At 40.1% G+C, this 60,948-nt stretch overlaps 2 protein-coding genes, 1 long non-coding RNA gene and 2 pseudogenes across 4 annotated transcripts; 4 read left to right on the plus strand and 1 right to left on the minus strand.

Moving 5' to 3' along the window:
- Positions 1-27,009: 27,009 nt before the first annotated feature.
- Positions 27,010-30,950, plus strand: LOC146474333 (uncharacterized; annotated as a pseudogene).
- A 225-nt stretch (positions 30,951-31,175) lies between these two features.
- On the minus strand, positions 31,176-32,706 carry LOC146474334 (uncharacterized). The gene has a single exon (XM_085117229.1). The coding sequence runs from the start codon at positions 32,278-32,280 to the stop codon at positions 31,879-31,881; it is 402 nt and encodes a 133-aa protein (XP_084973355.1). The 5' UTR covers positions 32,281-32,706; the 3' UTR covers positions 31,176-31,878.
- A 2,410-nt stretch (positions 32,707-35,116) lies between these two features.
- LOC146474335 (uncharacterized) lies at positions 35,117-53,452 on the plus strand. Its single transcript, XM_085117203.1, has 2 exons — positions 35,117-36,421; positions 52,404-53,452. The coding sequence occupies exons 1-2, from the start codon at positions 35,780-35,782 to the stop codon at positions 52,671-52,673; spliced, it is 912 nt and encodes a 303-aa protein (XP_084973329.1). The 5' UTR covers positions 35,117-35,779; the 3' UTR covers positions 52,674-53,452.
- Positions 41,902-43,150, plus strand: LOC146474336 (uncharacterized). The gene is made up of 3 exons (XR_014866183.1): positions 41,902-42,017; positions 42,506-42,589; positions 42,781-43,150. It is a non-coding gene; the product is annotated as an uncharacterized LOC146474336 (long non-coding RNA).
- LOC146474337 (uncharacterized) lies at positions 43,336-47,817 on the plus strand (annotated as a pseudogene). The gene is made up of 4 exons (XR_014866204.1): positions 43,336-43,671; positions 44,164-44,275; positions 45,584-45,621; positions 46,300-47,817. The product of XR_014866204.1 is annotated as an uncharacterized LOC146474337 (transcript).
- Positions 53,453-60,948: the final 7,496 nt, after the last annotated feature.

Genomic DNA, 60,948 nt, shown 5'->3' on the forward strand with positions numbered 1-60,948 from the left:
CTCAACAGCCATAGGTACTTTACCATTGGGTTGTACATAAAATTTTTCACTGCTGAAAACCACCACACCACCAAGAAGTCTTTTTTAACTATAGTTTTACCAAACCTTGTATTTAAAATTTCAAATGGTCTGGATAATAGCAGGCAAGTAAATATTTTTAAGAAATGGACAACAACTTTAAGTTTAAAACAAGACATGTTTCGATCGTTCAACGATCATCTTCAGTTGTGAATTCGTTTGCAGGTTCAGTTGAATTAATACAAGCAATGACATCTAAGTTAAAACGTGATACAATTCAAAATTTCGGAAAAAGTAACGTACAAATTTAAGATGTGCGAGACATGGAATAACACTTGCACGAGCTATACACTAGAAACAAGGAATAAAACTGTAAAAATTGAAATAATTACAATGGTTATAAAAAAATAAATATATATATATAGATAGATTAAACTTAAAGATTAATATCAGAATGAGAGAGTTATAACGTGTATTTAAATTTGTATTTAATTTTTCAAGGAGAAGAGTTTAATACAATTTTCAATATTTTTTTTTTTTGGATGTTTTTTGAATGTACTGAGGAGACAGCTTCAGGGCAAAAGAAGAAGAAAGCAAGACGTAGTGGGTCAGGCACCCTTAACTTTATAGGAGAGAAATTGGAAACAGACACGAAGATGAAGCAAAAAAAGTTGACACAAAGGAGATCTGAGAAGCAGAAAATCGCAGATCAACAAAACAATATTTTGCAAAAGATGCAACTGGAACAGGTCAATCAACGACTGCAGATGCAAGATGTTAGTAGCTTTTGTGTAAAGTTGGCAGCAAAAGCAATCTATGAGGGCAATTGTGGAAAATTTGCTAACAATTCCACAGGTTGAGATTTGTTCAGTTAGTTTTTATTGAAAGTTATGAGTTATATGGTTTTTGCACTCGTTCGTTTTCTTATAAAGCAAAAATCAAACATTCTTTAAAATCAAAAAAGATTTTAAAAAACGTTTTTTCGTAAACAAGATATTCAGTTATATGATAGATGGAGGAGAAGATGTATGACAAGGGACTGGATGTTTTTCATCTGTTTACTAACTCAATAATATTCATATAATCCTCTGGTAAAGAAGAATTTTAAAAGTAATGTATACACTCTCTTTTAAGCCCATTTATACTACAGAAAATTTTTGGCAAGGCTCAGATAAAAATGTCACGCGTTCCCAAAAAAAAAAGGTTCGGCTTGGGTAAATTTTGTAGTGTAAATGATTTTGCCATACCAAATTTTATCTCTGCCAAACCAAAAATTCACCTGTGTTTGGCTCTTCTGAAAAGGTAGTTTGAGTCCAGGTGAAATTGGTATGGGTGCTACGAATATTAGACTGGCTAGGATGAAACGTGTAGTGTAAATGTTTAACCAAGCTGAACCAGCCTTTATGGGAATAGTCTTCATCTCTTTGGTCAGCATGAATCTTTATGTGCATGTATAGACTCTTTATTGAAGATGGCCACCACAAAGTCAAAAAGGTGCCTCAGAAATCTCATGGTATATCATGGAAGAATGAGGACGTCCAGCTTCTTCTTGAAGTAAAGAAAGAGGAGGCGATACTTTTTAGTTTAGATAATGCAAGAATGCCGAAAGAAAAGATGCACCATTAAAACATGCACACTGATGTGTTGTTATTTTCCTTCATAGGACTACAAGTTAATGCATATTCCGTCATTAACAAGAGGAAGAAACTAAGACAGAAATAGATCAAACTCATCTTGACAATTGGGAACAAAGCAGCACTGAACATGGTAAGAAGTAGAAATTCTTTGACGAAATGGATAAAATCTGTGGCCACAGGGCCACATGAACACCCATGACTGCATAACAACTTCATGTTGACTTAAGTGTGTACCCAGGTTTCATGGGTTGTTAGGTTTTCATATATTCATGCTATCGTTTACACTCATAGGGGATTCATCGGTGTTCCTGTTGGATGTCACTCGGGAATGTAAGGCCACTATAGAGATGGAAAGGCCCTTTGAGGAAATGTGTGACAATTTCCTTGTTTTATCATCCGAGAACGAACAAAAGCTTTAATTTGGAAAGCATATCAAATACAAAGTTGGTTGGCGTTCGCTGTTCTCAGCTTGCTTGTTGCATAATCTCACTCTAGCTTTAACAGTGCATCTTGGTTTCCTGTATTTATACCCTAAAATGCGAGTGTAATATTACAGCGGTTGCCAATAACACGCGACCTATCGCCTTCAAAAGACTCCGATAAGGTTGTGTTTTGGTTGACGTCAGTCAAAGAAAAGCCGTTGAAATTAATTTGAATTCTGAGAACATTTCAAGGCAACAGAACGAAGAAATTGACAGTTTTATCCGCTGACGGATGGTAAACTTTATGAAAACTGATTTCCAAGACAGACTATCTAAAAAATGCGCATTGTTTAGACAAAGCCGTATTTTTTTTATGAAAGATTTGGAATTACCACACCTGACAATTAAATTAGCGCTGCGTGCTAGTGAGCAAATTATCACCTGCAGTGAAAAACGAAATTTTTAAAACCTTTTATTTGCGCTTGATCTGGATGGAGAATCGATTTAAATAAAGTTTACCTTCTCTTAGCGAGGTAAAATTCTTAGTTTCTTCCAGGGTTACCTTGGAATCTTGTCAGAATTCAAAATAATTTCAATGGCTTTTCTTTGATTGACGTCCACCAAAACGCAACTTTATCCAACAGCTCTTTTGAATGCTGCAGGTCGCGTGTTAATTGGTAACCGCTGTAAAGGTCATTATCTTTAATCTACTAGTATGCTAAACAATAATTTTATTGTAACCGGAAAAAAAAAAAAAGCTCTAAGATCCTAGTCAACCTAACTCGCCAAACCTGCAGCCCCTTAAGTCCTCCCCAAGTTTCTAGTGTGTTCAAAACTTCATCGCCATGGAGAAAAATTCCAATATCACTTTCCAAGATTCGTTTCAGTATATTGGAGGTGAAAAACAACAACAAGGAGGACTGCCGATGTAAATCAGCATACACGTGTTCTTGTGCTGGAATAGGTTTCTGTGACTGTCTAAATCGTAGCTGTTTGCCAAGACCTGAATATGCCATGATGCCCTTTTCTCCAACCCAACTAAGTGTACTATGAGGTTATGATTCCAGTTCACTACTTAATGCATTACCAAGAGAGTTGGAAGTAGTATGAGAAACCCCTACTCCTCCAAGCATGATTCAATCGTATACAATATCTATGCCATCTAAAGCTGCCAAAAATTGATAAGACTGGTACAGAATCATGTTACAGCCAAGGGAGAATGTAACGGGAAAGAGGAAGAGTGCAGGCAGCAGGCTAGATTCTGGGAATAAATGTACCGCTGGACAAGTCTTTCAAAAGGCTTTAACAAAAAGAGCTGTTTTGGCAAGAAGTGCAGCAAAGTGTATAACAAAGACTACAACTATTCTAAGTTTTTATACTCCAAAAGAAAGCAATGCGCATTATTACTTTCTCTTAATATGACAGTCATTCCAGCCCTTTGGTTCGATCTCTTCAGGTAATTAAGTTCTATGATCTTGTCACATTTCATATTGCTACTGTTATGCGCAAAATTAAAATCAGCTCCTATCTACTACCTTTCATTCCTTTTTTTACTAGAGACCCAATGTTTATAATTACAATACTAGATTTGCACAAACACAGTCTTACTATCTTTCTCATGCGAGACATATGGTAAATTTAATATCTGGTTTCTAGGCCCCTTAATCTATATGGAATTCCATCGATAACGATATAAAGTTATCATCCATATCTATGTTCAAGAAAAGATAAAAGATCGATATTTTCAAAGACAGGAAGCACCTGCAATAGTAGATTGGTTAAACTGTTTTGCACGATCTATTTATTTCTATTAGTTTAACTATCAATTCATAAATTAATATTTTTGCTATACTTTCGGTTACTAACATTTCTAGCTCTATGTTTCTCCTATTTATTTTCATAGTATTATTTCAACAGTGCAGTATTTGTTTAGTGCTCACTGTGTGTTTTGTGTTATATGTGTTTATTTGTATGTGTACCGACTTAAACTGCCAGCACTTTTGTAAAGCTGCCTACCTGCCTCCTTTCAACTCTATAGTTATTCCAGGTAGCCAGCCGCCCAGCTCTCTTTTCAAATAATTTATAAAGTGTAATAACTGTAATGTGACCCAATGGAGGAAATAAAGCTTATTACGATTCTACATGGATAGAATGACTATTGCAGTCATTGGTTTCGTGTACAATGTACGGATCTACCAATCCTTGGTGAGTTGGATAGCTCCATGGACTACACATGCAAACAATGCGAGCCTGAAGGCCTCCTGAGCCATAATTGCTTCTAAAGGAATGGAACATTAACAGTTAGCTTCATTTTCCGAGATTTCATATAGTTAAGAGACGTTTGGAATTCGTTGTTGAAACTTAGGCAAAAAGGATGTAATGGGGCTTTTCCTTGGTAAATAATATTGCTCTGTTCTGTTGTAAGAGATTTGTCAAGAGACGTTGGGAGCCAGATTTAAAACGATTGCCTCTTGGAGAAAGACCATGTAAGGAAGCACTGCCTTTATATAAAAGATTGCTTCATTCTGCAATGTGACAAGTGATTGCAGATTCTGTCATCAGAGACCCCTCCATCTGGTTCCAAAAACATTAGCTAGTGCCTCAACATTTAAAAAAGCCATGTTAATAGAAACTCCCACAGCTTGAGGGGGCTGCCAAACAACAGTTTCATTGAGAATGATGTATTTAATCAGTATATGACACAGGCATACTCGGAGGAAAATCCGAGTGCTCCTATCAGGATTCGAACCTAAGACCTTCCGATTACTAGTTTGGATGCTCTACCACTGAGCTACAGGAGACTCGTGGGAGCCTAGGCCATTAAACAACAGTTACATTGTATGTCTGATAATAGATTTATACGTCCAATAATCAATGGAAGCATGGAGCATTTTGGATTCAGTTTTGTTAGAAATATGTTGGTCTCTCTGTTGGACTTTCATGAAATGAATATGTGGAGACTACTCTGTAAACGTTTTGGAGGAAGAAGACTTTGGCTGGCCATCTATCGAGAATTTTGATAGAAATGATGAGATTTTGATAGAAGTGTCCGATAATACATGTAAATGGAGCATGCAGCGATTTTTCTATTAATTCTGTTGGCATAATTTTGCCCTTGATCACTACGTCTTCTCTTAAGCGATTCAAGGGATGCAAAGGAAGTTTGTGCAAAATCAACCTTACTGTCAATTCCTTTATCAGAGATTGCACTTGACTTACAAAATGTCATGACTCATTGCGTTGTTTTCTCACCTCTGTAGTACCTAGATATTAGGGAGCTTAAGCATGAGAGACTTTGAGGACGATGCCGTGGTCAGATCCACGAAGGTCTGGGTCTGATCACTCTCCCGCCAAATTTTAATTTGTTAAGCATGGATGCTGTTTTCACAGGACGTGTCCATTCTCAGTTCCTGATACACTTTTGAATCTGTTCTGTTATGGCCAGTTTTAAAGAGTTTCATCAGATCCTTCTTCTCTACTACGATGCTGATCTTATTACTGATGAGGATTTTATAATCTTGTATGAGTTGTTTTCCTCACAAAACCCGGATTTTGCTTATGATTTGTACGATCCCTTTCACTTGGATAACATGAACGACAATGAATGCAAAGTTGAATTCGGAGTAACACTGGCTCAAGCTCTTAGGATTCCACGCTCATTTCAACTTTCCCTGTAGATATGGAGACCTCATTTACCGTTTTGGACATCCAGTTCCCGTTTTTGGTATGGCTACAAATCATGTCCTCGATTACATTAACAACACTCACAATCATTTCATACCACAATGGAATCACACACTGCTGAGCCCTTGTGCTTTAGAAGTATATGCAGAAACTATTCATGGAAAGGGGGCTGCATTGGAGAACTGTTTTGGATTTGTGGACGAACTGTCCGACCTATAGCTCGACCAGATGAACACCAGCGTATCATGTGTAATGGGCATAGGCAAGTACGCTCTTTAAAATCCTAGTCCCTCACCCTACCGAATGGACTGATTGGTAACCTATATGGACCATTAGGTAAGTGAAAGTTATGTGTTTCTTTTGTTGGAATCCAGCCTGCAGGCTTACCTTCCTCTCTCTATAAATTTTAATTATAATTGAACATTCACCTCATTGACTTCCCTCCAGTTCTTAAGAAGCCAGCCTACAGTGCAATCTTGTAGACAGGTCCTGCCCTATTTTACTCTAAAATAGACTCTTAAGACCAGCTTCTCATTTTCTAGATTGGATAAAAACAAGCAGATCTAAATAATTTCGATGCAACAAAAAGTGTGAATATTAGTTAAAAAAAAACATAATAATAATAATAATAATAATAATAAATCATGCAAGGGAAATGAAATGTTCTCTCATCTACCTGTACCCTATATCAGTGTTATAAAAGTCATGCTTTCACATGGTATATTGACCCCTTATAATACCAAAACCAAAAACATTATTCATAACCAAAGCCTGTATATTATTAGAAAATAGGTCACTTGAAATAGATTGACTTAAACTCCATCTAAACAACAAATATCTTTCTGGAGGTTTGTAAGAAGATATTCCCTTTTTATTCTAGAGGGAAAGAGGCATGACGCCAGTACGCTCAAAGATTCTAGACTACTACAAGATCTTGAACAATATGCATTTTCAACATCAAGGCAGCCAATGTGCAAATATGGACACCCTGCCTACCCCCTAAGGGTTCATCTGCAGGGCCCCTTTAGAGATGCTAACCTCACCACTCAGAAGCAGCTTTACAACCAGACAATGAGCTCTGTGCGAACATCTGTTGAATGGCTATTTCCAGATGTCCAAAACTACTTCAAATTTATAGACTTCAAGGAAAATCTGAAAGTGGGGTTCAGTAGCGTTGGTAAAATGTATGTGTATCTGCCTTAGTACGAAATGCCCTTACATGTTTATATGGAAATGAAACCTCACAGTATTTTGAGCTAGATCCTCCAAGCCTGCAAGATTATTTTGTTTGACTCTAGGAATTTTTTGATAAGAGAGTACTTGTATGAACCTTAGAAAAACGAAAGATCTTTCATTCCAAACATGAGTCTGTAAAACCTATGACCATGCACAACAAAAACAGCTCTAAATACCGTGTTAGTCTCCAGCCATGGGTGTCTACATGTACCCACAGTACTCCCCACTCGACGGGTGTGGAGTACTGCAGGCACATCGAGACACCCATGGCTGGAGAGTAACACTGTATGTATTACTTTCCATACATATGTCACCTTGGCGTGACATTAATGAAAACGATTTATTAATATCATCATGTTTTGAAAATTTCAAAGCTGTACAGGGAAGTCAACTCTAACAGCGATTATGAAACTTCAAAGTCAAACATTGTTTCCTTGTAATACAACGGAGAAAAAACATCTCACTGTGTATATCAATTAAAAAAACATGTTGATGTAAGTGAAATAACAATAATGTTTAGCACTATAAAGATCATAGATAAATAGATGCCTAAAAGTCAGGCAGACAAAACAACACCCTGATTTAATTTTTAATAACATCAACTTCTAAACATACACAACATTGCAGCCATACAGCATTTATTGAAGTATTTTCAAAAGGTGGACCATGTACAGCAGAATACTTTCTTACAATCCAATATCCTGTTTGTTCTAAGTATCTTTCTTGGCAGCAACTTTTTCAAACATAGCAAGCATTGCTTGTGACTGTTGTTGCTGTTGGATTACAATCGACTGCATGGTTTGAAGTTGTTGCTGCTGAAACCTCTCCTGATGTCTCTGCTGTTCTTGCCGTTGTCTTTGCTGATCCTGGTATTGCTGATGGATCATCTGCAGAATATGTTCCTGTATTTTAAGTTGCTGTTCAGACAAATGCGTAATTCTTCCCTCCTCTTCCTTTTTCAGTTGTATTTCCTCTTTCCTTAAAGCAATTTCTTGCTCTGACTTCTCTTGTTGGTAGCTCACAGCATCACCAACACTCTTTCTGCTCTTTTCGAGCCGAGCTTCCTCATTGCAATCTTTTCTTTTCTGGCTTTCTCTCAATTTCTCCATGGCTTTTAACCTCATTTTCTCTACACTCTCTTTTTCTGCCTTGGCTTTTTTCTTTTTGGTCTCATCTTTCTCTTCTGCCACTTCTTCTTTCTCACAAATGTCCTCAAGCATTATATCTATTTCAGTCATTTCTGGATCGATTCCACTAGCTCTCTCCTCTGACCTCATTTTTTGCTTGTGCTTCTGCATCAAAAGCTTTAAAAGATATCTTAGGGATTTTGGTGTAGCAATAAATTTACAGCTGGATACTTCATTCAACTTTTCAGAAAGCTGTGACCAAATTTTTCCCCTTTCAGAACTACCTTTGCGAGTGGAATAGAGATCTGAGCAAAGGACCTTTCTAAAAAATATGGCATCATGCTCCGGTTTCCACTATATTACTCTAAAAACAAATCATCAGAAAACTGTCAACTCCCATATCTATTTGATTGTTAATGTTTGCTTGCCCTATGAATGAACCAAAAAATTATACTTTCTAAAATTTATTTAAAAACGGCTTTCATGGAGGTTAAATAAGGATAAGCAAACTTAACCATGTTGACTGCACCAGAAAACTTTTCCCATACGCTGACATAAACACTAGATTGCAAAATAAAATAACCTTTAAAAACAGTTATTTCGTATAGACAGGCAAATAATAAAATAGTGACATTGTCAGAAACATTGAAGCCAAAAAAGCATACAAGATGCCTTAACAAAATGGAAAAATAAGTCTAGCGCGCAAGAAAGCCAAGGGAATCCCGGCCAAGGTTTACCTGACGTGGCTCCAACAGAAATGAATGTGCCTGCACTTCAGGCCAAAGCAAAGTTAACTAAGTTGATATTACCTAGATTTAGAGGAGATCTAACTAATCGATCAATCCAAGGTTTATCTTTGACCGAAGCAAATTACAAATCTGCAATCGAAATTTTATATGAGAAATTCGGAAGAATGGAACAAACAATGCCCGCACACATGGAGGAACTGTCGAAATTGCCAAGCTGCTCGACATCTGAACGTTCCAATTCTTTGAGATTTGTGTACAACAAAATCAGCGCCCACTTCCGCTGCCTGTCTTCACTGGGCGTTGCCTCTGATCAATACAGCGGATTGTTAATTTAAATAGTGGTTACGTCTAAGCTTCGCAATGACCTTCGTATTAGAATTGCTAGAGAAACAGCGAGTGCTGTTTGGAAAATTGAAGAACTGATAGATGTAATCAAACGAGAAGTTGAAGCAATAGAAGTTAGCGAGAATGTCAAAATCACCGAAGATCGAAATCAGAAACCTCCACTGACCAAAACAAGAATGTCAAGTATCCAACCGCAAATTCCTTAGTAGCCAAAGACGACCAAACAGCAAAGAAAACGCCGGAAATACGATGTGTGTACTGTGATGATTTGCACTACTCAGTGTCTTGTTGGAGGGTGACGGATCAGAACCACAGAAGAAGCATACTAATCGAGTTGAAACGATGTTTTAAATGTTTATTTCCTGGGCACCAACTCGAGGACTGGAGGGGCTCAAGGAACTGTTGAAACTGCGGCAGCCGTCATCATCGGTCAATTTGTTTAGGAGGATATCCGCAAGAAATGGGACCAGCCGACAGTAACACTGTTAAGGATATCGAACAAAGGAACAGTGTTTTGATTAGATCAATTATCAATTACTTTGTGTGCCTAGTTACGATCGTAGTTACAATGTTTATCTGTTTTCCTATTGGTTTGTAATCGAATCTTTTAGCGTCACCACGCGCATATAAAAGCTAAGTTAGCGTCCCTTTAGGCCAGAGTTTCGCAAGATTTCGCCTTGAATAGCAGCACCTTCGTTCTTTCGTACTAAACCTTTGGCTCAAGCGGGACCGATATGTAAGTGATTTTGTTAGTTTTATTTCAATGTGTTTAAGTTTACTTTTCACCTTGGGCGTTAGCGCACATATGCACTGTGTTGTACAATAGTACAACTAATTATCTTGAAATTAAAGAGTAATTTGAAAGAATAAGACGCTTAGACAGCTACGCCCACAATTTTAGTCTTTGGGCTGTTAATCAGCCGCAAATGTTCATTGCGTAGCCGACCTTTAAATCTCGAGTAGTTTTAATTTAGCCTTTTATGTTTTGTTTATGTTAATTTACGTGTAATTGTTGTTATTTTAATCGCGTTATCGACATAGGCACGTAAAGCGTTTCTTTTATGCCTTACGCACGAATTCAAGTTGATTCATACTTTCATTATTGCATTATTGTAATTTCAGTTTACGATCGTGATCGTGATTGTCTTCGTCTCTCAATAAACACCGTTAACCGTCATCTTGGTTTTCGTGGTTTTGCGTCAACGACCTATAAAATAGTCCCAACACCAGCGACACTTTGCAAACACGCCTTAGCGACACCCCTCGAAGTCTCGTCTTTCGTCGCAATCGTTACAGTAAAATATCGTCGCTTCATTCCGCCAAATGGTTTTGTATTCTAGTTAAACTTCGTCTCGATCCTTTGCTACTTTGTTTCTTGGCAAACGAACGATGAGTGTTTTTAGCGAACCGGTCCTTGGACGTATTAGGACGCCATCAGAGATAGACTTCGAGGCGACGCCTCAAATACCAAAGCCACCCAGGAGTGTGGCGGGCGTAGAACTTTCATGATTCGAATTCTCCAAAACAACTGGACGAAGACGGGTAATGACCGAAAAGGGTTTGGCTTACCAGCTGGAGCGAAAATTTCTAATCGGAACTCTCCCTTCAAAAAATTAAAACAACAAATGGATAAGATTAACGTGCTGCGTGATTTACCCGAGAAAACAATAGAACAATTAGAAGAAGAGAGATTTAAATTGGATAACTTGAAAGACAAATTCAATACCGCATTCACAGAGCACAACGATCTAATTCAGTCAGAAAAAGAAAAGGAAGATTCATATCGACGGTTCGATATTCGCGATCGGGAATTTATTGAGTGCAGAGTTAGACTTTGTGAACGTACATGTATGCAATCACTTGAAAGAAACCTCAGTCGGGCACAGTCAGTGAGATCTGTCAAGTCTGGTCACAGCGTGAAATCAAAGGCGTCTGGAAAGTCTAAATTTAGTACGTCCTCTACAAAACATCTTTCCTTTGCGCTACTCGACGCCGCATCCAAGGCTGCCAAGTTACAGGCCGAAATGGAATTTCTCGACAAAGAAAGAGAATTGAGGCGGCTGCAACTTGAGAAAGTGATAGCTATCGCAAGCGCCGAAAAAGTAGCGATAAAGCGAATCCTAGATGAAGAAAGACTAGCGGGCGATAAAGAGGAGTCAAGTGTCAAAGACTTTAATCCCGCGGTTAAACAGGAATTAAAACCAGACGTAAGTAACGAGAACATTAAACAAGAAAGAAGCTTTAAGGCTAACCCGTACGCTCCTCCGTTCGTTCCTGGAAGTTCTCTAACGCCAACCTTTGAGCCTCGGAAAGGAGATCCTGTGTTCACGCCCCAATTTCAAGAGAATGGCGTTAATACCACTCTTCAAGAAATGGTGAGCCTACAAGCGAAGCAGGCCGAATTGAGCTCATTAATTATCAATCAGCAGAAGATTAGCAGCCTCCCGGTTAAAGAGCCGCCGGTTTTCTCCGGAGATTACTTTGAATATCCAGCCTTCGTGACCGCCTTCGATTCCATCATTTGCAGTAATGTACCATCGAACAAGGACAGGCTGTATTTCCTTGACAAGTACACCAGAGGCAAGGCTAACAATGTAGTGAAAGGTTTCTTGGCTATGAGCTCTGACAGTGCCTACGATAAAGCTCGCAAGATGTTAGACCAGCGTTTCGGGAATCCCATCCACGTAGCGGAGGCGTACAAGTCTAGTCTAAGAAACTGGCCAAAGATAAATGATGGTGATAGCAGTGGCCTCCAGGACTTCTCTGATTTTCTCATACGATGCGAAGAAGCAATGAAAACGATGCAGTCAATGGGGGACCTCGACTCAAGAAAAACTCTCCGCCTTGTCAGCAGCAAACTTCCTTCTTACTCTGCTGTGAAATGGTGCCGGCATGCTCATGAAAGGCAAAGCAAGTTTAAGAAAATAATCACATTTAGCGCCTTTATGAACTTTGTCAGAGAAGAAGCAGAACTTGCAAATGACCCCATCTTCTCACATGATGCCCTGAAAGCGGAACGCAAAAAGACTGGTACCCAGCCGAAGTGGGGATGGAAGAACAAGTCAAAGAAGAAGGACGATAGTGATTTGAGCGCCAATTCTCTCGCGACATCAGGCACTCCACACCCCAGCGATCTTGCTTCGTCGACAAGACCATTTGCAGATCAAACAGATCAGGCCTGCCCCCTTTGCAACGGTCAGCACGCTCTCGTCAAGTGCAGCAAATTTCTCAAGAGTTCAGTAGATGAACGCAGTGAATTTATTCGCAGTAAAGCTCTTTGTTTTGGCTGTTTCAAGTCAGGTCACATGTCTTCGGGATGTCGTAATAGATCCATTTGTAAAAATTGTGGAAGACGTCACCACACCTTATTGCATGGCGTAAAACCAAGATCCACTGAGAGTCGTCTACAGCCTGACCGCAAGTCACAAGAAACTCAGCGCCCACCTAACAAGATTGAACCACCCAGCGAGAAACCTCCAGTTGCAAGATCCGCGAGCTGAAACCTGATCAGTGTAACGCACAGCTCAGCTACAGAGTCTGCCAGCGTAATCACTAATTGTCGGATCATCCAAGTTTTTCTGTTCCACAAGGATAACCCAGCTAAATCAATCAAGGTCTACGCCCTCCTAGACGATGCAAGTGACACAACCTTCGTGACCACCCAAGTACAGCGTGAACTCGGTATCAAGGGTGTTGAAACTACTTTAGATTTAAGCACAATGCTTGGTCGTCAGAGGATAGCAGTTGAAAGAATTGATGGCTTGATTGTTCAGCGACTTGACAAACGCACCGAAGTAGACCTACCCAAGACGTATTCAAGGCAGACCATTCCTTCCCGTCGAGACCAAATTCCAAAACCAGAAAACGTAAACAACTGGCCGCACCTTAAAGGGATCCAAGGCAAAATTCCTCCGTACGATGAAGACGTAGATATTGGCCTGCTAATTGGTTGCAACTGCCCCAAAGCGATCACACCAACAGAAGTCATTCGCGGTAAAGGAGAAGAACCTTACGCTGTTCGAACCTTGCTAGGTTGGAGTATCGTGGGACCAGTTGCCACATCAAACACCCCTCGAGACGGCCACGCCCTAGATTCCACCTGTCATCTTACCTTAACAAGAGAGGTTATTTCTGGAGCAAGTGACAGCGCTAACCAGTTGAGTTTCATTCTCCACGGAAAAACGAAGGAGGTCATAAACCCATCAGCAATTAATCAGATGTTCGAGCTCGATTTCTTGGAACACAAAAACAAATCGAAGCATGGCCTATCCAAGGAAGACAGAAAGTTTATTCAGATAGCAGAAAAGGGAATTCAACATCGCGATGATGGCCATTATGAGCTCCCACTACCCTTGAAGAACGAAACCATTCAGCTTCCAAACAACAAGACGGTAGCGCTTCACAGACTTAACCAGCTAAAAAGAAGGTTCGTGGGTAGAAACGGCCAGAAATACTACACGGACTACTCGGAATTTATGAAAAATTTGATAAAGAATGGATACGCTGAGAGGGTACCAGAGATGTCTGAATCGGAACATACATCCCATGGTCAAGTTCAAGAGAAAGCGAACGTTTGGTACATTCCACACCACGGAGTCTATCATCCTAAGAAACCCAATAAGATTCGTGTAGTTTTCGACTGTGCTGCCGAGTACGAAAGTGAATCACTAAACAAGCACCTACTTCAAGGCCCCGACTTGACAAACAATTTGACTGGAGTGCTTTGCAGATTTCGACAAGAGCAAATCGCTTTTATGTGTGACATAGAAGCCATGTTTCACCAAGTAAAAGTAAGCGAAGAATACAGAGACTTGTTGCGCTTTCTCTGGTGGGAAGATGGCGACCTCACCAAAGAAACGAAAGAGTACAGAATGACCGTACACTCGTTTGGAGCCACCTCGTCCCCAGGCTGCGCAAATTTCGCTTTGAAGTCTACGGCCAATGATTTTGAAGAAGAATTTGGAGCTAACGCCGCAGATTTCGTTCGTAAGGGCTTCTACGTTGACGACGGTTTGAAGTCCATTCTCTTGGTAGACGACGCAGTGAAGCTTATTGTAAGCGTAAAGCAGATGTGCAGCAAAGGAGGTTTCCGGCTTCACAAGTTTGTGTCTAACAGTAAAGAAGTCATCAGAAGAATCCCAGAGCAAGACAGAGCAGATGGTGTGAAGGAGTTAGATTTAGACCTTGACTCACTTCCCTTAGAGCGCACACTCGGCGTCCATTGGTGTGTTGAGTCTGACTGCTTCCAGTTCGCTATCGTACTACAAGACAAGCCATGCACTAGACGGGGTATACTCTCCACTGTGAGCTCGATTTTCGATCCGCTCGGATTCGTTGCTCCGCTCTTGTTGGATGGAAAGTCAATTCTTCAAGATTTGTGTCGCCATGACGTAGGCTGGGATGATCCGATACCGGAAGACATCAAAGCCAAGTGGGAAAAGTGGAGATCAGACTTGTTAGAAGTTCAACGCATTTCAATTCCCAGATGCTATAAGCCCGATGGCTTTGGTCGTGTTGTGAGCGCACAACTTCATCACTTCTCGGACGCATGCGTCAAGGGTTATGGTCAGTGTAGTTACCTGCGCCTTGTAGATGAAAACCAGAGAGTTCATTGTTCCTTTGTTATGGGAAAGTCCAGAGTGGCACCATTGAAGCCTGTAACTATACCACGCCTGGAGCTTACCGCCGCCTTGTGCTCAGTGAGAATCAGCCAGCAGTTGCGACGGGAGCTAGAGTACACCATTGATAAAGAATACTTCTGGACAGACAGTAGAGTGGTACTTGGATATATAGCCAACGAGAGTAGGCGTTTTCACGTGTTCGTCGCCAACAGAGTTCAAGAAATTCAAGAAAACACTTCAATTGAACAGTGGAAGTACGTCGAATCAAAACAAAACCCAGCAGATGAAGCGTCTCGAGGCCTGAGAACACAAGAGCTGCTAAATTCCCGCTGGATTACCGGACCAGCGTTTCTTTGGGAGAATGAAAACAAGTGGCTACCCAGAGAAGACCACAAACTCCAAGAAAACGACCCAGAAGTTAAGAAGTCTGTCGCCATGGCAACTACGACAACCACGCCAATAGTGCAAGCACGTTCAGAGACGTTGAGCCTCGCTGAAAGAATAGGATATTTCTCTGACTGGCATCGAGCCAAGCGAGCAGTTGCCCTATGTCAACGCTACCTCAGAGTTCTGAGAGATCGAGCGCTCAACAAGACGTGCATTCATGGAGAAGTGCAAGTGCTGGACGTCAGTGATTTGAAAAACGCCGAGAGCGCAATTATTCGTGATGCACAGATTAAATCCTTTAAAGAGGAAATAGAAGTTTTACAGAAGATGAAGCAGGAAAACACTGACCCTGACAGTAGAGTTTTCGCCCAACAGAGAAAGACCAGCATGAAAACAAGCAGCTCGCTCTACAAGCTTGACCCGTTCTTGGATGAAAACGGAATTTTGCGAGTCGGTGGACGTCTCAGACGTGCAAGCTTGACAGAAGAAGTGAAGTTTCCCATCATCCTGCCTCGAAACAGCCACGTCACCAAGCTGATTGTCAAGCATTTTCATGAACGACACAACATCAAGGCAAAGGGATGACCTTAAATGAAGTACGATCAAATGGCTTCTGGGTGCTCAGCGGTTCATCGGTAGTCGCCAGCATGATTTCATCCTGCGTCAGGTGCCAGAGACTCCGCGGAGCAGTGCAAGAACAAAGGATGTCAGACTTACCCGAAGATCGCCTCGAGTCCACTCCACCCTTCACGTATTGCTCCGTTGATTTTTTTGGACCCTTCGTCATCAAAGAAAGAAGAAAGGAGCTAAAACGTTATGGCGTGCTCTTCACCTGCATGGCTTCAAGAGCTATTCACACCGAGATTGCCAACTCCCTCGAGACTGACTCATTTATAAATGCCCTGAGAAGATTTATAAGTCGTCGAGGACCTATCCGCCAGTTAAGGAGCGATCAGGGAACGAACTTCGTTGGAGCTCGCACAGAACTCACCCAAGCATTAGCAGAGATGAACCAAGACAAAATCAAGGAAAAGCTGCTCGAAGAACAATGTGACTGGTTCACCTTCAAATTGAACGTCCCAGCAGCGAGCCACATGGGAGGCGTTTGGGAGCGACAAATCAGAACAGTTTGTAACGTCCTCGCATCACTATTACAGGACAATGGACAACAGCTAGACGACGAGTCTCTTAGAACCTTGATGTGCGAAGCAGAAGCTATTGTCAACAGCCGCCCCTTGACAGTGACCCAGCTTACTGATCCAGATTCAGCCAGTCCACTCACTCCCAACCACCTCTTGACAATGAAGTCAAAGGTCGTTCTTGCTCCTCCGGGTGCCTTCCAGCCAGCCGACATGTATTGCAGAAAGCGTTGGAGACGAGTCCAGCATTTGGCGAACGAGTTCTGGACTCGATGGAGAAAAGATTTCCTCCTCAGTTTACAGCAGCGCCAAAAGTGGTCACGCCCTCGAAGAAACTTGATTGTTGGTGATGTAGTCATAGTGAAAGATGAAAGTCTTCCTCGGAGCGCCTGGCAGCTAGCAAGAGTATCGGTGGTCAACCCTAGTTCCGATGGCCAAGTACGCAAGGTTCAAGTAGCTCTTGCGGATAGCTGCTTGGACAACAAAGGCAAGAGGATCAGAACTGTGCGGTACCTGGAGAGACCAGTGCAGAAGTTGGTATTGCTGTTGCCAGCATCAAAGAAAGATTGAGATCCGGGGTAATTCCCAGCCGAGGAGCCTTCCAAGAAATGAACTGAACTATGAAAAAGAACTTATAGAACATTAATTGATTGATTAATTGATAGAATAGTTAATAGATTGACTAAGAAATTGACAGATGTATTGATTAGTGAAATATGAATATTTCAGGGGAGCCATGTTAAGGATATCGAACAAAGGAACAGTTTTTTGATTAGATCAATTATGTGTGCCTAGTTATGATCGTAGTTACAATGTTTATCTGTTTTCCTATTGATTTGTAATCGAATCTTTTAGCGTCACCACGCGCATATAAAAGCTAAGTTAGCGTCCCTTTAAGCCAGAGTTTCGCAAGATTTCGCCTTGAATAGCAGCACCTTCGTTCTTTCGTACTAAACCTTTGGCTCAAGCGGGACCGATATGTAAGTGATTTTGTTAGTTTTATTTCAATGTGTTTAAGTTTACTTTTCACCTTGGGCGTTAGCGCACATATGTACTGTGTTGTACAATAGTACAACTAATTATCTTGAAATCAAAGAGTAATTTGAAAGAATAAGACGCTTAGACAGCTACGCCCACAATTTTAGTCTTTGGGCTGTTAATCAGCCGCAAATGTTCATTGTGTAGCCGACCTTTAAATCTCGAGTAGTTTTAATTTAGCCTTTTATGTTTTGTTTATGTTAATTTACGTGTAATTGTTGTTATTTTAATCGCGTTATCAACATAGGCACGTAAAGCGTTTCTTTTATGCCTTACGCACGAATTCAAGTTGATTCATACTTTCGTTATTGCATAATTGTAATTTCAGTTTACGATCGTGATCGTGATCGTGATTGTCTTCGTCTCTCAATAAACACCGTTAACCGTCATCTTGGTTTTCGTGGTTTTGCATCAACGACCTGTAAAATAGTCCCAACACCAGCGACACTTTGCAAACACGCCTTAGCGACACCCCTCGAAGTCTCGTCTTCCGTCGCAATCGTTACAAACACATACAACAAAGAAGCACCTAATTTGGGGAGGGCCACTACCACCGCAACTACAAGTACGAAAGGAGCCAAGGGTAGCATTTTGTTACAAACTGCTACCGCAATAGCAACAAATGAAGACCGATCCAAGTCCGTTCCCGTAAGAATTTTGTTCGACAATGGTAGTTAACGTTCATACGTGACCAACCACATCAAGGAAAAGCTGGGTTTAACTGCAACATCGACTGAAACCCTTCACCTAAACTCGTTTGGTGAAAACGCTTATCGTAAACAAAAATGCCAAGTTGTTATTTTGCCACTACGAAGCAGTAAAGATGAGTACATGGAGATCTCAGTGCTCAATTTTCCGGATATTTGTTTGCCACTTCCTAAGAGAAAAGATGTCACGAAATACCCACATTTAGTCGATTTAGATCTAGCAGACAGTCCAGCGATCGAACAAGACTCTATTGACATTCTCATTGGATCGGATTATTACTGGGACATTGTCACTGGAGAATCGATCTCCAGTGAATTCGGTCCCACAGCCATCAACAGCAAGTTTGGTTGGCTTCTGTCAGGCCCTACCAGCAAGCAACATGTACATGAAATTTCAAATTCCAATGTTGTCTCTAATCTCATCATTTCTGGCGAACCAGTGTTAAATGAAGCAAATGAAGTAGACAAGATCACGAATATCCTGGGAAACCGAAAGCATCGGAATTATAGCGACATCGAATCCGCAACTAACTGGCCAAATGAAGCCAAGCAAAACGAAGAAATCTGTCATGGTTGTCATTACGAAGTTGCACTGCCATGGAAGGAGGACTGCTTCCCACGTACGAATAACTATCAAATGTGTGAAATCCGACTGCGATCTTTGCATCACAAATTGAAAAACGAGCCGAATTTACTTCACAAATATGACAAGATTATACAAGAACAAGCGCGAATGGATGTCATCGAAAAGTTGCCAAAATTGAACGATGCGAATGAACTCAATACGAAGAGGGTTTATTACTCACCTCGCCATGCTGTTGTATGAAAGGATCGAAAAATGAAAAAGTGCGCACCGTTTATGATGGATCAGCCAAGAATTCTAAGGAAGAACGACCTCTGAACGATTGTTTAGAAGTTGGAGACAATCATATTCCACACATGCTCGACATGTTAACTAAGTTTCGCTGGAATGCTGTCGGGCTTACTGCAGATATCGAGAAAGCATTTTTAATGGTTGGCATCAAACAAGAAGATAGAGACATGCTACGATTCTTATGGTTCGAAGATCCGTTCGCAAAGAAACAAGAGATCGCAGAGTTTCGATTTAACCAACTTGTCTTCGGCCTACGCCCTTTGCCTTCAATCCTGGGTGCAACAATAAAGCATCATTTGCGTTTGTACAAGCAAAGCGAGCCGGAGATGGCGGATATGTTAGGAAAGTCTTTGTATGTTGACGACCTGATCATTGGAACAGAAACTGACAAAGATGCTCTCCATGACTACAAGAAATTGAAGGAAATCGTGGCCGAAGGCAGATTCAACCTTAGAAAATGGAATTGAAACTCACGCACCCTGTTGAGAGCGATCAAAAGTGGTGACTTCAACTGGAGGAGAATGTTTACAGGCTATTGGTAGCTCTGAAGTGAAAAACGACACGATTGTCAAAGTTCTAGGACTGAACTGGGACACTAATTCTAATTAATTTTTCTTCGATCTCAAGGGATTGTACAAGTATGGCAGCTCACTTCCGGAGACAAAGTGTTCAGTTCTGAAACTGATGGCCAAGATATTCAATCCTATTGGATTTCTGACACCTTTCACCGTTGAAATGAAAATCTTGTGTCAAGAACTTTGCCTGGACAAAATCGACTGGGATAGCAATTTAACTGGAACTTTGCTCATCACTTGGAACACGCTACTTGAAGAATTGAAATGCCTCAGCAATGCACGAATTCCGCACGACCTGTTGAAATAGAGCTTCATGGTTTCAGAGACGCATCTCATCGTGCATACGCAGCAGTTATTTTCATGCGTTCACTCTATCAAGACGGGCGAGTTGACGTTCGTTTGATTGCCTCGAAATCATTAGTGCCGTTGAAGAAACAGTCTATCCCACGGCTGGAATTACTAGGAGCAGTTCTTCTAGCATGACTTGTTTACCAATTCAGTTCTAACAAAAGAGAATTGGAAAACAATCAACTGGACCGATTCGATGACTGCCTTGTGCTGGATCAAGAACGAGCGAATGTGGAAACAGTACGTTCAGCATCGCATGGAAGAAAATCGAAAATTGACCTCCAAGGAGACATTGGAGACCTTGCCCAGGGGAGTTGAATCGTGCAGATATACCTTCTCATGGTTTGTCTGTTAAAGAACTTTCCACTAATACGACTTGGTGGAATGGCGCAGCATTATTTTACCAACCAAAATCTCAATGGCCCGTAAACGGATCGACACAATCCGAAGATAAAGTTGCTCTTGAGGAAGCTGTAAAGAATCCACCAGCTATCACGCATTCACTTGTGAATAATTCAGACGACACCCCGGAGAAGAGAATCGATCAGATAATCGACATAAAGCGCTTTCACAACTTAACAAGTCTGCTCCGAGTAACAGCCCTTGTTATCAAGTTTGCAAGGAGGTTGAAGAATCGAGTTTTAAACGAGAGTACAAAGGGAGAAGAAACGAGTTTAAACGTCACCGATTTAAAGGAAGCCGAGCATCTCTGGATCACGTCAGTGCAAGCATCATCGTTCACCAAGGAAATTGAATTCCTCAAGGGTAAGGATCAAAGGTCGACCCCGCCAATGTATGTCACACAGTCCGGGTTATACCTACAACAAGGCGTTATGAGATGTAAGGGGCGATTGAACAATTCGCTGTTGCCTGCAAATTCGAGGAAACCTGTCCTATTACCTGCAAGCCATGAATTCGTTAAACTACTGATAAAGCAGACACACGAATCTGTCCAACACAGTGGAATACGAGATACTCTGACAACACTGAGGGAATGTTTCTGGGTGCTCCGTGGACGATAGGCGTCAAAAAAATTATTCGAAAATGTGTAATTTGCCGCAAGTACGAGGGAAAGCCTTATAGTGCTTTGCCACCTAATGATCTGCCTGACAAAAGAGTATCCGAAGATCCTCCGTTTACGCATGTTGGTCTCGACTTTGTTGGTCCACTCTTCATCGAAACCAAGAGTCCTGAAGTTGAAAGAAATGAGTCGAAGGTTTACATTTTTTTGTTTACATGTGCGTCGACAAATAGCGGTACACTTAGAACTATGTAGAAGCTTTAATGTTCAAGATTTCCTACTATCCTTCAGACGATTTGCTAGCTGAAGGGGACTACCCGTGACTCTTGCATCCGATAATGCGAAAATGTTCAAGTCTTCATGCAAGGAAATACGCAAGATAACAAGATCAGACGAAGTATGGTGTTATCTAGTCAACCAAAGGATTTCCTGGAATTTCATCGTCGAAAGGGCCCTGTGGTGGGGAGGCTTTAAGGAGAGATTGGTTCGCAGTATCAAGAGACCTCTCAAGAAAGTCCTTGGCCAATCTGCCCTAAATTTCGAAGAGCTCCAAACTGTGCTTGTGGAAATCGAATCAGTAATCAATTCAAGACCTATCACATACATGCACGATGACGAATATTCAATATCGCATCCTTTGACACCTTCTGATCTTATTTATGGTCGCCAGACCAGCTCAACGCCAAACAGCAATGGGGAAAAGAGTACCTTACTAATCTACGAGAAAAGTCGAGTGTTGGAAACAAGGGAAATTGTGCACGAGAGACATCAGTCGGAGATATTGTGTTGCTGAAAACGATTTGACGACAAGATGTCATTGAAAACTTGCGAAAGTAGAAGAGCTTATTTCTGGAAGTGATGGAAAGGTTTGTGCCGCTGTTGTCAAGACAACTAGCAAAGACAGCCGTCCTGTTTATCTTCGAAGAGTTGCACAACATTTAATTCCAATTGAAGTGAAAGCGGTCAATGAAGACGCGCATTCAACGCAACCTGCTGTTATTCAACCAGTTAATCCATCAGTTGAAGGTAACACTGGGAGACCCTGACGTACTGCAGCAGTTGCTGGTGAAATCAACAGACAATTGAACTGCTCATGAATAATCGAACATTGACTTGTGTTTTGCACTTAAATTTTGAAAGTTTCTCCCGCTGTGAGTAAACTTTGGGGAGTGTCAGAAACATTGAGATGTCCCACGCAAGAACTATTACGTAACCAGATCTATTGTTTTGTTTCTACAGTGCAGTTTAATGAGTGATTTGTTGATTGACGGACACGTGAGCTAAGTAATATAATCACATGTACATTAGATTTTGATCAGTACCTTATCAAAGCGAAGACGAGTAGTTGTGTGAAGTTGCGAAGTTTTAGGTTTTACGATACGAATTAGATGTTGTTGTTGCAAGTACAAATTAATTAAAAGGATCAAGAAATTTACGTTTCGAAGTTTACAACAGACATAGGTTTCCATTTATTACCCTTCTTTTAAAATGTTAAAATGCGGTTGGTGCAATGTGTCTGTTTTTCTAATTCGCAGATAAAATATTTTATTCTACTTACCATTTGACGGGAGGTTTGCTCATTACATCTTGCTCAGTGGCAATTTCTATCTTCTAGAAACTGTTTCAAAAAGGCAGAAACTGTTCTTAAACTTAACTTAAAATATAATCGAGCATCGATTGAAATGGTATGAACCAAAAAGAAAAGTAAAAAACCTTCAAAAGCAATGAGATCTGATAAATCACTCACATTTCACTACGCCGTCAAATTCTTCAAACCCACATCGCTGCCAGCAAGCTCCCTATTTCCTTATTGCCTTCAGTGGAAATAACAGTATAAAATTTTGTATTGAGTCCTTTTACTACTTTCACAATCGCCCTACGCATTTTGTAAAACACTGCCTTAACAGCCAGCTTTTGGCTGGCAAGTATGAACAATGTGATGCGAAATATTCGAATTTAGGAAAGGGAGAGTTCCTTGTAAAAAGCTGTTCGAGCAATAATTGGTTGTTTGCTACGAATTTGTCGGATCCAAGTTGCCAATGTGAAAGCTGGCATAGAACGCATTTCCCTCGGAAGCATTTCTGTGCAGTCTTCAAATTCTTTGAAGAGTGGGACTTTAACACCTTAGCACTCTCCTGCAGGAACAGTATGCTCATAACTCTTAACAATGGTGATTTCAGTAACTGCAATCCTATTGAAGAACCACCCTTACTGCCATGTGCACTGGATAACTGCAACAAAAGCACAAATTTATGAGAACAACAATCACTTCTGACGAAAAAGAAGAAACAGATGGATCCCAAATACCACCTTTGCAACCTAGAGTCGCTACTACTGAACCACCTCCACAAAAATCTAACGTCACAAAGGCTAGTAGACGACATTCAAGGTTGATGACAGTTCTTGAGAATGTTACCGCAGTGGTGGAAACTCGGTAAACACAATGCCAAGAAAGGTTCTCCCCAACAAAATGAGCTTCTCCTGCAGTCCTGAAAAAATATAAGTTAAAAGTAACTGAAGTAGACTACTACCATGTATTCCACAAAACGCTGCGTGCATGCTAACTGCATAACAAAACAAGAAAAGAAGGGGTGATGACTTGGGGAAAACTGATTTTTTCCAGAAAGGTTTGAGTAATGGCTTAACCCTACTTTCTTCTTGCTGACTTGTTCCCAGGCCAAACTTGTTTAAAATGTGTCCCTTGATGACAACACTGCCTCAGAACCAGATGATGAATGTACTGCTTCAACACAGCAAGGAAGTGCCAGTGCAATCTATCATTGATATCATAAAACATGACATTGCCCAATACCCTTGTTTTCCAAACTTGTATTGGAAAGGTTTTCATGTAGTCTATCCAAGGAAGAATCAAAAGCACCATCATGTGATGTAGTTGCTAGGATCAAGATGATACAACTGAAGGTTGGTTTTAATGAATACAATACTACAAATAGGCCATTCAAAATTAAAGTAATAATAATAATAATAATAATAATAATAATAATAATAACAATAATCAATATAGCGCTTTTTATATAATATTCAAAAGTGCTTACAATATAAAAACGGAAAATTTAGTCAACATCAATAGAATATAAAATTTAAGAATAATCAATCAAACAAAAAGTAAGAACTAAAATAAATAAAGTAAAGAATAATCAAATGTCATATGCTTTTTCAAACTAAAATGTCTTCAAGTGTTTCTTGAAAGTATTTAAGATCTTGGCAGTCCTAATTGCCAGAGGAAGCTTATTCCACTTGGATGGACCAGCAAAAGCGAATGCTCGATCACCAAAAATCTTACATTGGGTTCGAGGCACCTCTAACAAAGTGAGGTCATTAGATCTCAAAGAGCTTCTGATTGATGCCTTTTCCCTGATGAGATCACAGATATAACGTGGAGCAATACCATTAAACCCTTTGAAAACAAGTAGTAATATTTTGAATTCGATCCGAAACTCTACGGGTAACCAGTGAAGATCTTTTAGATAAGGTGAGATGTGACTAAATTTGGGTACTAGACAGACGACTCTACCTGCAGCATTGAGGACTTTTTGGAGCCGATCCAGTTGATATTTTGGAAGTCCAGAAAGGAGAGAGTATTTGACTTACTGACCACACTGCCTTCCAGGACACAGTCTGAAAAGGAAATGAATTAAGAGCATTAACGACTAAAAAAAAAGAAAAAAAAAGAGCATTACCGACTCAATTCCCACTTTTTCGGGGTGGATGCGTAACTGATATGGTGAGTAGTGAAATATTGTCTATCCGTACCCAGGAAATGGACATCCTAAATATGTCCAAGATAAACAAGTTGTTTCCTTTACACAGTGGTTCAACATGGGGCAAGAACTCGACAATTGTAGATGGGTGAAACATTCAAGGGAATTGAAAAAATTCTCATTCCAATGAATATTTCAGGAATACACTAGATCTTGCTGCTATCCAAGAACAATTTCAGAATGGAACAAACTCCCAAGGGAAATTGTAGTGTCCAGTTCACTGGCTGCTTTTATAAATGTGACCTTGCACAGGAAAACGTACTTTAACACTTATCCGTTAAACGGGCAAAAACGGATGGTTAATGGCCTCCAAAGCATTTTAACGTTTTGTTCTAACGGATAATAAGCAATGCCTAACGGATTGCAAAGGCGTTTGAACGGTTGCACAATCTGCTCTAACGGATAGCTTGAGCCGTTAAACGGTTGAGCAAGATATCTAACGGATGCTGTAAAGGCGTTAAACGGTTTGCTTAACGGCCACCTGAAAGCGTTTAACGGTGGAGTTATGACGAAAAAGGCGCAGCTGATGGCGAAAACAATACGGTAAAGATTTACAGTTAGAAGCAAAAACCTGAGACGAAACTATTGAAGGAAATGGGTGACGCGACTCAAACGAAACTAAGCCCAACACTGCTCACAAACCAAGCGTCAAATTCACGACAGGCTGCAAAAAGGCTTTTCTTCCAAATAACAGATCAAACCCAAGCGAGAAATAATCGAGTTGCTCGTTCTAGTTAGCTTATGAACTTGAGTCGCGACTCACCAATTCGAATTTTTCGAAGAGAAAAATATTTTCAGTGTTCTAAGAATCTGACTTCCAAGGTACTTAAATGACGTAAACAAAAAATAATTTCTTTTCACCCCTTGTTTTATACACGCACACAATCCATAGAATGTCTGGGATCCCAGGACACCTCGCATGCTTCAGTCGGCTTCAGTTTCTGAACCAAAAATTGTATCTGTGATTCCAGGCGCTATCAAGAGAAAACTTGTGGTTTCAATTACCACATTACGGATACCTAGTATTAACTATTTCAAACTCTTATAGCGAGGAAGAAGAAAACGGATTGTCCGTTACTCGATCAGCTGTCAAAGAAAACAACTTTATGCAAATTCAAAATGCGCGTCTTGAATGTTCGATTTCACGTACCCAAGTCCCTCACGAGTAAACATACATCGTTGCTGTTTTGTAATTATCTACTATATTTACAAAATGTTACTGAAAAAAGTAGCAGTCATTAGCAGTGCTGGCATGCTTGGCTTTATAAATTCGATTCAGAGCAGCCTTCCAATCCATCGACTCTTACGCGGGAGCACGTGAACAAGATTGACCCAAGATTGCGGCTTTTTCGCGGAATATAATACCATGGCTTCTGAAATATCTTCGCTGCGAAAGTAGTACGCTGTGCAAGATTATACTTGATTGTACTTGAATCTTTCGAATGAAAACTTCGGAAAAAGCATTTCCTTATTTAAAAACGTACAATGTGTATGGTAGAATTCGGCAAGGAACCGGGGAAACTTCAATGTGGCCATTCGCTTGCCTTTGAGCAGACTTTGTTTACATCTTCGGCGTAGGGTTACAAATTTGCATAATATTATCGAGATCATCGAATCTCAAAAGATAATGTCACGTTTTCTTCATTTCAAATTGTAACCGTGTCTTCCTCTGACAGATGACTGGAATACCTGTCCACTAAACCCAGTAATAAACAGTGAAAGAAGCGAAAAAATGGAAGAAGCTAAGAATGGAAACACGCGAGATCGCTACCAGTACGCTTCACGTAATTGTGCTATATTGTACTTTAATCTTTCGAATCAAAACTTCGAAAACAGCATTTCGTTAAGGATGGAGAGCGCTTCATCTGTTCTAAGGGATGCAAAGTTTCTTAATGGCTACTTTGCCCGTTAAACGGATGCTGGATTTTCCTAACGGCTTACTAAGCCGCTCTGACGGCTACCAAATTCTCTTTAACGGTTACGCTAACCGTTCTAACGGTTTGATGTTAACGTTTAAAGGGTATGCTAACGCTTCTAACGTTTTTGATACAGTTCTTTAACGGATGACTAACGGATACTTAACGGCATTGCCCGTTTAACGGATAAGCATTAAAGTACGTTTTCCTGTGCAAGGTCACAAATGCAATTTTTGACATCTGCTGACCTTTTTAAGTATTTATTTATTATTATTATTACTATTATTATTATTATTTTTTTTTTTTTTTTAAGAGTGGTCTACAATGCTCAGTATTGAGTGACAGACCTACCTGGTAAATAAATAAAAAAATAAATAAATCAGATGGTGAACCTGGACTGTGTTGGTCACGTCCAAAAGAGAATGGGAAAGCATCTGATGAATCTTAGAGCTAGAACTAAAGGAAAGCTTCAAGATGGAAAGCCCATCGGTGGTCAATGCCGAGTGACTGAAGGAAATGTCAAGCAGCTCAAAAGTACTATGGTTTGGGGATCTGCCGGAAAACTCTCTCCAAAGTAAATCCGTTAGAGAAGGAAGTTGTTCATGCAACAAACAAAAAAATTATTGCTATACTACACGACAGTGTAAAGTCAAATGATCCTGCAAAACAACATCGATTTTGTCACCAGGAGAAAACTCATGGTGCAATTGGCAGCAGGACCAGGGAACTGGCACCAAAACTTACAAAGGGGATGACTGTTTGCCAGAAGTATTTCTGGAGGTCTTAAAACCAACGTTTCTTACCCTGAGTGACTCCAAGATTCTGGGAAGATGTGTGGGAGGAACAACACAAAATCCAAATGTTTATCAACTCAATGGTTAGATGCCCTTAACACAAGCACCATGGGGCTAAAGCGTTGCGTTGTGCAGCTGCATGTGCAATTTGCCACTTTCACAGAGGAGCAGATATCGGAAAGAGAATTATTGAAAGACTTTCTGTTCCACATGGGTCACATACAAGCATCTCAATTTGCATCAAGGACAAAGAGAGTACATAAGGCTACAGCAAAAGGGAAAAGCGTTCCCAGGGCCAACAACTTCTTCGTACAAGGCGGGAGGAAACCCTTCGGGAGATGGAGGGCATCACTTATGAACCTGGGGGGTTTAAATGTGCTTCCCAAAACAAGCAATTATAATAACTGACGTCTGTCACTAGTTTGAGCTACACTTTGAACAAAACACCTATTTATTTTTATTATCTGTTTTAAAAGCCAAGTTTCTCAAGTTATAGATTTTCCGTCTATGAGTAAAGATATCTCGAGAAAGATTTAAGCTATTGAACTGAATTGGTCAAGATAGTTAGTTCTCTTGCGTACTAACTGCGAGGATCTTTCTTCTATTGGATCTTTCATTCGCAGTTCAAAATATATGGTTTATATGTTTTCATTTATTTATTCTTCCTTCCGGGGTATATATTATGAGCTCAGAACATGACCAGCTCCCAGTTGGCATGATAGCTCACTTGATAGAGCACTGCACCGGCATTGCAGAGTTTATTGGTTCGAATCCCGTTCAGGCTTAAACGGTTCCCGTTCAGCGTTAAACGGTTTGCTTAACGGCCACCTGAAAGCGTTTAACGGTGGAGTTATGACAAAAAAGGCGCAGCCGATGGCGAAAACATTACAATAAAGATTTACAGTTAGAAGCAAAAACCTGAGACGAAACGATTGAAGGAAACGAGTGAAGCGACTCAAACGAAACTAAACCCAACACTGCCCACAAACCAAGCGTCAAATTCACGACAGACTGAAAAAAGGCTTTTCTTAACCAAATAACAGATCAAACCCAAGCGAGAAATAATCGAGCCGCTCGTTCTAGTTGACTTATGAACTTGAGTCGCGACTCATTAATTCGAATTTTTCGAAGAGAAAAATATTTTCAGTGCTCTAAGAATCTGACTTCCAAGGTAAGTTACCCAGATACTAAAATGATGAAAACAAAAATTACTTCTTTTCACCCCATGTTTTATACACGCACACAATCCTTAGAATGTCTGGGATCCCAGGACACTTCGCATGCTTCAGTCGGCTTCAGTTTCTGAACCAAAAATTGTATCTGTCATTCAAGGCGCTATCAAGAGAAAACTTGTGGTTTCAATTACCACATTACGAATACCTAGTATTAACTATTTCAAACTCTTATAGCGAGGAAGAAACGGATTGTCCGTTTATACTCGGTTGTTGCGCTTCTGTTAGCTGTCAAAGTAAACAACTTTATGCAAATTCAAAATTAGCCTGTGTAGGCTTTTTCGCGGAATGTAACACGATCGCTTCTGAAATACTGCATCTTCGCTGCGAAAGCAGTACGCTGCGCAAGATTATACTTCATTGAATCTTTCGAATGAAAACTTCGGAAAAAGCATTTACTTATTTAAAAACGTACAACGTTTATGGTAGAATTCGGCAAAGAACCGGGGAAACTTCAACGTGGCCGTTCGCATGCCTTTGAGCAGACTTTGTTTACATCTTGGGCGTAGCGTTATGCATTTGGATAAATATTATCGACATCATCGAATATCAAAAGGCAATGTCACGTTTTCTTCATTTCAAATTGTAACCGTGTCTTCCTCTGACAGATGACTGGAATACCTGTCCACTAAACCCAGTAATAAACAGTGAAAGAAGCGAAAAAATGGAAGAAGCTAAGAATGGAAACACGGGAGATCGCTACCAGTACGCTGCACATAATTATGCTGGATTGTACTTTAATCTTTCGAATCAAAACTTCGAAAACAGCATTTCCTTGATTAAAAAACGCACAATAGTTTCTGGTGTTATTTCTCGACGTCTTATTGTAGAGTAAGAGGACTCGGGAATTAAAAAAAGATTCATATTAACTGTTTTTGTGACATTGTTTAGCGGATAGACTTAAGGATGGAGAGCGTTTCATCTGTTCTAACGGATGCAAAGTTTCTCAACGGCTACTTTACCCGTTAAACGGATGCTGGATTTTCCTAACGGATTACTAAGCCGCTCTAACAGCTACCAAATTCTCTTTAACGGTTACACTAACGGTGCTAACGGTTTGATGTGAACGTTTAACGGGTACGCTAACACCTCTAACGTTTTTGATACAGTTCTTTAACGGATGACTAACGGATACTTAACGGCATTGCCCGTTTAACGGATAAGCGTTAAAGTACGTTTTCCTGTGCAAGGTCACAAATAATCTTAAAGGAGAACTGAAGTCTAAAAATCATATATTTTTTGTATTCATTTTCAGGAGGTTTAAGAGGTAATAAATCAAGTTTCGGTAGTTGTTTTGGTCGATGTGTTGTTGTTTTTGTGAAAAAACGGGTTTGAAGTTGCCTTTTCCCCGCTTTTTGAACATAATCATTGCGGGCTCAAAGTAGTTGTCAGCGGCATCATATGACGTCCCTGGTGGGGACGACATTCTGGTCCACAACGAGAATAGCATAGTTTTAACAGTAAAAACGGTACAAGTGGTATACAGCCTTCTCAATTCGAGCCAATGTATCCTCCAGGCGAGGAACCTATTGACTCGGAAGAAGAGAGCCAAGAAGAAGAGTCCATTCCCAATCTCACAACGAGAATTGGGAATATCGAGTGGTGTATTTGTGCGGGAAATTGCGCAAGCATGTCTACCGCCGAAGAATGTCACTGCTGCCAAGAGCTAGAGGAGCTTAACTCCAAATTCGATGAAGCAGGTTTGTCTCCATTCGTATGACATTGTTAACAAAGATTCAGATGATTTGGATCAGTCAGATGCAATTGGTCGATTCACTGTCGATTGTACTATAATAGCTTGCATTACAGTCGACCAACAAATTTGCTTCTGATATATATTTGACCCGACATTGTTTTTTTTTCTTACAGCAGGAATTGAATGTATCACCGAACATAACAAATTCGGGATTGTTTGCCTCGACACCGATGTTTTAAATACAGCTTTGGTGGAAATTCACAATGCACGCTGCAATCCTTACCGAACCCAATCGAGAACAGGTCAGTTGGAGTTGGTCTTTGGAATTCGTTTGTTTGACCGATGTATCAACAAACCAGACTTCACGCTGCTTTATTCGTGTCGCACATTGTGCCAAAATATAAATTAATCACGATTTTTTCCTTTCTAGAATGTGGCGTTTAGCGGCCTACCAACAGTTCACTTGGTGGGTCCACAGTGTTCTCGGGAGGAAATACCGGCGAGTGATTCCAGCGTGTGTTGTGAAAACAATTCGTCGCCAATTTCCAGAGGAAAGCGGCGAGTATGCAGGATTCAAGCCAGCAGTACTTGATTTAAATTGATTGTCGAGGTCAACAGTACAGAATTCAGTTGGCATGGGTGGATACTGAGATGGTTCTTCAAAGCTCCCGTAAAGCTCTTGACAACAACAACATTCTTCCCCAGTACACATAGAAGTCCCCTCAAATGCATCATTCGATATTTAGTCTCTTATTCTGAGTAAATAGGTCCCTCTTATTATAAATTTCTTCTAAGTTAACATTTTTTACTTTCGAATTATACAAGTTATTCTCCAACAGATCAATATGCCTTAATTATTTTCAAACAGCAAATGGTATATTTACAAATTTGAAAACAATACTTGAGCGTAACACTACACCTAAAAAAATTATTCTTGTCTGTTTTGCGTGTGTACAAGCCCGAATACTGAATAGTATTTTCCTATTTCTCGTTTAACATAAAAGAGACATGAATCCTTATTTCTGCTTAGTTATTTCATTCTGAGCATCGTATGGCAATTCTTTCGATCTCAGGATCGTTTTAAAATTCCGCGCAGTACATGCAAGTGTTGCAGTTTTACATTAAAATATGTAATGATTATTCAGGTTACCACCATAATTTTTTTCTCTTTTGTAATGTCTAAGTATCAACTATCATTGTTAGACCTCTTCATCGCTAGTGTCATTGTGTTGTTCCCTTTGAAATCGATTTTCAATTTGACTATTTGCAGCACATGAATGAGCATTCCAATTTATAATTTCTTTTGGTGGTTTTGTATTTCAAAACAACTGGAAATTTGATTACTTTTAGTTCGATTATGCATTATGATGATCAGCTGGGATTGAGCTGACAAAAATCTTCAATTCTCTAGTCAAATGTTGCTTATGATAGACATTCAAGCAGATTAAAGAGGTCCACCAGAAAAAATTATATATCTTCCGCATGCCTGATAGTAAAGTAATTTCATTAATCTGAAAATCTGGATGTGTGTCAAGCAATTACTTCAGCTTTACCTGGGCGAGGAGTGGCAGCAATATTGCGTAGGATGTGAGGTGCTTTGAGAGTGGCACTTCTTTCCTCCGGATCTTGCTGCTTTCTTTGAATGATTGCATCCAGCATTGGCTTGAGATGGTCTCTTGTTGTCTTTTCCATAACTGGTTTTGCAATCCATTCTTTAGATCGTTTTGGGTAGACCACCTTGTAACGAAGCTCTCCCTCACTTGCTCCTTTTGACGAAGTAGCTTGTTCTCTCCCAGTATTGCCATTGTGGTCTAGAGCTGCTAACTGGGTTCTTGCTACCATGCCCTTGTAAGAAAAGTGCTGCCGTTTTGGAAGGTATTTTGTTTGTACGCTGTGGTACACCTCCAGTGTCCCAGTGTGACAGCTCAACATCAATTACTGGACGTCTTTTAGGAGATTTTTGTCAAAAACCACCTCTTTGAGAGCCTCATGTGCAGGCGATCCAGGCCGGAGCCACCCCTTAGTTCTTGCCACATTTCTAGGGATGGGTGGGTGAGCACATTCATGATACAAATCTGCACTGTCCCAGTGATGAACATTGGCACTGTGGTGGACAATTGATATCCACTTCTCCCATAGGAGTTCCTTGTTCCCCTCACAAGAGTCAGCACACCACCAGAGGTGATTGGACACAGACTTGATCCAGGGAGAAAGTTCACGGCAGTCCTTCTCTTTTGCCTTCTCTGTTAGTTTTTTTGTAATGCTTTTGGCCAAATGCCAAACATCAAACTGGTGGTATACATCAGGGTAGTTTTTTTTTTTTAATATCAGATTTTATGGATACATGTCTATCTGTTGCAACAACCTTTACATGAGCCCCTTTACCCTGAATACTATCCATGCATCTTTTGAACCCCTCCCTTTCCACAGCATTACTGCTGGTTACCTCAGTAACCTGAACAATTTGGAAGTCGACTATTTTGTCACTGTTTTGGTGAATCATTATGTATGTGCCATACTTGGCACTGTGCCCAGGGCTGTTGCATCGACCATCTCCAGAAAGCCACAATTCTTTGTTTTTCAGATAAGCAAAAACAGCATTTTGCTCCCCTTCCCAAACCTCGTTACTCACAGGAAATAAATACTTGTCTTGGATGTTGTAAAAGGTTTTCTCACTAAAAATACTTAATTCCAAAATCTGTGCTAATGAAGCCATTTTAGTGTAGGTGCTCCCACTGAAAAGCATTGAAGAAGACAATAACAGGTTACCAGCAGCCATCCCCTTTATCATCGGCTGGCTTTGCCATAACTGGGCGTGGCCATTGAAACATTTCAATGTAACAAACAATTGAGTACCCTGAGTGGAGGCAGGTTTTTTTTTGCACGGCAGCACCGCACTCAGGGCACCAATTAAAAAGTTCATACAAGTTTTGTTCGAAAAGAATAAATTTAACATCATCCTGGGGCTTTAATTCTTTTGTATCATCTGTATCGGGCAGTGAATCATCTGATAGCACTTCAACACATTTGGGTGGTACAAAGGATGGATCCTTTCAAAGTGACAAAGTGTCAGTCTCTTCATGTTTAGAAGGTGAGTCTATATGCATTTCAATGGGAGAGTTTGAAGCCTCATCAAATGTCTGATCAGTTTGGGTACTTTGGTAACACATGGTCACTTCAAAAGATGTATTGTTTGTCTGGACCGCAGTCGTCTTCTGCATAAGCTGCACCCCTCGTGTGTTGACCTGACACCCAACATCATAGGTCTCCTTCGGTGGAACGAGTGGAAATAGCTGCGACTCTGTCGTGTCCATTTCTTGGAATATGTCTTCGGGACAATTAAGGGGACTAACTGCCGTGCCAGGTTCGCTTGAGGTGCTAGGTATCGCTAAAGTCTGTTGCGAACAAGCATGGGAACCATCGGATGAAACAGGTTCGGTGGAGGTACCAAAGTCCTTTGCAGCAGGAGGTGAGTGGCAAGGGGAAGTGAGCACGGACGCGAGATACTGCAAACCAAAAGAGAGGCTATTTAACTCTTACCATGCCCAGGTAAACTCGATATCAAATCATTGCAATTGTAAACCTGAGAGCAAAAATGATGTTTCCTTTAAAGGGAACCTCCACTCTTAAAGGAAATATCGTTCAAAATGCTCTAAATATATTAAAAGGAAGATATTTCGTAGAAAAAAAGTATTCTTCTCACCTCAAAAATTTTTTTGGGGGCGTCTAAAGAAGGCCCTCGCGACCGGTTTGAACTTCCCTCGGTCACCATCTTGATAGGCGCACGAAGCAGTCCGGGCTTGTGACATAACTTGGTTGCTCGGCTCGGCGATATCAACCCTATGAGCAGAATGCCTCACTGCGTTGCAGTTGATTGCAATATTCAAGCCAAAAACAAACAAAAAGATCCCAATATTCGGTTCCATGTTTTTCCAAAAGACGAAGAATTACGCCAGGCGTGGATTAATGCTATCGGGAGGACATCTCTACCAGCAAATTCGCGTTTATGCTCTAAACATTTCGAAGAACATTGCTTCAATGAGTCTTATCTGATGGAAGTGCGACTGCTTGGATCAAGCCGTATGTTGAATCTTCTTAAGACAGATGCTGTTCCGACCTTATTTCTCACAGGCCTGCAGTCCCTGTACGCCTTTCAAGCGTAAAACGCGCTGACAAGTGACAAAGGCTGGAGGTTTGTATTATTTTTTTGCTTACTTTAATAAAGGTTGTTCACCGACCTCGTTAACTGTAATGTTTATTTACAAAAGTCCTTTGTTATGTTTCTTTGCTCTTTAGACTCTTGCTGCCCTACTGGAAGACAATCCAGGCCCTTCAACTTCTCGGGATGAAAACCAAGTGGCTGTATCGGAGGGGGAAGATGACGATTTGCCGGAGATGTTGTCAGAGAGTATTTCTCCGACCACGTGCAATGTGGGGACGCAAACGGAGTGGCCAATAGTAACAACTCTGGTAACAATGGTAGACGATTCAACCCAGTGTGATATGCCAACATCCCGCAACGCACAGTGTCAATTTCCGCGCGATATTTGCGAAGCTGTTCTTGCAGATCACACATATTGTGACATGAGAGCACCACAAGTACCAACAGAAGTAGTAGGAACTGTACCAGATCTAGACGTAGTAGAAGACGTGGAAGAAATGGATGATGATATTGCCTCCAGGGTTCTCAACTTGATTTGTTTCCTGACATAAATGAGGATGAACCAAATGAGGAGGAGAATGCTGATGATGAACCAATGGAGGTCATCATATCCCAAGAAATGGTGTCCAGCCAGTCGGAGTATGAGCCCAGTGGAGACGAGTCAGCCTCCCAAGAAGACACCTCTGGATTCGAAGAGCAGACAGTGGAATGCAGCTTTGGCAATCAGCGGGTGTTCCTTATTTATGAGCAAAAGGTGAAAGAGCTGTTGCGGTTTTGCCCAAGATGTGGTGCATTAATTGTACCAGAAAACATTGAAGAAGTGCAGAATGAAGGCACACAACTCTCACTGAAACTGAACTGTATGAATAACTGCAACTACAAATGGCAGTCACAGCCTACATTGTGGGGCATTAAAGGTGCAGGAAATCTGCTGTTATCTGCAGGAATTTTCTTCTGTGGTATTCCGTTCTCCAAGTTTGAGTCCTTTTCAAGGCTGATAAACTTGAAGTGCATTGGAAAAGGAACATACTACAATCTACGAGAAAAATATGTCTTTCCAGTTGTGACAACAACTTGGAAAGAACAGCAAGCAGAGGTTTTTGCTGATTTAAAGTCAAGGGAAACTGGAGCTGTTTTGGCTGGGGATGGCCGCTGCGACTCTCCAGGCCATTGTGCAAAGTACTGCACCTACACGCTCTCGATGTAGAGAGTCAAAAGGTGGTGGACTTCAAAATTGTATCAGTATCAGAGGTGGCAAATTCCAATTGCATGGAAAAAAAAGGATTCGTGGACACATTGTCTAATGTTGAAGCAAATGGCATCAAAGTGGATGTAATATCCACTTATCGACACCCTCAAATCAAAAAGGAAATGAGGGTCAACCATCCCAACATAGATCACCAGTTTGATCCCTGGCACGTTGCTAAGTCTGTCGGCAAGAAATTGTCTGCTGCTTCAAAGAAGTCAGGCTGTTCAGACCTGGCACCATGGATCCCATCCATTGTCAACCATCTGTGGTGGTCTGAAGAAAGCTGTGGCAAAGATCCAGAGGTGTTGAAAGAGAAGTGGTTGTCGGTCATTCATCATGTGACCAACAGACATGAGTGGCCAGGGAACAGGCACTTCCACAAGTGTGAACATGGAAGGCTCACGACTGAGCAACAGCGAAGAAAGAAATGGCTAAAGCCTGGAAGTGCTTCCCACACTGCACTAGTGAACATTGTAAAGGACAAGCACCTACTGAAAGACATTGTTCAGCTGATACAATTTGTACATACTACAGCCCTGGAGGTGTACCATTCATTATACCTCAAGTACCTTCCCAAACTGACACACTTCTCCCATGATGTAATGAAAGCTGGTACTATGCTGGCAGCCCTTGACCACAACTTCAATGCCAACAGACCCGAGGTAAGGCACATATGACACATTTTATGATACCACTATATTTAACCCTTCAAGTCCCAATGTGAACAGGCAAATTCTCCTTACTGGTCTCTATACATTTTTTATATATGAAGTGGGAAGACGTTTTTAAAACAAGACATTTTTTTTCCTTCCTCTTTTTCTGGCTCTTCAGTTTTCTTACTTTTTTCCTGCTGATCAATTATTTTCTTTATTCTCATAACTTCTGTGTTTGACATTGCAAGGAGAAATTTAAAGTAGATCACTATTAAAGAGTGTCTCATAAGGAGACACTAAATTTTACACCAGATTTTCAGGCCAAAATAACCCAAAATCTAATTATTATTATTAATATTAGTGCAAGAATCTGAATGAATAGATGTACATCAGAAGTTTTTGGAAGCCGTTGACAGAATAAACTCACAGTTCGTGTTTTATCAAGTCTAGAACACTCGGCTGTGCTTTGTGTTTTAAACTTGATAAACCACCACTCCTGCTTGTTTGTTAAACTATACTTCAATAATGATACTAAATATTGGACTACCAGAAAATTAATGACATGAAAAACATTCTTATAAGCCAAGTTTACCACTCAGTAACAGATGTCCAATGTCGGTTTTGCATTAATATTTTGTTATTCACATCCTACATGTAACAAACATGTACTTATTAAGTGCGTGTCCACGATAGGACCAGGCAGAAGGTTATAATACTCAAATCACCGATTTGGCTCAAACTTGGCAGAAAGATTAAGTGTTGTGAACATATTCACGTGTTAAAACATCAAGTGAAAATCTTTCATTTTACCAGAGTTATGGGTAAAACCTGAAAAATGGCCATTTTGACGCAAATTTATGCATATTAATTAGTCAAACTCAATTGAGTGGTTAGACAACTATAATTGTGATCTGGGAATAAAACCCACTGAATTGTCTTCCCCATTGACCAGGCTTGTAGCACAGTGCGTAATTTCAATTGATACCTTCGATGTCGTTATTTGCCTGAACCTGAAGTAAGAGGCTGTTTAAGTCATTTTCACGAGAACCTCAAATTCGGCTTTTTTGTACTCAAATATCTCCAATGGCCAAAAACCTAACTATGTAACTTAACCATAAGATTGAAGAGGCATATCATAACCTTCAAAATACGGAATAAAATTTTTGGGCAAATCAATAGTTTGTTTGTATGAAGCAAATATGTATTACCACCTGAACGATCAGTTGTCGATTTCATCAAAATTCATGTTGCAAAAAAAAAATATTTCAATCTTCTGACTGAACATGATAAGACACCGAATGTTCAGTGAAGTATTTTCTGACAATAACAATGACAAAATTGGCGATATAAGTGGGTAAGGATTAGTTTGACCAGGCTATTAACAGCTAGGTTTCCTCTCTTTTCATACAAATATTTGCCTCCAAGAAAGCTTATTTAAAGAGGTAATCTCTTTCAAATAATCGTACATTAAGCATAGTAAGAGCTAAAATTGGTAACGGCTGATACATACATGTCTTCTCAGTGCTTCAGGCTCCATCCTAGCAAGCGTTTTATCTCACAGCCACCGTACGGTAGAATCGAATTAGCCGGCTTGATCGTATCATCCGCCTGCCTCGATTATTTCAACAAGCCACCCGTTATTGTCATCAACTGATGAAAAATGTGAATATACCGATTTTGTTTCCAAAAATGTTCCAGGAAGTAAGGTAAATAAGCTCTCATAAATCCATTTAGAATATAATTGACATCAAAATCTGGCAAGAATATGCTTTCTTTTGACTTCGCCATTTTGGAGTAGCATTTGTGAGCCTGCGTGCTGACTACGGTTGTCAAACACCTGTTATGTTTTGTCTTCGCCAGGAGGGAGGGGTCAACTTCGGCTTTTCCCAATCGGATTGCTTGTCCGGATGATGCGGGCCATCGTGACGTCACTTCCTGTAAAACCCGGGAAGTTTGAATGATTGATAAACTACAACCTCGCCAAATTTTTTTCTTGGATGATCAGTCAAATAATTCTACGCCAGGCCATCAAAGAATCATAGCTATGTATTAACCTATTACCATAATACATGCAAACAGCATCATCGCTCATGAAGTTAATATTTCAAGCATGGAAACACGCAAAAGTTTGACACTGGTTGATAGCAAATGCGACAAAACAGTGACGGCCTGCGCCTCTTTGAAGAAAGATAACTTGAGAATCCAAAAGAATTTAACAAGGAGGGAAAAGTGAGATCTTACTGTGGTTAAGAGCTTTCGATTGGCCATTAAAAACAATCATCTTACAACTTAATAAAAATTATCAGTGGGTTTAAACGCATTTCTCCGGTACTGTCTGGCCGAGCACTCGTGTAAAGAAAGGTGAAAACACTTTTTTCTCCAGCTATCGGAAAAGCTACGTTGCAAAGAACCCTTCAGCACTAAGTAATTTGCCAGTTGGTAATTATTAATGGGCAATGGACTTTGCTTTTTTTTTTTTGCCTAATTATCTCACAAAAACAGGAAAATATGACAAGACTTTCCTTGCGACGCCGAGCGGCTGACGCCAGCTTCAAGGCAAACTAGTCCAAACATTCTGTATCTAAACATCAAAATTTTAGGGGCAATGCACAAGTTTTTTTCTCACAGGTTTGGAATACATAAGGAGGGTTCAATTACTCACTGGACTAGTACTTAAGTTTAACTCAACTTCAACTCTTTCATCATCTTACTAATGTAAGTCAACTGAAACGCAGCTTTTATCGTCTCCTTGCTCATTTGTTTTGTGGATCATTTCAGGTGATAAGTTTATTTCTATGACAAGATGTCTCCGTATTAGAGATCTAGAGAAAGCTGAAGATATTGTGAATATGTTTGGGCAGAAAACTGAGTCAGGGGTACGCGATTTGGTGTGAAATTTCCAGAAATTTCTCGCAGAAAGTAATTATCAGTTCAAAAGAAAGTCCGTTTCCTCGGGCGTCCGCATATTTTGCAAGCTTTTTCAAAATTCTAGGTTGCTCAGCAAAAGTGTTCTTTACAAAGGTTAAATGGCATGGGTAAATTAAAATAAACTCCTTTGAATCATCATTTTGTATCTATCAATTATTTTGATAATGTTAGAGGCAAATTCTATAACTTCAGGTCAAGTCTCAGCAATAAACACAAACAAACACTTTTCACTGTTTTTTTACTCGGCGAAACAAACGCACTGATCATTTTTACAGTTGAATATAACCTACTACTCTCAACTGGAACGTTTTCACTAAGATTTTATCTCATCCCGAGCCAAATGTCAGTTTCACCAGTACTTTGTGTAATTAATAAGATGTAATTTTTCTGGCGCGGACAATCTCAGCTTTTCTGATCAGCGCAAGTACACGTAACTCTTCACTGCAATATTTTCAGCATAATTCATGAGTTGAAAATAAATGAACACTTACCTATATCGAGAATAGAAGATTAAAAGTCTATTAAGCAAGAACACAGACCCCATCCGGAGCTTGGCTGGGAAAAAAGTCGTTTGATGCAAAAAAATTATCAGCGCCATTTTCGAAACTGGACAAAATCCCGCGCTTCACAGGAAGTGACGTCACGATGGCCCGTATCATCCGGACAGCCGAGCCCATGAGTTGACCTCTCCCTCCTGGTCTTTGCGTGGTCGTTCTCGTGTTCGCGCATCTTTCGCACGAGTTTAGATTGGATTCGAATTAAACAAGCGCGTTAAAATTTCGAACATGCTACCTCGAACACCGAGGCCTCTGAAATGCTCTATAGGCAGAGGAGAATCCACACACTGTGGATTGTCACCAAAATATCCCCTTCTCAAAGAATACATCCCCATTGCTTCATGCAAGAGAGATATCAAACTCCATCTTAAAAATCTGAAAGTATCAGGAAAATCCGTTTCGTCAGAAAGTGAACTGATACTCCTGAGAACAGGGCACTTTAATGAACAAGGGGAAGGTATGACAGTTTGCCCAAAGCATCGAGACCTCCTTGGACTCAACTGGCGCCCTTCTCGCTTTTGTTTGCACCCATTGCATGGATCAAGAAAAGGAAAATGCGACAGGGGCGTATCAAAGAAGATTTCTGAGGAAATAATGAAGAGGTGGAAGAAACTCATTCCAGTAGGATCAGGTAAAGAATAAAGTTAATCTCCTTATCACAATTATATAGGTTCAGGACTGTGCAAACAACGTAACAATAGCAGACTTTGCAGCACTCGTTCGACGCAATTGTGCCATGGCTCGGAAATTCTCACACACATTAGCTAAAAACAGTAGCTCGTAAATATCATCAACATTTTTATGTTAGCGGAGAATTATCGTTCGGATTTTCGTAGTAGTAGTGAAATTCAGCGTGCAAAGAAAGTCGTGTCCGATGATTTTTTAACTTTCAGGTAGATTTATGTGGACTGAAAGCCGTTTTTCAAGCTGATCTCACAAAGGGAAATCTTTTGAAAAAAAAGTATCGCATTACATTTCAGGCCCGAAATGTTTCCTTTGTAGTCTAGTCCACGCAATCTTCAAGTAAAAATAATTTGAAATATGACTTAAACTTGCTTAATAAGAATTATTTCAAAGAAAGTTAGTTGTCTGTGTTATGCTTCATTATTCAATGAACGTACCAAAAAGGTATTGATTGTCCGGTGAGAAAGCTATTCAGTTGCGTTTGTGGTTTTTGCGTTGTCACGTGCATTTCAATAAATTCTACAATGTATTAAACAGTTCATGAAAATTTTTCGATCAGGTCCTTTTGCTTTCTCATAAATTATCAGATGAAAATTGCGAAAAGGAAACAATTTTTTTCCTTTGAAACCTTATCAAAGCTGACAAGATCTAAAAATGTTCATTTCGCCAGAAATTTGCATATGGCACTTTCCGCTTTCGCGTGAAAACAGACAGCCAAACATTTTTTTTTTAGAAGACCAATCTACTTGTTGTAATACTTTTGTATGGGAAGCAAAAATATGATGAAAGATGTGAAGTTTTCATGTATGCAAAAAGTTATCATTAGAAGTGAACGTTTCAGTTAATAAAAGCGCTCCTTTCGCACTGCTCCTTTCGGCTGAAGACATTTTCTGGCAGGAAATATTTTTTTGGCGGCAAAATGAACGATCAAGTTCTGACTGCGCTGTTGCCGGCAGCTTTCCTTGTTGTTGTGTTAGCCTGTCTATTGGGAATTTGTTTAGTTACAAACTATTTTTTCTCAGAAGACGTGCGTAAATTACAATTAATTCCAAATTGCGAGATGTATGTTAGTCATCCACGTGTTGCACGTGTTGAGATTCATACATTTACATCACTTGTTTCTTCATGAGACCTTACTTTTAGTATATTATATCTGGTTCATGTACGTTCTAATGTTTACAATAAGCGTTCGATGTGTGACGCTTGTACTCTCGAATATACGCTCAACGCAATTTATGCCTTCCGCCATACCGTGCGATTTGAAGAGAAGAAACTAAATCTTGTATTGCTTTGTTTATTATAAGTCAATTGATTGTTTGTTTTATCCTTCGCATAATTCGTTAGGACTTTGTAGACGTTGCCGCCGGCATCACATGGATATATTCAAAGCGGACACGCCAAGGGGAGAAAAAGATTATGGTAGCACTGCCAAATTAGTAAGTCTGACAAGGAGATCTATTGAATAGATGACTAATGAACGAACGAACAAATGAATGATAAATGATCGGTTAGTCAGTCGGTCGGTTGGTCAGTCTGCCACTCTGTCTGACCGACTGATCGAACGAACGACAAAACGACCAAACGGGCAGACGATAGGCTGGTCAAATGGACGAACGATAAGGTGGATGGATGGATGGATGAACGAATGAACTTCCTCACCAAGTTTTTTTTTTTTACCTTTAAAGGGAAAAAATGCATACGTTGCAGTTTTTATCTGTAAAATCATGAATTGACCAAGTCGCACTTACGTAGCACCATATTTTCTCTTTATAAATGACAGCCAAAGTGGCCTCTCTTATAAGCCTGGTGGTTTCTTGAGGTCTCCTCGCCATTACCTTAACTTGTAAATTGAATGATTTTTTTATTTTTAGTAAGGGAAGTAAATGATAATGATGATAATGATGAAGTCTTCATTTTACCATAGGAATCGACTGGCTTTCATCAGGATTTTCCGAATGCATTGCCAAAAAATGAAAGTCCACAGCAAGGAAACGACATCAAGGAAAAAGTAATTTAGTTACATTTTCATTCAGAAATACGCTATAGGCATTGTAGAACTTTGCAAACTTGTATGACTGTCTAAGTTTACTTAACGTATCCTAAATATATTTTGCCATTCTACCGTCGATATTTGATATTTGCAAAACTGAACGAAAACTTGCAAACTAACTTCTTACAAAGCCATATGCCTGCTTTCAGATTTTGGGGATCGTTTTAACACCATCAGAGGAAAATATCCCTTGCCAAGAGAGTCTTATCAAACAGTTTGAGAACCTGGAACTGGAGAATGATCCTTGCTAGACAGGTCAAAACCCTGTGAATGAAGCAATGGAAGTCTCGGCATGTTACAGTCCTGATATTTCCAGTGATCATGATGAAGAATGGATACCCACTCCGCAGATAAGGACTAACTTGTCTTCATTAAACGGGTTCATAAGAAGCATCAGCGAACGTGATGTTAGCCCCGTCAGGGGACAGTTACATTTGCCTGTAAGTAAGGTGTCCTCAAGTACCTCTCGATACTACAAGAGAAAGTCACAGGAAATCTGTCGAGCAGTCTTGGATTGCATAGCCCCAGGTCAGTCACAAGCCTTATTTGAACTTATGACGAGCGAAATAGGCATACCAAAACCTATTGAAGGTAGCTTGGTGCAACGGCTAATAATACTCTATGAGGAGACAAACTCTTGGATTACGAAACAGGAGATTCTGTCAATATTTGTTCAGGATTACTCCAAGTCTCAGCTAAAGGAAATGATACCAGGCTTGACCAAATGGCGCATTGACGAGGCACGAAAACAAGCTGCACTTGCTGGGCCGGGACGACGAAAAGAAATACTAGAAATCCACCGAACACGTTTGGATCCTGTCAAAGTTGATCATTTTGTTGATTTTATCGCAAGTCCATATTACTTGCAAGACGTGGCATACGGCACTAAGATCCTAAAGTTGTCAGACAAGCAGACATTGGAAATTCCCAATGTGGTACGAACAATTACTGCCTCGAGGCTTGTTGATTTGTACACCTCATTTTGTAAAGAAGAGGAGTTTCAGCCTTTAGGAAGGTCAACACTGTTTACCATACTGAAGGTAGGTGTTATGAACGAGAAGACTTGGCTGGGTGGGGGGGATTGTGTGAAAAGGTAGACGCATTGAATCAATTTTCACCTAACTATGGGTTTGGCGGCACCAAACCTTAAAATGCTGCTGATGTCATTCCGTGTTGTGATTGCATTGATGCAGTGTAGTGTTTGTGTAAGTAATTCGTTGGCCACCGAGGCAGATGCGAGAGCGGATGGGGGGGGGGGGGGGTGGGGAGATGGGGTTGGTGAACGCATTCTCTATGAACGTTCAATTTCTTTATTTTACTTTGTTGTTTTACAAAGGTACCAACAGATAAAGTGCACGGGCAAAGCTCACTGGACTGTGTACCGCGGAAATTTCCCCACCCATTGTAATAACCGCTGACTCGCAGATCCCTTTACAAGTTACAAGGGCAACATTTCTTGGTTCTAGGCCTTTTTTCTTCCCCCTGTTCAACATCTTGTCATTAGTATCAAGTATTTACATTGCTTCCTAAAGGTTTGCACGGCATCTGAAAAGAAATGTCTTGCTGGTTTAGACAACACCGCCACAGAAGGAATGACGGCAATTCAAACCTTGCACGATGTCACTGAGAGATTATCTAAAGCAGGTAATAAAACTGTTCTTGCCTACCATCTCCCCCCCCCCTCCGCCCCCTGTGATACTCTTCATGCAATTACCATCCTTAAGTAATGCGTCGCCAACTAAGGGAATTTGAAAACCCGTTTTGCTACCTTTGTGGCAAAAAGGGGCGGCCCTGGCACGTGTCTGCGGCAATTACGAAAAATGACGAAAACGAGATTGAGGTAACTTAAATTATTTTAACAATATCAATGTCGATAAAAGAATAGGGGAGGTAACAATAAAGTATGTATGTATGTAATATCAACACATTTTATTAATTCAGAATACGCGATGCGCGCTGTGATTGCTTTCAGGGTGGAATGCATATGATTGAGTAGTTCCAAGGGTGGACACGTTGAAACTTTGCTGTTCACAAATGGCTCGGATACTCGGTGCAACATTACATGCAACATACTTGCAATGCGTGTCCATCTCTGACGCTACTTGGCTATCATTCCATTTCGGAAATTTTTTGCATAATTATTTGTGGAGTGGACAGCCAATGAAACGAATTTTTGGAGTTGCGCCACATTTCAAAAAGAATTTATTTCATAAAAAGGAAAGAAAGTAGGTAAGCAAGCCTGCTCGATCACCGCAACAAGCAATGGGAATCTTTGATTAAATCACTGTCATTCATCAATTATGCCTTCAAAAACCTGATAAATACAGTCGAACCTCTTAAATACGGAAATTTAAGGGACGGGGCTAAGTGTCCACATTATCTATAGAGGTGTCTGTATTAACGAAGTACAATCTACATGAAATGTGAGTTCTTTCGGACCAGGTAAACTGTCCATAACAGGGAGGTGTCTGTATTAACGGGGGGGCGGGGGTTGCTGAGCAGAGGTTCGAACCATATAAGGATGTAAAGATATAAAGATGTATTTTTTAGTTTTCTAAGTGGAAGAGACTCTGAAATAAGATTTCCTAAAACGATAATTTTAATAAAAGAAACGATGGTCGAAAGTCAAAGAAAAGCCAATTTAGGTGGATTTTTCATAGCCTGCAAATACAGCCGCCTCTCATTCGCGTTTCGCACGCAGTAGCGGGAGCGAATGAGAGGTGGCTGTATTCGCAGGCTAGATTTTCCACTGTCGTGCAACTTTTACGTGCGTACGTACGTAAACCTCAACTGGCTTCACGTGCGTTAATAAAATACTGTAGAGACGATGTACTGGTAACGCACTGTTAGTAAGTAAAACAGAAAGACAAACAGACACAAAGCTTTCCTAAATGAAAACTTTGAGTCAAAATTGACAATCAAACCTTTACTTTTTATTCATTTTTCTGTTAGGTCGATTACCAGTAGCGCTTAGGCATCAGTTCGACAAAGTCTGCAGCGTCACCCACCAGTGATGATCTTATGACCTCTGGTGTAGTTTCCTTCGCATTGAATTATTCGATCTGTTTGTCATAGCGTAATTTCTTCGCCGTGAACCCTCCAATTTCCACCGTTTGAACTGTCGAGTACTACATAGAAGTTGTTCTTTCAATTTACCGCTTTAGAAAGGTTTGTTTTCTTTCTGAAAACGGCAGATTAGAGTCTTAAATTCATGCATGTGGCCGCCATTTTGAAAAACCTTTAGGGCCCAGATCGTGGCTAACGTCTCACTGTTAGGGATGAGTTGGTCCCCTCCTTCATGATATACGCGCCGATAAAAGATTTTGATTGGGCTGTTTTTGTTGAAGACATACAATCAGAACGATAGATCCCTTTTTGGAGAGAGCAGAGTGTAATGCAGGTTTAATAAATAAATTAATGTGCAGATTTGTATCTACCATGGAGAAAAAAAAAAGGATACCAAGCCAAATCTTAGACACGGTCTGCCCTCAGGGCATTCCAAGTAAAAAGCCATCATTTTATGCAATCAGTGTTCTCAAACTCCTACAGGTAATCAGCCATTCAATTTAAAGTTAATGCTACATCGACCCAAGCATCCCACGTAACGCTCTTAAAGGCGTCTTGTTATTCAGCAAACTAGGCTTGTTTCTTTTTTCCTTTATTTTTAGGTAAAGACATTTGTCCACGTCTTTGACAATTGTATCCAAAACTGGTTTTCTGTTGCTTCAATTATTGATGATCTCCTAGAACAACTGAAGCAAACACATCCCATAATGAACAAGGCATTCTTGAGGTCAGACAATGCTGGGTGTTATCACTGCGGGCCGCTGATGCTAACAATTCCAGGGATTTCAAAGAGGGTGGGAATCCAAATCAAACGGTACGATTTCAGTGATCCCCAGTCTGGTAAAGACATTTGTGATCGCCGCATAGCGACCATGAAAAGCCACATGCGCAGATACTTGAACAAAGGAAACAATATCATCTCAGCATCTGACATGAAGAGGGCCCTAGATTCCTTTGGTGGCGTGAAGGGCTGTCGTGTGTCTGTTGTTGGTGTAGATACAAGCAAGCAAGAAATAACACAGCACAAGTGGACAGGAATCCAGTCTTTCAATAATTTCGAATTTCAAAGGTTGGGAATCAGGGTGTGGAAGGCCTACGGGATTGGCAAGGGAAAGCTAATGCGTACGCAAGATTTAAAAACAATGTCGAATCCACAAAAGGAAACTGGACTGATTGTGCATGAAAATTTTACCAATCCGGTGGTTAATACAGGGGAATTCAAGAGGCTTAAGAACATGGCAAAACATGACACGCGCGATGAAACATCGAAGGGAAACGTCACTAATGATCATTATGACGACCAAGACCTACAAAGAGGATTTGCATGCCCTGAGGTGGGATGCGTTAAAGTGCTTGTCTCGAGCAAAAACTTGGAACGGCACTTTGACTCAGGAAAGCACTTTTATCGCATCCATAAGGAGGGTGTGTACGATACCATCAAGCGAAAGTGGCAATCTAAATGTATAACAGTTGGGTCTGTTCAAGTTTCTACAAGTGAAAGGTGTCAAGAACTAGCTAATGGTCGTGAGAAGGAGAAAGAGTTGTCTCCTCAAAACCGTGTGAAGGGATGGGCCTTAAAAAAACCTAAAGGTGGTGTGTGATTCACTCAATCTGTGAGCGACTTCTTAAATCAGACATTCCTAAAGGGCGAAGAAACTGGACACAAAGCAAATCCAGTAGAAGTGTCATCTCGACTTAGGAACTTGAGGACCACTAATGGGAAGAAGAAAATGTTTCAAAGATCCGAATGATTAACCGCCCAGCAAATCGCAAACTATTTCTCCCGACTAAGTGTCCTTCATAGGAGTGGTCGACGCGTGGAGAATGAGGAAGAAGAAGCTGAAGAAGCCACTATGGTCGGCGAAGTCTTAAATCGACAGCGATTAGCAGAGGAAATAATCATCAACTTAGAGGCATGAATAAGCAGTCAAGTGATTTTAGCTTCAGCCCTGGGAAGTTCGTGGTTATGATTTCTATGCACTTGTTAACATCCACAGATTTCCCTCTCTTAGTTACGAAATTAAGAATGTGATTGTCTTAAAGGATGACTACCCCAGGCCTGAGCAGACAGTTCAGTCATAAGGCCTCTTCTACCAGATTCATTCTCTTGAAGGGTTTAAGTCCCTAAATTATAAATACAGAAACAAATGTAAGGCACTTTTTTATGTAAGGTCTAAAACCATTAAACATAAACATCCTCTATTTCGGGGGAATAACAGCAAGTGGATACTTCCAATATTGAATTTGAGACTGTCTGAAATACGTAGAAAAACACATACCTAACCTCACAAGTCAAAATAAGTTACTTTAACTACCATTAAACACTTTCAAATAACCGATAAGCTTACATGTAAGTACACAAGTAATGCAGGAATAATGATAAAAATACAGTGTCTTACCTTCCTCCCAAACATGTATGTGCTTCAGAGAGTATCAAGGAGAATCTCAGTCTTTAGGTCTATAAGCCTGTCTTTGAAACGCATCTCTTTCATCCTCTCTCTCAGAGGGCTCAGAACAAGAATCACTGGGTTAAGATTGCAGCCTCATTTTCTTGCTGGAAGCACAGATGGGATCTTTGATTACAGACTCGGAGTCAGAGCTCGGATGAACAATTTTTAAGTCGTTTACGTCCACCTTTTCGCTTGTTTCTGTTCTTTAGAGAATGCCTTTTCTTTCCTTTTCTATCTGTATAAATGTTTTCCCATGGTTTCGACCGTTTTTCGACGGTATTTGCTGTAACAACGAGTTTCCTATGTTTGTCTGCAATCGAGCGTAAGTTAAATTCTATCCCATAACGCAAAATCCTATTTTTTGTTTATGTAGACAGTCACAGAGTTTCCCTCAACCTTTGCAGGAATAAAAAGACGCCAAAACAGCCGAAATGACAGTTGCGTTGCCATGGAAACACCTTTTTTTTATTTTTACTGCGAGGCAATAAATAGCTTGCAGCGGCACAAAAATCACAAACTAGATTTTGAAACACCTGTCTAAAGGATACTCAACGAAAAAAAGGTAAAGATGGCTCCAGGAAAAAAAATCGCCCTTTTTGACCAAATTTCATGTTTACCCCCACCTTAAGTGAGACAATCTTGATAACAGAGGCCACTATTCTTTAGGATCTCCTTAGAAGGTCTCTCAGGGGAAGTCCTTGTTCGCTTGTTCCCTTCAAAAATTGGCTTGTGTTCTCTTCGCCCAACAGTTTTTCCGCTCTTGGTCCCAACTTTTCTAATCTGCTCCCCCCTAACCCATCCCCCCACCCCGGCTTGGACAGTTGCTTATACTTTACTGTTATAACATCTCCCATGCTGACTGATAAATACTTTTTTTACGAGTTGTACTTGGCTTAGGCGATTAGCGACTCCTAATGCTTCTCTTATCCGTGAAAGAAACTCGCATAAATTCTTGTCACGTTCACCACCGATTCCAATTTCACTAATAACCAACGAATTGCTGCTTTCCCCTCCCCGTTATGATAAATCTCCGAAGTAACACGACCATTTTTGGGCGGAACCAAGTTTGCGATAAGGTCGATCAGGCCAAGGCCAAAGGCCTCATGGGGGCATGGTTCTCCCCCACTCCCCTCGGCAGATTTTGAAAATTAGGTCCTCCGAAATGCAATTTCTAGCAATGAACACTAGCTTCTTATTAAACTGCTGTTGGCTTCAATGCGAGCTAAGCGAACCGAGAAAAAAAACTAGGCAATTTCATTTTAAACAAGGGACGAACTGTCAAAATAATGTTATTTTTGCTCTTTTTTACGTTCAAGAGACAGGGGCATATAATTTTTACTGAATGAATATATCGAAGTTTGTGATTTCAGTTTAGGGGGTTCGACCGAACTACTCCTCCATCCGCCTCAGATTTCCTTGCACCATAATTAGTACAGTAGGTGGTCACTGCATTTCAGTCACACCACGACTATGAAAATTTTACTCATCACCCAGTTTATATTTCATACTCAAACCCTACTTCAATGGCCGCTGCAATTCCAAACAAAAAATTGAAAGAAAAAAAATGTCACAAGATAAGCGCCTTTTATGTCCTACCTATTGGAGCCTTTTGTCCCCATTATACCAAAAGCTTTTCATTGTTCCCTAAGATATTCTGTCTTTGTTCCCCTGTTCCTCAGTTGAAATTGGCCATGTTCCTTTTTCCCTTAAACCCTTTTGGAAGACACTCTCCTTAAGGTCAGAGCTTTTCGTCTCAGCTAAATTAAAACTAGCGCGGGCTTTGGGAACGACATTTGCTCCAGATTTGCTGGAAGATTAAATGTGGTTAAATGCCGTATTTGTACCATTTTTTTAGTGTTTTGCAATAGTAGGACAACGTTGCCGTCTCGGACATACAGTTTGGCAACCGGAAGTCTTATTTCCTGTTAATTGGCCCAATTTTACTCCTCATTGCAGACTATGAAAACGTTCATTTTGACGTCTGTAGGTTGAACTGGTGATGTCGTAGCGTCAAAAGGGAAACATAGAACTTCCGGTTACCACTGTGACGTCCGGGGCGTCAATGTTTCTGTTGCTTAAGGGATGGCCTATTTATTGTCTTCTGTCTTCGCCTCTGGTTGAAGACAAGCAACGTTGCGAGCACAAACAAGGCAACTTACTGCCAAAGTCACGATCTCCGTGGTTTCATTTTTTCATAATCCTTTTTCTTGTTAGTCTTGAGCACTTTGGTTATGAATGGTTATGAATGCTTTAGCTCCTGGCGCAACAGCGACAAACTTGTGTCCATAGCCGCTGACCGCGAAGCAGGCTCATAACTTGGCAACCAAGATGGCGGATATAAACAGCGAATCCTCTCATGTCAAGCTTAGATGTCAGTTATGTTCTAAATGGATTTATATGTAGTCATTTACTTTAATTTCTGTTCATTTTTGGAAACGAAAATGGTATATTCTGATAATTTTAATCAGTTGATGGTAATGACAGATCCATGTTGAAAAAAGCGACGCAGATAGACGATACAATCGAGCCAGCTAATTGGATTCGACGATCGCTGTGATACAAAATGGTAGCTAGGATGGAACCTGATGCACTGAGAAGACATGTATGTATCAGCCATTGCCATTTTTAGTTCTTACTATGTGTTAGTGTGCGACTGTTTGAAAGAGATTACCTCTTTAGGGACTGGTCATAAAGTACCGGGGGGGGTGGGCTGGAAAAATTCATTTTTACGAAGGCTAGTTTTGTGTGACCCACCCTCATATTTTTGCAGAATAATGCATGGCCCACCCATATTTTTCAGGTAAAAAATGAAATGACCCACCCCTAGTAAATAAAGGTAAGACTATACATAAAACTAGACAATTTAGAGGACAAGTATGATAGAGGAAGGAGCACACATGCACAAAGTCTTGTTTTTGAAGTTTATCATTGCATGAGATCTATTTTTGTTGAAATACCTGAAATGATTTTGAGAAGATAATGTGCATCTAATATGTATCATTAATAACCACATGGAATCATAGTTGTTCATTTTAATGGATGCGAGTGAACTTGCCCTTTTCTTGATAGAATGTGTAGTTCCAGAAAATATCCTTACCCCACCCATGGAGGGAATTCAAGATTCTGGAGGGGATGGTGGTAAGAGAAAGAACAAAATTACAGAGATTGTATGAAAGAAACTTGGAAGTTCCTGGCGGTAGGGCGTCCTTTTATAAATTCCCTCTGTGATGGGGGATGGATATTTTCTGAAACTACACAATTATAATTTGTGCTTTTACTGTTAATACATTTCACAGTTTTACTGGCAAAAGGCACCATTTGATGCAAAACATGTGCAAAAATATTATGTGCCCCACCCCTTTAATGATGCATGGTTTTTGCTAGCCCACCCCTTTTTACATGCATGAAAACAGTGACCCACCCCCCCTTTTTTTCCAGCCCACCCCCCCCTGTACTTTATGACCAGTCCCTTAGATAAGCTTTCTTAAAGGCAAATATTTGTATGAAAAGAGGGGAAACCTAGCTGTTAATAGCCTGGTCAAACTAATCCTTACCCACTTATATCACCAATTTTGTCATTGTTATTGTCAGAAAATACTTCACTGAACATTCCGTGTCTCTTCGTGTTCAGTCAGAAGATTGAAATATTTTTTTTTTGCAACATGAATTTTGATGAAATCGACAACTGATCGTTCAGGTGGTAATACATATTTGCTTCATACAAACAAACTATTGATTTGCCCAAAAATTTTATTCCGTATTTTGAAGGTTATGATATGCCTCTTCAATCTTATGGTTAAGTTACATAGTTAGGTTGTTGGCCATTGGAGATATTTGGGTACAAAAAAGCCGAATTTGAGGTTCTCGTGAAAATGACTTAAACAGCCTCTTACTTCAGGTTCAGGCAAATAACGACATCGAAGGTATCGATTGAAATTACGCACTGTGCTACAAGCCTGGTCAATGGGGGAGACAATTCAGTGGGTTTTATTCCCAGATCACAATTATAGTTGTCTAACCACTCAATTGAGTTTGACTGATTAATATGCATAAATTTGCGTCAAAATGGCCATTTTTCAGGTTTTACCCATAACTCTGGTAAAATGAAATATTTTTACTTGATGTTTTAACACATGAATATGTTCACAACACTTAATCTTTCTGCCAAGTTTGAGCCAAATCGGTGATTTGAGTAATATCACCTCCTGCCTGGTCCTGCCTGGTTGTATCGTGGACAGACACTTAATTTCTACTAGGCTTTGATTCAAACTGGAGAATCACAGGGAGAGCCCAGATTCAAGATTTCATGGAGCAAAGTGTCGAAACGGTTTGGAGCAGAGCCAGTTCTGGAGAAAAAGAGCTACGAGTACCTGGAGGACATGCTACAAGCAGCTTTTCACTTGGCATTATCAGGAATAAAGCCTACACCAAAGGTTAAAGACAGGTCCAGTGTGATGGCCCCAGCAGAAAGGCCAAGCCGGAAGGAGATCATTGACACCAAACAACGGTTATCCTGTTTTAAATAAATAACTCTGTGATCAGGGCCAGTTGGGAAAAAAGTTAGTGTTCAATTGAAGGGGTGCCTGGAAAAAAGCCCTAAGTAACTTCTGATAAATTGCTAGATTCTCCTTCCAAATTGCCTTGTATTCACTTGTGGAACAAAAGGATAATTTGATCTTACATCAAAAGTCACTCGGGTCCTTAATCCACACACCCCTTCATTTTACTGGCTCAAATAGCTGATAACAGAAATATTCGTTATTTACTGAAAGGTCACTTGGGTTTCACAAATGTGAGTCTTTGGACCAAGCCCTTCTTAATCTTGTGAAACACCCTTTTATTTTTTCCAAGAACGCTAAGACACAGAGACCAAATTTCAACCCTCCTTGGAATAACGTCTCATTTATTAATTATGAAGCTGTTTTGGTTATAGAGGACAAATCACCAGGGGCTCTCCCATCTTGTGTATAGTTTTTAGGGAGGATAGACCCAAAGGATGCATTTTTTCTTTCAAGAGAAACTTAAGGTTGAGGGCCTTGCTACATAATTTTATTGTATAACAGTACAGTCGATCCAGAAGAACAACTAGACAGTAGCATGAACAGACCAATCCCTCCTTTGAGGGGGGGGGGGGTGCAAATGTAAGCCGAAATGATCGTTATTACCAACCATTACTGAATTTTGTTGGTTGACAAACAAAATGTTAATGTAATTTGAATATGTATAGTAAAACAATTAGTCACCTTAGTACAATGTTCACTAAGCAACCAATCAAAATGTTGATTTCGTTGGTTGCATCTAGGATTAGCTCATATCAGCATGAAGCACAGAAATTATATATTTTTTTTATTGTTCAACTTATGGTCAAATTCAATCATGTACTTGTACGACATGTTAGGGTAATATAATATTCGAATGTATTTCAATCGACAGTTAGAAGTTAAGGAAACTGCTTCAGGGGTTTGCCACACGTGCTTGAATCAAACTATTTTTTCTGCCACTAGTGCAATACACCAGCTAGTTCATTTAATTGCAATGTTTATGAACCAATTATTAGAAGGGAGTATAATATATGATTTTACAGCTATTTACATGTGCACACAGTACAGTTGAACCTGCTATTTCAAACCCTCAAGGAAAACAGGATAAAAAAAAAACAGGGGATAGCAAACAACTGAAAAAAACTGGCGGAGAAACGGGTTTGAGTTTTAAATAGCAGGGTGTTTGAGATAGTGAGGTTTGACTGTAGCTGTAAATCATCCAGCAACAAATAAACCCTCCAGGGCTGAGTTGCTCTAAGCATGGTTAGCGCTAACCATTGGTTAAGAGGTATTAAAACCTATAGGTTGTCATGGTATTTAACCCGGGTTAGTGTATTTAACCCGGGTTAGCAACTGGGCCCAGGGCAACACTTAATTCAATACTGACCAAAAAAACCCTAAAGTGGTATGGAATATAAAAAAATATATTTTTATTCATGCACATGCCCTGAGTCATGTTGCCCTCTCTTTAGTGTAAAGTGTATGAAATTTAATATAAAAACAGGACTGAAAAATAACAAATAATAGATATTTGATCAAAACTTGTTCTATTCACGTTAAATATTTAAAAAATCTCTCCATGCTTGTTCAAGTTCACTGTCAAAGGCACTGTCGTCATCGTCTCCTGCAACATATCCCATGTAACTGCCATCTTCAGATGGAAAAACACTCCTTATCCTTTTCACTACACATGACGGGATGACACGGCCTTTTTTGAGATTGTCTGTGATTGTTTGCGATCTGAGATCGTCTGCGATCATATGGAAACCAGCCTTTAGATAGAACATGGTTCTGTCTTCTGTGATCACGATCGCAGGATCGCAGACAATCGCAGAAGTATGTTCGCAGACGATCGCAGACCTTATTGCCATCTGTGATCTGCGATCATATGGAAACCAGCCTTTAGGTGCTAATACAATACTTTGAAGACATGTACGCCCGTTTTTATGTGCAAAATCCTATTACCGATTTCACAGAATTACTAGAACTAGCAAAGAAAGCGGTTGCTGTTCTTGTACCCAAACGACCAAATCAGAATATCGTACAAGGATGTGCAGTTGGGGACTTTCGTAAACCTTGACTCACATGAACAGTTACACTTGCAAGAAACTTTCCGAAATGCATTTCCTCGCGGTTCTGACTTTTTGAGGCAGGTGTACCTGAACGTCAGGGAAAGTGACTCACCATTTCTTCTGAAAAGCTATCAAAGCTCACAGTGACTACCACAAACCAAACAAGTGCAAAAGCGCATTGCAAAATTAGAACCAAGGACACTTTTCACATCATCCAACGATTGTGATGAATCAGAGCTAGCAAGCACTATCAGCTGGAAGGATTAAAAGAAAGAACATTTGATTTGGCAGCTACAAAGTCAACATACCAAATATTGCAAATGAACGCAATAACCACAGTAACAAAATTTGTGTTTGTACTTTTATATCTTGTTGCTCAGTTCTAATTCACTTTGTTTACATTTCTATGCCGACAAAAATTAGCTCCGATTGCTGCATAGCAATTTCATTGCCTTAATAACTTCACTTTACATGTAACACAACCTTTGTAAAATGATGCACACATGGTCAAAATGGACGGAGATCGTTTCTATGGCTATTTCACTGGCCAGCGAATTTTCTCAAGCTGAATGCCTTTATCGTTGCGCAGGTAAAACACGAATTCAGCTCTTAGAATGCATGGAGGAATGTGCGACTGGTTGTGATGGCAACTGGCAAACAGTAGCTGCACAGTTATAAGCAATGCAGGGAATGATGAAAAGAGAATTCTGTTGTCCAATACACGCTGCCTTAGATAAGGGTAGAGAGAAATACCAATATGTTTCTTTCATGGCCCAACAAATTGTGGAAAGTCCTTTATGCTGAGATTGTTTATCTCTATGATTTCAGATGGCATCCTAAGATGATATCCTGGGCAGATCTCTTAGTGCCCTTGAGGGTGATACAGTCCATTTCCCTGCTTTGAAAAATCTTAGTAGCCATGATGTGGTATTAAAAAGGGCCAACCCCTTTTTTGCAACCTCAGACGCTCCCATAGTTTTAGTAAAAGGAGGTTTGATTGACCACACAAACACAGCAACAATGAATGCGTGGTGGCACTTTTTCTATTCTTGGCATAAAATCCCAGTACAGCAGCAGCAACAGTTAGTCCCCTGTGATCATTGTTTTGGCCGATTTATTTTCAAAAACACTGCAGATGGCCTTACTGGTTAAAATAGACACAGGCGCCAAGTATTGTTACGTTTCTCAGCAACATTTCTTACCTCACAAAACCCAGTCTCTGATGTTCTTTTGCAGCTTGTTAGTCTTTAGATGGTCCAAATGCTTTCAAATGCCTCTAAAATGCAAGCCTGAGCCCAATGCTTTCACTAAATACACTTTCCTACATTTCTTACCCCTTATCTAAAAATAGCTTCAAATTGGTTTCATAGTTTTTATTGTTATACGGGTGAGAAATGTTGGCTAGCTAAACACCCCTTTTTTGGTGTTAAAAAGGCGTGAAATTGATAGATAACAATAAAGCATTCTCAAAATCGTTTATTTCAAAGCAACTTATTGTTGTTGCTACAGGATTGTTTACATCAGCAAGTAACGTTTTTCATGAAACGTAAAGCCATTTTCATTGTCATGCAACCTGTGAAAGACTGTTTTGGATTATTGTAATTTTCAAAACGGAGCATGCTTTGTTTCAAGTATGATTGTTAGTTTACCGTATTTCAAAGTTAGTGAGAAGATAATTTTTACTACCGCATTTATTTGGGTTGTTGTCTCCATGCTATGTTTTAAAGGGGAAGTATCACGAAAATTTGATGTCATTTCAACACCCAAAAATGTTTGTCTGACAACGGAAACAAAAAAATAATTGTCAAGTTTCTTATCAATTATCACCCCAATGCAATAAAACTGTCGATTAGTGACTCTGGCCAGGGACAGAATAGGCCGGGATGGTTTGAAACATGAAAAATGATCAAGTTCTCGCATTTTTGTTTCCAAAATGCGTTAGGACAAATCCCAAGTTGTTCGTTTCAAGAATTCAGTTTATTTCCCTCCTCTCGTTGTTCTAGGATTATTTTGAAGGAGAGCGAAGGTCTTATTTCACCATTTTTAACTGAAGAACGTCAGTGTCACGTATATGCTCTAGACATGAGAAACAGGCTCCTCCCACGTACTTTGAATTCACAAGAAATTCAAAATACAAAGAAATCTAGAAACCACACATTGCAATGAAATAAAGTATATCATGAGGTTTTTCCACGGTGATTCGCCCTCCCGATCATTTCAAAGTGGTCAGCAGAAAGGAGGGCACTACTACTGCTCTGGCTGTGGAGCACATGCAGAAAGGGTCCATAAATTGGATTATTGCTCCCGTAAAGACAAACAAGACCTAACTATGAAGGGTCCCCTTGGAAAGAGAAACTCTCTTCTTTAACAGCCAAAGCCTTTTGGAGGAATGAAAAAAGAAGAACTGGAGAAAGAATTAAGTGAACAAGGCATATATTTAAGGGCAAGGACAAAGGAACAGATGCAAAAGCTTTTGGAGTGCCCGCCCTCCTTTACAGGAATCCAACCACATCACTTGAATCCTTGAATCTTGGGAACTGAGGTCCTTCCATGTGAACCAATGCATGACATTGCCCACCACATCGAAAATCTATTAACAGAACTACCAGAGCATATTGAGGATGAAACTTGTAAGACGAAGTTACTTGAAGCAGTCAGCTTAACAACTGGAGGGAAAGAAACTAAATGAGCTGTTGATTTCCGCTACGTGCGGGGAACTGCAATTTCAAGACTGCAAAATCTGCTTGACACAGCAGTTCATATGCAGGACATCCTCTACAAGGATGATGACGCTACATCCACACACCTGAACCCACGTTATCACAACTGCAACTGGTACCACCACATGCTTTGTAAGAAATTATTGGTTTTCAACTTCACAAAATGACCGTTAGAAAATTTTATGGCATGACCTGACAGCCCATGGCTCAATACAGGTACGCACTGTTTCAGGACGTTCATCATAATACAGAACACCACGTTATACTATTGCCCTGGCCACATCACTGGCAACATATTTATTCATTTACAGGCTGAAGAACAATTCAGAAGAAGGGAAGACTGTGTGACAAAACAGTAATCACAGGTTTCACGTCTTGCACCTTCACTTCCACCACAAAAGAACACAAAAATTCCAATGACCCTCATCAAGAAACATTGAACATCCTGGCAGGCACACTTGGAGAGAAAAAGTGACTTTCTTTTATCACGAGAAGGTGTGGCGGTCTCAAGGCGATGATTTTGTTGAATTTTTTATGCGGTGAGGCCAATTCTCGTAAGGAGGGTCCTACAATCCACCACTTTAGATTTAGTGACTTGAAGGATGAAGAAAACTACTTGATGACTAAGTGGAAAGAGTGTTCAAAAGAAGAAATCATATTTCAAACATAATTCGCAATGACACCAAAGATGGCAACATTGGAAGAATTTACAGACTTCTTAACTGGGCCATTGTTCGAATTTCCTGCCCAAAGAGCACTGGACATGTCACAACCTGAGATCACAGAAGTGCCAGTCCATGATGAACAAGACCACTACACAACTGTATTACATGCCAAGTAATGTGATTCGAGAGCCAGTCTGTGATCTTGAGACGGCAGTAGGCTTGAGGCTGACTGCAGCAGAAGAGACAGTAGCCTTTGCAGATGAAAACTTGCTCCAAATACCCTCAACCACTAACCAACCACAAGAAACTGGTAAGGTAGTTTCTTTTAAAGACCCCGTCATTTAAATTTAACCACTGGACATGTACTAGCACTTAGTGCTAATTACATGACCAGTTGTGGTAAACCTAACATATGATAATCATAATGTAATCTAAAATGTGTATGGCACTGACTTGTAAAACGTTAAAAACCAAACGTTTATAAAAACTTTAACAAGACGTTTCGGCCAAAAATCTTCGGCCTTCATCGGTTCAAAAAATGACAAAGCAAACGCTTATGTAATGGCAAACAGACAGAGCCTTGGCAACAAGGATCAAAGAACACAGAAGAGCAGTTTGTGTTGGCAATAACAACTCAAAGATAGTGCAACACGCGAATCAGTTTGGCCATAGTATAGATTTTGACCAAGCCACCATTGTCGACAAAGCGCGTGATTACCACAAGAGACTTTTTCTTGAGGCCTGGCATTCTCTGCGAGACCGAAATGCGGGCAATGAACATATTGATGTTCCTGGAATTTATAGCTCACTCACATGATCTTTTCTCTCGCGCGGTGATCGTTCATTACGCGTCATGATTATAGCACGCGCATACTGTGAACCGTTAGATTAGCGTTTGCTTATTTGTCATTTTTTTAAACCGACGAAGGCCGAAGAGTTTTGGCCGAAACGTCTTGTTAAAGTTTTTATAAACGTTTGGTTTTTAACGTTTTACAAGTCAGTGTCATACACATTTTAGATTACATTACGTAAATTCCTGACTGCAATTTCAGTATATTTCGTATGATAATCATACTTTAGGCTTACCACACTGATCACTTATAAGATTATGTGGCCTCAGCAGCATAAAAAAAAATATATTTTACTCCGTCAAAACAATTTAGGAATAAATAGGCTCACTTGTAAAAGATAATATTATTTATAAAATTATATAAAAAGGTATTGCTCTTAGAATTTTACCGTGAAAAGGGGGGTGCCTGTTACGAACAGATTGTAGCAATAATTGTCTGCCTTGAGTATTTATCAGAGGGGTCAACTGTATGTACAAAGGTTGGCTATGGTTAGGAGACAAGCGTACACTCAAATCAGAAGCTGGTACTATATCCAAGCCCAAAAGACAAAAAAATTATTTCAACTTGTTTGTTCTACAATTAAGAGTTTCCTAATTCATCTCAATTATTTTATCTCTTCTGCTACCTAATTTTCAATTTTTTTTATCTTTTCTGTTACCTAATTTGCAGCCAACGAACATAGTCCTTGAGAAAATTGACACCAATACCAAACCTGATGGTTCATAAAGTTGGCGACACGAAAAGCAGGATTTAATGCAAAAGCGTCAAGTTAGTGGAACAAAAACAAAATAATGAGAAAAAGTCAGTGGATAAAAAAAGCCACATCCTCCCAAGATAGAGAACACAAGGTTTCTCAGGCTTGATGAAATAACTTGTATCAAATTAAACAGTTTTATTCACAACCTTAACTTGATTTTTAAATTTATTCTTTTTGTACATCTCAAGAATGTGGAGGTACAAATTCCCTAATGAACTGCATTCAATTTTACTGCCCCTTTAACTTGCTTGTTTTCTAACACAGGAGAACGTAAAGAAGGATGCCACCTCATTACAATCCTAGCTTGGTAAAGCAGTAGCAGTTGTACTTGGGCTCAAGCCAGAGGTCCAAAGGCTAGATCGAGCTACAACATCCCATACCTCCAGCCCGAACAACAAAGAAATAGCTGTCGACTATTTGTCTAGACTTGCCACTGTGCAGTCAAAGGGAATTCTTTGTTACTCATAACTGTTTGTTGGCTGCACCTGAAGATACTACAAATGATGCAGTAGCAGCAGAGATAAAGAACCAGCTAAAATGTGCAACAGCTCTACTAAAAGAACGGCAAATGGAAGCTTTGAGCTCTTTTACACTTGTATGATATCAAGCTTAGCAATGACCCTCGCTGAGACATTTCGCCCATTTAAAGCTGGTTTCATCTAATTTAAGCTTAATTTTCAAATGTTTACCAAAATTTGTCTTCCAGTTAATAATAATAATAATAATAATAATAATAATTTGTTCTTTATATAGCGCGCCTGAATCACATTTAATCCTTGCATATTTACAGAATGTAGATTTACTTTAATTAATAGATAAACGACAAACATACGAGGGAAATATCTACACACATGTAAGCTATTTTATCTTGAATAAACCAGATTATTTATGCTTATATTAATGTCACTTACCAAGCATGGTGTCCACATCAGGGTTGAAACGATTTGCCGACACATGGAACAGTTAAAATGCTCCATTTATAGCTCCTCTCCCACAGCAGATAACATAGCATCTTGTTACCCGACTTCGTCGTTGCCATAAAAGTCAACTTGTGTCCATGTGAAGTCTACAACATAGGTTGATTTTCAGCATCAAACAATTCTGCCAATGTTTTGTCAAGCTGCTGGACTGCCTCAGTCTGCAGCTAATCGTGCGAGTGTGGCACTTGCTGACAGTTTGCAAATCAAGGCCCAGA

Source organism: Pavona decussata, unplaced genomic scaffold (genome assembly GCF_977016875.1).
Source record: "Pavona decussata unplaced genomic scaffold, jaPavDecu1.1 SCAFFOLD_90, whole genome shotgun sequence".
Lineage (NCBI taxonomy): Eukaryota > Metazoa > Cnidaria > Anthozoa > Scleractinia > Agariciidae > Pavona > Pavona decussata.

What these genes read in the sequence shown, in the direction of transcription:
- LOC146474334 (XM_085117229.1), bottom strand. Translation starts at nt 32,280, where the DNA reads ATGTTGAGCTGTCACACTGGGACACTGGAGGTGTACCACAGCGTACAA.
- LOC146474335 (XM_085117203.1), top strand. Translation starts at nt 35,780, where the DNA reads ATGGAAAAAAAAGGATTCGTGGACACATTGTCTAATGTTGAAGCAAAT. An exon ending in TCAATGCCAACAGACCCGAG is followed by an intron (nt 36,422 to 52,403) that starts GTAAGGCACATA and finishes AATTTCTACTAG; the next exon opens with GCTTTGATTCAAACTGGAGA.